The 69,516-nt window shown below is 40.9% G+C and overlaps 2 protein-coding genes across 5 annotated transcripts in view; one reads left to right on the top strand and one right to left on the bottom strand.

Annotated features, from left to right (window-relative positions):
* Window positions 1-10,517: 10,517 nt before the first annotated feature.
* On the bottom strand, window positions 10,518-60,690 carry LOC126385901 (SLIT-ROBO Rho GTPase-activating protein 3-like). Of its 2 annotated transcripts, none has more exons than XM_050037934.1 (22): window positions 60,164-60,690; window positions 47,812-48,007; window positions 42,200-42,362; window positions 38,634-38,696; window positions 32,943-33,134; window positions 32,545-32,673; window positions 32,193-32,414; window positions 31,954-32,055; window positions 29,570-29,767; window positions 29,370-29,454; window positions 26,865-26,892; window positions 24,545-24,647; window positions 23,123-23,183; window positions 20,122-20,199; window positions 19,646-19,780; window positions 19,457-19,562; window positions 19,162-19,389; window positions 17,660-17,733; window positions 17,357-17,537; window positions 16,480-16,626; window positions 16,033-16,348; window positions 10,518-14,244 (listed from the first exon to the last, which is right to left on the bottom strand). In XM_050037934.1, exons 1-22 carry the CDS (start codon window positions 60,228-60,230, stop codon window positions 13,780-13,782), a joined length of 3,339 nt encoding a protein of 1,112 aa, XP_049893891.1. In that variant the 5' UTR covers window positions 60,231-60,690; the 3' UTR covers window positions 10,518-13,779. The 2 variants fall into 2 exon arrangements, with proteins under 2 accessions (XP_049893891.1, XP_049893892.1); XM_050037935.1 differs by lacking the exon at window positions 24,545-24,647 and adding an exon at window positions 23,535-23,565.
* A 5,314-nt stretch (window positions 60,691-66,004) lies between these two features.
* The window catches only part of ptgis (prostaglandin I2 (prostacyclin) synthase), a 9,841-nt gene continuing 6,329 nt past the window's right edge, over window positions 66,005-69,516 (top strand). The window contains exons 1-7 of one of the 3 annotated variants that reach the window (XM_050037938.1): window positions 66,005-66,211; window positions 66,448-66,575; window positions 67,994-68,117; window positions 68,670-68,845; window positions 68,940-69,086; window positions 69,198-69,310; window positions 69,426-69,516. The exon at window positions 69,426-69,516 is cut by the window's right edge and continues 91 nt beyond it. In XM_050037938.1, the coding sequence (XP_049893895.1) occupies window positions 68,088-68,117; window positions 68,670-68,845; window positions 68,940-69,086; window positions 69,198-69,310; window positions 69,426-69,516 (557 nt within the window). In that variant the 5' untranslated portion in view covers window positions 66,005-66,211; window positions 66,448-66,575; window positions 67,994-68,087. Of the gene's footprint in view, window positions 66,212-66,447; window positions 66,590-67,362; window positions 67,557-67,993; window positions 68,118-68,669; window positions 68,846-68,939; window positions 69,087-69,197; window positions 69,311-69,425 lie in introns of those variants that run through there. The other 2 variants (XM_050037939.1, XM_050037937.1) reach the window with 2 other exon arrangements.

The raw sequence follows: 69,516 nt of genomic DNA, 5'->3' as shown, positions 1-69,516 counted from the left end.
ATGTGAGACAGGCCTCTACTCTGACAATGTTCAAATCTAGGCTCAAAACAGCTCTATTTCACTGTGCATATGACTGAAATGATCTTATCTGCACTCTTCTCTTTTAAAGTTCATTTTATAATGATTATTTATGTTTTTATTTTGTATTGTGATTTTAATGCATTTTCTTGTTCTGTAAAGCACTTGAATTGCTTTGTGTACGAATTGTGCTCTACAAATAAACTTGCCTTGCCTATTATTTCTTTAAAGTGGGTATGTTAAGAGTTGGCACCGATGCCTGCCCATCAGGAGCAACTGGGGGTTCAGTGTTTTGCTCAAGGACAGTTTGACAAGAGAGGCTGGGGATCAAACCACTGACCTTGCGAAGTACAACCTGTTTTACCTCCTCAGCCATAGCTTGGTCTGCCACATCTGCTTCCTCATGTGCAGGATTTAGACTAGCTGGCCAAAACATACTTTGAACAAGGCATATTTAATTACAAATGTTTAAAAGTAAATCAAATTGATAGATGAACTGAGAGTGGCGCTTTGTTTTAATACTAAAACTAAAGGTGATAAAATGAAAAGCTGAAATATGTTTCAGTCAGACACATCTGCGAGCTGATAATTCAGAATTGTTTGTCTGACATTTTTCTCACTTAGTGGAACCAAATCAATTCGTCACGCTGTGTTACCTCGAATTTGTGAAGAAAACTTTGTTTTTCTCACACGGATCCACAGAAAACATGTTGATTTATTGAGTGACTGGGAGCCACCTTCACAACAGCGAAACAATATCAAAACATCAATTCACAAACTCTCACACAACTCAAACCTATTATTTAAAACTGAACTGAAAGTGAAATTTAGGCCCTAGCTACGCTCTCGTCAAAGTCAGACTCTAATGCTATGTGTTCAACGAAAATGCATGTGTTTGGGAAGTTCTGAGCATACAGATGAACAAATGAGACTTGGATTACACTGCACGAGTTGTGTGAAAGATTGAAATCAGATGTTTTTATAGTTTTGCGGTCCCCAATCAATCCACTAATCAGTTTTCTTCATTAATTCAAGGTAGCACGGTGTGACTAATTGATATACAAATGGTCATGTTGTGGGTGACGTATTCCCAACTTTGCCAGCTGGATCTTTTTTTTATATCACATCTCGTCTCTGTCTCGCTGAAATGTCCTTCAGAGCTGTTTGTTTAATTAAACCACTACCTCTACGAGTCCTCTTGACTTTCCAATCCATCATTGTACTAAAATAACATTTTTTTTTAATTTTGCTGTCTTGCATGATTAAATTAAAGTTAAACAAACAGACAACAGATGCAGACTTTCAGTACCGGCAGCAGTTTTGTGTTAACGCTGACCCACTCAGCCAGTTAGAGAGGAGAGAGATGAAAGGAAACATGCAACATACAGTACAAAGGCATGTTACTGTAGGGAGTGTACCTAAAGAGCGTAAAGACACGGTAACAAGGCAAATGTTGGCAGCTGTTCCTGACCATGAACGAGAAATCCGCTGTGTTATCCTGACCACCCGTATAGTATAAAATACAGCCTTGACAGGGGAATGTAACTATTTGCCTGTAGTCAACATCCTGAGTGTCAAATCAGAAACAGGTGAGGCCAGGTGAAACTGGAAAAAATCCGCTGCTTGTGTTTTTCTGCTTCATCGCCCCTGTCAAAATGAGATAGAAGGATTGTCGCTGTATAAAGTCTGCTTTCCAGTTTCAGGTCATCTGAACTCATAGCCTGCATTTTGCAACCAGAAAACGTGACTTTATATAATAGTCGCAGGGTGCACAGAAAAAAAGGGGGGAAACTGATGTAATAGATGCATAGCATATGTTATAGTTTAATAAAAGGGGTCAAATAGATACAGTTTTCTGAGGAGTCTAATTAATTTCAGAAGCTATCGCAACACTTCATCTGAAGCACGAACTATTTAAAAAAATAAGGACAAAGTTACCCAATCTGTCCAAACAGTCAGTGCAGAGGATAAACAAGAACAAAAAACAAGGCACTGTTTGCAGCAAGAATATTTTGTAATTAAAATCTGCTGGATCTGTTGTTTCTTGCCTCGCGCTAATGTCCCGTAGTCATGTCCTGAAATGCAGCTGGCATAAACAGTGCAAAAGATCCCCACTGCTGATGTTGCAGTTTGTAAGTTTCGGTGTTTGAGTGCATGGTAGATTAAGTGTAGCAGTGAGCGTACAGGAAAAGTAAAATAAAGTTTGTAGTGTCTGAATGAATGAGCCACATTACATGGTTGGTCTGCAGTTAGCAATTAGCTCAGTTCAGTTGAAACTGTACGCTCTAAGGAAACCTAATGGTGTGAAAGATGGGATGTGGGGGAGTTAGAGAACAGGATTGGTGCAGTAAATATAGAAAGTCATGCACACTTGATACAAAATCCCCTCTTGCATTAACAGACTGGAGAATTCCTTGTTTTATTAGTCCAGCTTTAGTGAACAATGTCACTACAAAACACAAACTGCGTGAGTTGAGATTAACTTAGTTTGGCAACAAGCCTAATTATTCCAATTACTTTCAACCCATGTGTGTGTTAATTGCTGTTTTCCTGCTAAGTTGACCTTGCACTGATCAAACAGAAACATGCAGTTAATCACATTTATGACACTGAGATGACTCTGGGGTATTTGCACAGACAAGTGAACTAACTCAGACTGTAAGAAGGAGCTCAAACCGCACCAGCGTAACATGGATCGTGTCATTTTCTTTCAAGAACATTGGATGCAGCAGCATAAAACAGTAACAGTTGTGGTGAAGTATTTTATAGGAGTGTTCAGTCATGTGTTTTCAAGAACAATCAAAGCATTGTAATTTATTCCTGTAACTTAATGTACAGAAAAATAGCTCCTTTATCTTGAGTTATCCTCCAGTCATGTTTCAGACAGATGTTTCAAATAATGAAAAACACATACTAGAGAATATCTGACTGAGATATAGATATGTATTTTTAAAGTGAAACAGAAGATGAACACTGTAGATTTTTAGTTTAAATCCCAACAGGAAGGACATCATGTACAAATCATAATATTACTACATAAGGTCAGTAACTCCACTTGCCCTCTGACATTGTTGCTTCCCATTGGAAAATGTACTTTTGAATACTAAGACCAAAAACACATTGTTATGTGCACGTAACAGAAATAAGTCTGAGCTGTTTGTGTACCTTGGATAAGCATCTTGTCAATTACTTGCACGTTACAGTGGGTTGTACTGAATCAGACAGTTTACCTGATTAAAGCGAGCAGCAGCTGAAACCTGCAACTGCTTCCCTCTGTCAAGCAAATGCTAAAACAAACACACGTCTACCTCTGACTAACACACAAGCAGACCTGATCAAACCACAAACAGATTTGTTATAAAGGGAGGAAATGAGTCTGCATTCGACTCGTTTACAAATTACAGTACACCGCTAAGTATCTGGAATTACTTTGCTTTGTATCGTGCCAATGGGAAAAACTGTATGTCCAGTGTGTAGGATTTAGAGGGATGTATTGGCAGAAATTGAATATAATATTCAGAAATTTGTTTTCATTCATCTAAAACTAGGAATTGTGTCTTTGTTACCTCAGAATGAGCTGTTTATATCTACATACAGAGTGGGTCCTCTTTCACGGAGTCTGCCATGTTGTTTCTACAGTAGCCCTAAACGGACAAACCAAACACTGGCTCTATCTAGGGCCGTTCATGTTTTCGCGTTGACCATGATAGTTCTATCCATTGCTTGGCACATGGGAGAAGTTTCAGTCAGTTGCAATCTGGACCTCACCACTAGATGGCACTAAATCCTTTTAAATGGCTTTTAAATGTCAGTAATTGGCATTATTAAGGACAGTGGTTCCCAACCTGAGGGTCACAAGATGAGTCTGAGGGGTTGGTTTGCTCACAATTCATAGACATGAACCCTGAAATGTCGACAAGGTACATATATATGAATGTATTTATATATATACATATACTAGTCCATGCATGTCTTGTTCTTGTAGCCCATTTCTCAACAGGTTGCCCTGGTCCCTCAACACCTGCGGCCCTTGTTGACCCAGGCGACCTCCGAGCTGATATGACTCTAGTGTTTGCAGTTTCACTCATCCTGAGGTAGGCTATCAGCACTAAGAACCTTGCTTAAAGGTCTAGACTCGATATGTATTGCCACGCCCTGACCAGGAATCAGATCCCCTGCCCAAAAGTTAGTACCACTGAGCTATCTAGGGTTTTTTTTTTTTTTTTAATTATCATTCACAATGAATCACTTGATGTGAACTGGGTTGTTCACAGTGAAGAAGCAACAGAGAATTTATTGCCCGACTCTGTGGTCTCGCTCGCCTTTATAGCGTCCTTTGTGTCATTGTTGTTGTTGTTGTTTTTTCAATTTTTTGGCTTGCAACTTGGCTCAGTGAAAAATCTGTCAAACCCATACCTGCCCAGCCCAAAACAACAAACAGACAATGTGAACAACTAGTTGGTGAACATAGTGGACCATTTCCAATGCAGCTAAAGGCCACATTTCCGTAGGAGGTGGTGAAGACCAAAACAGACTTAAAAAGGTATTTCACTCCTGGGGAAGATCGTCTTTCCATAAAACTAGGCTGCCTGTGCAGTAAAACTATAACACTACTTTTTACATTGGTGCTACATGGCCAGAGGAAACAGAAGAAAAGGGCTGTGGCAATCGCTGTTTTTGCACCTGAAATAATATGAAGACCGGCTGGTAACGAACACTCTTGTATTGCAGTTAGTTACGTCATAATATGTTTCTGAAAACATTTTAGGCAAGAAATAGGCGACGCAGTAACAGAATCTTGGTTCATATTGGATCAGCACTGCTTCGTTTTATAGTTTGATCTCAGTATTGTCGGCCTCTGTCTTTGCAATACAGGAGACAGTATGGTGCCCACCCTCTTTTTACAGCCAAACAGTACACTAAAATATGTTTCTGAAGACAATAGGCAATAAAATGACACCATCTTGGTTTATACTTCTATATTTGGCTGCTGGTAAGATAGAGAGAAGTTTGCCATAGTTCATTTAAACATACTACTCACATTATTATGATACAAAGCTGGTTGAAAATCAGCAAAGTATCCCTTTAAAAGAAATGAGAATATTGGACTTACACTGACGAGATGGACACAAACAAAACTCCAAATCAGTACTAATGTCGCTCAGTGTCGACTGGATGTATTCATGGATAAATGTTTGCCAACAAGCTGCCATAATCAACTATAAAGTGTGTCAATATATCATATTCATAGCTTGTCTCCGCTGCCCGCAGGTGGCCAAAAAAAAAAAGTTAAATTGCAAGTCTCAAGGGCGGCAATGTTGGAAATTGTGATGTATTTCACATGGGCATTTTGGGATGGAAGGCTGACCCTGTTTAAGAAGATGGTCTCTGTCAATAGGCATCATACACAGAGAGATAGGGGTCAAGATAAATCAGCCGTACATAATTATTATCAAAATGCAGCGTATGGGAAACGGTAGAAACATAGAGACATTTAACCGTGCTTCCTGTGTTCCTCTGTATTACACAGAGTATCCCTTTACACAGCAGCCCTCAGGAGAATTGTATCTGTCATTCCCATCTGTTATACAGAAACCAAAAGTAAAAGCTCCCAATGAACCAAAACCGTATACTGGAACATCTGAGGGTCGCTACTCTAAACTGCTAAACAAAACTGACTGTAACATATCAGAGAAGTCACAATAAACAAGTCCCTATTATTTATTTACTCAAATGTGTATTACAGCACTTAATATCCTAATACCCTGGGATGGAAGTGATGCATTGTTTGGAAATGCTGAGAGGATTGATGCAACAATCCCCGACCGTGTGTTTGCAGCGACTCTGGTGGCCTCGCTAATCATATCACAGCGCTAATGAAAAGGCCTTTTGAACTAGGAAGCCACAGCCGGAAAGCTGGGTGTTAGTCCACGGGTGGTCCGTTCCCTCTTGGCAGCCATTCAGGCCTGGGGAAAGGCTGAAATCTGATTATATTCCCACTTTAATCTCAATAAACACACATAAATGAATTAAACCTGGCTCTGAGTGCTGGCCATGGGAGAAATAAAACTAGAATTACCTTGATCAGGGTATGGAAAACAAAAGAAAGGCAGAGAGGACCGTGTATGTCTGCATTATATGGTCACATTTATCTCTATTTTAGATTTGCTTTTTTTTTTTACATCTCAGCCATGTATTTAAGATGGAGATAATCTGCGATAATCAACCTGTAATCACTTCTCTCAGGGTGCTGACCTCTGAATCATCCAGTTGAACTGATCAAAATATATGCAGCTGAGACTGGGGTGAGGGCGAAAATGGAGAGTGTTTCTCACACGTGTTACAGATTCAAAACACACACACACACAAGAAGTAACTTGTTAAAGCACAGTGGCTGAGGTGCTGCTGACATTTTGTGTATACTTCCTCACTAAAGACAAATATATTAGAGCAGAAAGTATCTGTATCAGGTAATAAAATAAACAATGCAAAAATTAACACAGTGGTTTCCACCCTGTGTGGTTGTGGCTGCTTACAGACAAGCAGAAGGGTCCAATTCTGACAAACACACTTCTCCTCTGAACTAAAAATACAAATTTGTTCATCTGAACTTCAATGTTTCTTCTTTCCTCTTCCATTAAAAAGATTTTGTGGCTCTGATGTGTTGTTTTTTTCTCAGAGTGCATTTCTGAGTCAGCACTTTGATCACAGGGTACAGCACTACTCTCTTGTTCAGAGTGTTTCAGGATGACACTGCCTCCATCCACAGGGCACAAGTGGTAAATGTATGTCTTGATGAGTATGTGAGAAATGTAAACACTGCAGTTCATTACTATCAGTGGCAGAACAAGTAGTTAGATCCTTACATTTACCTTACTCAAGTAAATGTCTGGAAATACTCTATTAAAAGTGAAAGTTCAGCATTCAAATGTTTTACTGAAGTAAAAGTACATTAGTATTGTCAGCAAAATACACTTGAAGTACAAAAAGTAGAACTGAACATTATGCAGAACCACCTTTTTCTGAGTGTTATTATATTTGTCATATCATAGGAATATCATTATTGTTTAGAAGTTCAGCCCATTCTCACATTGTGCCAACCCCCCAACCAAAGTATCTGTATTTGACAATCTGGGAATGAGACTTAATAATCAAATATCATTTCCACGGCATCTTCAATAATTTCAGTACATTTTAACTACTTCATATGCAGTTGGGTAGTTTAATTTAAAAACTGCAATGTATTTTATTTGTTGACCATATATTTTTTTGGAATTCAATATAATATTGGCGCAACATCCAAATTAGCCAACATGCTTTTTCTTATTTTGCTCATTAAATGAATATTACATAGATTAAAAGTATTGTATTTCATGTCTCCATCTGCTGGTGGGCCATCATGATAAGAGAATGCATGCATAATATGATGTTAATTGATGAGACTGTCTGTCTCTTGTCTTCCTGTCTGTATTCGATTTCTTTTTAGATAAAGAGAAGGAAATTATAATTATGAACCATGTAAAGTGAGAACCAGTGTAAAATACAGATGTGTTTCAGGTTTGGAAGTCAAGTTATGGAATGGACTCAGTGCTGATTTGAAACTCTCTGTAGCTTTCTGTTGAGTTTTAAAAGAGCCTTAAAATGCAAAATGATTCTGGATTATAATGATCAAAATGTATAATGTATTTAACTAATCATTTATTTATTTCCTTTCTTTGGTATAGTTGATATTCTGGGTTATCCTTTGGTTAATATAGGATAGGCAAAAATAAGCCTGGGGCTTCAGCCTATCCCTTTTTTAGGTTACTGACTGTGATGTATGACATAATCTTTGTTTTTCCAGATGTACGTAATATAATATCGTGCAAACCTAATATTTGTGTATGTAAAATTTGACCCAGCAAAGTAGTTTGATAGTTGAGTAAAAAGCACAATATTTCCCTCTGAACTGTATAAGGTAGAAGTATATGGTAACATAACAGAAATATTGCGTAAAACACATCAAACTTGCACTAACACACACACTTGAGTGGTTAATTTCCACCACTAATTACTATTCTTTTCACACCACAGGTGTCAGATCTTAAGTGGAAGGTCGTGGCCCCTTCTCGAGGCAACGCACCCTCAAAACACCAAATAATTAAATTTCTTGTGGAAGCTGTGATCCTGCATTAAAGATCCAGGCACTTGTAAAAATCAGTGCTTATCTTCAGATTGCTCTGGCAGCTCAGGGTGTTTTTTTCTACAGTTTTTCTCATTTGCTAAGACACACTTAAAAAAAACTGAGACTCACTTGATCTTCATCATCATCACCTTCTTAGCACAGCAGAAGTCGTCTCTTGCAAATGTGTTGACACTTTTTCCTTTGGTTTCACACATTTTTCACACCCTTCTTCAAAACAGTAAACACATATCTCATAAAAACATCCCAAACTCGATTGGATTAACTGTGTTAAACAGGATGAAAACATCTATTCACAGCTACTAGAAATTACCTGCATAATTATGAATCTCTCGTGCATTTATGTGAAACTCCTTTTCACAACTCTTTAATCAGCATTTAGTCCTTATCAACCAAGAGATGCCGTCTCTGTGTTTCTGTGTGCCAGGCATGGATCACAGAGGCCAAAGACACAGTAAAATGAATGAAGAAAATTGTTAGAAAATGTAGCTCAGGGCTTATAAGGTTCCCTGGGGAGCAGAATTAAAAGATCATCCCATTATAGGTTGGTTTCAGGATACTCCTAGACGGATAATATCATATTTATATGACCAATTAAACTCTCAGAAATATTCACCTTCAGCAGGAATGAGAGCATGTGATAGAGATGTAGCGGAATTAGAGCAGGATCTGAACTGGGATGCTATTTGGACCAATGTAACTGGTGCGTCCAAAAATCCAAACCACCAATATACACACTTGAAATTTTGTCATAGAGCATATGTAACACCTATGATCAGGCATCGAATGGGACTGACAGATGATCCATATTGCACATTCTGCGCCCCTGGGTCCTTGGGCTCTGTTGTCAGCAAGGATTAACAATGCTCAACAAGACACAATTTTATTATGGACAAACCTGATATCAGACCTGAAATATATTCTGACTAAATAAAGACACAGTGAGTGTGTAAAGGTGATTAAACTGATGAGCTGGTGGTGGGAGGGAGGGAGGGAGGGAGGGAGTGGGGAAGTATGGGGGGGGGGGTTGAGAAGAAAAGAAAAGAAAATGTAGCTCAGTGGGTAGAGCAGGCCGCCTGTGCACAAAGGCAATGTCCTTGCTGCAGCAGCCATGGGCTCGAGTCCAGCCTGTGGCCCCTCACTCCCATCAATTACAGGCGAAAAGCCAAAGAATTTTTTTTTTTTTTTAGAAAATTGCTTGTTTTTCAGATTTCAGCTTTTTTTTTTTTAGAAAATTGCTTGTTTTTCAGATTTCAGCAGGGCACCTTAAAAAGGGTAAAAAAGTGTGGGTGCAGCAGGGTTTGTTTTCTCTACAAAAATCTTCTTTGGAGAAAAGAATAAAAATCATGCTGATATACTTGCTTGCCTTTCTTGGCACACACTATAATTATGTAAAGTATCAAGAAATGGCACAGGCATTTAGCACAAATTACGGCTGAAATGATTCATTTTGATGGCTGTATTTTGTATTTTGTTGTCCACTGTGTCATAATTGGTTGACAGAATGTGTTCATTTGACCACAAGTTGTGCTACCTGATGGAAATATTTGCTTTTGTTGTATATTTTAAGTGTTGAGTGTGTGTTTTGCCAACGAAATGTGTCATTTTGGAGACTTTCACTTCAGGTCCATGTGTGAACTGTTATGAAAATGTAACTTCTAAATGGACAAATATGTTCAAGCAAATGAGAAAAACTATAATGTTAGTATTTCCTTCTTTAAATTGTTATCTGAAACTGTGCATTTCAGTCCCCATACTACCATACTATGTAGTATGTCAGAAAAATATGTATTATGCCAAAATTACCAGGATGTTCTGCTACATCCGGTCAGATTTTGCAGTATGCAAGCCAGCATGCTTTTCTGTCTATTCTGACCCACAATTGTCTCCGTAGCAGAAGATACGTCACATCGACTGTCAGAGGTTGCAATGATAAATGACACTCAGGTGACTGATGACCAGCCGATTAGTAATAATGAGAATATTAATTGTTATTGCAAAATAACATCAGAGCTGTGAACGGCATTTTGTTTTATCTCCATGGTAACAGATACATGAGTAAGAGGGTCAAAGTGCAGGGCGTGATGTTATGAAGAAGTAGTATGTCCCAATTGTGTGCACATTGCATGCATTCCTTTCAAGGGCAGCTGCAGTGCATAATAAAAGTAAAAAGAGAAGGTATGTGATTCAGAGCGCACCAAGTTTTAACAGGAGTGTAAAACCTATGCTGACCAGTAGATGGCACTGCAAAACCACTCTAGTCAGTGCATATGAGTGAGCTTTACTGTGTATAACAGTTATGCATAACACAGTCACTATCCTCTGTCCAGACACAATGTTGCATGCCTTTCCAATACTTTGACACTGGCCACTGTTAATCATCAATCATCTCCATTCAGCACACTCATACATTTTATTAAACATCACGACAAATCCAGAAATCTCTTTGAGGTTTCACTTATTTATTGTTTTGTTAATGTTTGTGCAAGGATAAGAGTTACAAAAATCTACAGACTAGACATGATAATATATCCTGTTCCTATCATACAATGTTATTTATACAAGTATCCTTTAACAGTATGTATATATTCAATCCAATGTACCTATTACACTTTAAAGATATATTGATCATCCTTATAAGAGACGACAAACACCACCAACAGTAAACAAGTTCATCTAAACACCCACACGGCCCGAGCGGACCGTGTGCAATCTAGACATTATGTAAGCTTCAATGATACTGATGTGCTATATCATGTTTCTAGTACAACTTCATCAAAATGAAAACACAGAACCTACAAATGCAGCACAGTTCCCTGTCGTGTTTATAAGTGCATTAGTCACTTGTATTGTAGGAGAACCTTTTACTTGTTTATTGAGGTAACACAGCTAATCTTTTTTTATATAGAGAGATGACTACATTATAAGAACATTTTGCGGATTTTCATTTTTGTTTCCTTGTATTAGTTATAAGGTTGGCATGTCTATAATGTCCACAGTAATGTAAGTGTCCTATGTGTGACTGTGCCCCTGCAGCCTGGCCTTCCTCTGCCATCCATTGACCTGTTCTCAGATTAATGAATGAAGGGAAAATATAGATTTGACTGAAATACATTTTATTTTGTTGTGTAAGAAGTACATTTTGGAACAGCTTGCCAGTCCTGACATGCAGCGAACACTATGGATTTATCAAATATCAGTCACAATGTAACAGTCCTGGTTCACTGCTGAGGGGATGCAACAAACAGAGGCAGAGTCTCAGGTTGTTGCTGATTGTGCTGCTGCTGCACTGCTACCAGTAACCTGGTCCGAACCCATGCTTTTCGTCGGTGATGCTGCCACCGCCAGTCAGACGAGCCACTACTGATCAATTACAACCGTAACCAAGACACTATCCTGCAGTACGTTTTACCGAGACATTATGTTTGGAACTTCTTATTGTTCTTCTTGTGGAAAAAATAATAATTGGGCATTCCAAGAGAGAAATGGAGGATGTTTCCATTTAGTTTAAAGCTATTAGCATGTAGCATTTTTCAAATTATTCTGATAACTTTTGAGAAAAATTAGCCAAAGCCAGTGAATATTGGGGCCGTCTAGGAGTTGCTTTCAGCCCTTTGTAATCAATATATGAATATCCATAGGCTGGATTAGTATGGGGTGTTTTGGTGTGGCAAGCACCTGCCACAGATTTTCAAAATTTATTTACTTCTTTAAATAGTGGCTCTAATGCTGATGGAATTTCCTTGGAGACAGCATCTAGTGGCCATTAGAAGTACTGCAACTTAATACAAATTTAACCCTGGTTTTACCATTAAGCCATGGGCTGTGTCTGCAATCACTCCCTCACTCACATCTCTCCCAACACTCAACTGTTTATTCTATAGTGGACAATAAATTGAGAAAGCTTATGGATCAGCATCATTTTTCATCACTAACAGGTGTAGCGCATGGATGTATTATTAGATCTGGATACAGGACCCCAAAATGGCGCCTTTTCAGTCCAATGAGAGCTGCTTAATTGGCGCATACGCCAAAAAATATTGTAGCATTCGATTTCCTTTCGGAGTATGCAGCCCACTGAATGTGAGCATTTCTTCTGCTGGCCCCGCCCACAAGTTCCCCCTCGGCTCATAGACTTTACATTGAGATGACGTCACAGATTTTAAAATCTCTTTTCATGGCTCGAGGAAAGTTTTACAAATATAAAACATCCTTGGATCAACAATTCATATTAGAAACAGTCTGAACTGACCTTGCAGTTCGAGTAGTCCTGTCAACAGTTTTACAGATGAGTCTTTTATAATGGTGGTCCGTTTTTGGATTCAAGGCTGAGCGGCGGTCGTGGGGGCCTGATGAAATGTCACACAACTGTATTTAACACATTGCATTTTTGGATTGTTAGCAGAAAAGACTTAACACCAAGGCTCCAGGAACAGTGCTGGGCTTTGAAGACAATTTGACATTATGGCCAAATTGTGGAATTACATCCCCGTGATGCTAAGAGGCCCATAAAGACTTTTCCCCCATAGACTTACATTGTGCAAGATACATCTGTGAATTAGTGGATACACTTTTTAGAGTATCAGAACCCCCCACAAAATTACTTGTTTCACGATCAAGATTTGAATTATTTGTTCCAATAACATTCATCCAACGCACATTTTATCCCTGTTCAAGTTAGCGGAGGGTTAAACCTGAAAGTTAGTTAGTAGGCCAGAGAAGTCTCTAGTGCGCCTGTTCAATTGGCCCCATGATGCGTAAGATTTGTGTAATTTTAAAACCTAGGTAGTTGAACTTTTTTGGCTCTATGTGCCACTAAGCAACTTTCATAGGAATGAATGGGGCCCTGCCTCGGGTCTTTATACATCCATTCGGTAATTAGATTTTTAAGGGCATTACATCCAGTAGATGTAAATTTCCCACTCAGAGACCACACACTGAAAAAGTGGCAGAGAGTTAATAAAGTGCACTACATAGCAAACAGAGAGTGATTTCAGACACAGCCACAGTGTCTTCTATCTGCAGAAAACCTTACACTCGCTGGTATATGCGGGCACTGTGGGACAGGCTCTCTAAGGAAAATGGCGCCCAAGGAGTTATAGTTTTAATAGACTACATCAACCACCAGCACAGACTGGATGTCTACATTATTAGCGGTGAAATATTCCCATAAGTTTTCCCTCATAATGTAATATGAAACCAGACACAAGTCCAAGCTCACAGCATTTCTGTAACCTAATAACATGAGATAACAGAAACTTTTTCCAGTGAATCCCTTTTTTATCCAGCATTGCTGTTCAGCACGGTGGCTAATTATTTTCATAGATTTAAATCTCTGTGTAATATTGTAACACAGTACATTGACTTGTCCACCAACAAGCTAATGTGATGGCGCACAGTTGTCAGAAACCAGCAGTAGCCGTCCCACACTTTTGGAGATTAGTGGTAAATATTCATCATACAGACCGGGTGTCAATGTTTTGTTTTGCTGTCAAAAAGAGGTGCAGGGGCGTGATGGTAATCACAATCACTTGGTATCCACAGTGTTCTTCAGCCAGTTGACGTGTGACTGACAGGAGCTACATGTTACCTTGTTTGTCTGAGGATGAGGAGGAGGTGGACGGTGATGGGGAGGGAGGTTTAGGAAAGGCCCTGTCAGTGGGTGTGATGCCTGGGCTGCCCAGACCAGAGGAGCTAGAGCTGCTGGAGCGATGTGGTCCCTGACCCTGTCCGATCACAGGAGCAGGCCGGACGGGTCTGACAGGCGGAGGCCTTAGAGGTGCGCTCGGTCTACGTGCTGATATAGCAGGTTTAAAAGTGGTCATGGTCTCAGAGGAGGAGCTGCTGCTGCTACGTCGCTGGGCAGCATCCGGATCCCTGATCACCATGGTGTGGAGAGGGCTGCCGGGCGGATCCTGGGCTCCACCGGGGTGTTTGAGGGGCTCCAATGTGTCCAAAACAACATCAGGGGCATGTTTGGCTACATTCTGTCGCTCCAGCTCGCGCAACTCATGGAGAGCTGTATTCATTGTTTTTTCTATGTCCTGACAAACATAAGCAGACGGGAAAAATATGTTGACATTTAGAAATGAATATCAAACAATCAGGCAAAGAGTAACTAAAACAAAGTTCCACTGAGGATGAGGAAAACACGTCTCCCTCACTTCTCAAAATCCTATTGTTTACCTTCCTCACTTTTACAGCTTCAGTTTGATTTACACAATCAAATTTCTCTAAATCCAGAAATGACTGACTGTGTGAATGAGAGGCAAACTTTAAAGCGCTTTAGATAAATAAATGCTTCAGATTCAGTTATTACTATGGCCTCAGAGCAGAGCGTTTAGGAGCAGCACCAAGTGATTAGCTTACTTTATTTGCCTCTCAGGCTGCATGCTTATGCCCACCATACACAAGAAGACTCAAAAAATACTTACTGGGTAGTGGAAAATTTTACACCAAGCTTCCTTTAGGTAATATGACATATTAACAATGCCTTTAGTGTCCAAAAAAACGCATGACTCTGGAAACACAAGCTAAAAGGTGTCATATGTTTACTGTATTAAAAGATTAACAGCATTTTTATACATACTTTACATTTTAGATAGTGTGCTTCAGCTCACTACCAGCCTCTGTTGGTTAGCGGTGCTATTTTAATGAGAGGAGACAGCGGGCATGAAAGGCGAGCTGTTTCAAAAATTAAGGTTTCTCACTGAAATAAGTTCTGATTGGTGGATCAGATACAAGGTGAATTCAACACCGACCCTTTCTCACTCCATGGCTCCACCAGTTTTGTCCTCCTTTTCCACAGTACAAGAAAACAACCTTGGAACAACCTTCTTCCATCCCTACAATCATCTACATTATCATTATTCAAAAACATCTGAAAAGGACTGTAATTTGCAGAGACTCAACACTTCATTGACTCATTTCTATTTTTTTTTTTTTTTTGTAAATTGTACATTTTTAACAATTCTGTGTTTCTTCTTAGGCTGGAACTCTTGTTCAATTATGCAATCTTTGTTTTTATCTTTTTCTTTTTATGTATGATTGTTGTTATTTAATAGGGGAGGTGTCTTCATAAGCCATTTTTGCTTTCTAACATCTCCTGCACAATGTGTTTTAACTTTTAATTTCTTTTTTCTGTTTTTTCTATACATGCACGTGCAAATCAACTAAACTAAACTACAACGGAGACTTGTTCATGTTCTTCCGTCTTCCCAGAGACCCCTCCATGTTTACCATCTACCTGGTTTGCTCCTACTCTTTTAGCGCTGGAGGGAGCATAGCTATAAGATGTTGACAATGTTTGCATTGTTACACTTCAGTATCTGCATAAGCCAAGAGTAAAAACTTACAATATTAAACATATTTGATTTCGTCAGAACGTCAAGACGAGAAAAAGACTGACTTAAGACAGCTCAGATTGAGTTTTCTGACTACCATCAAACGACTGAGGAGTGCACATCGACTGAGGTAAAACTGTAATGGTTTTATTCCAACATTGGAAATATGTCTGTGACAGTGAAATCACTTAAAAAGATATTTGGTGTATGGTCAGACTGTCCAACCCTCTGATTGGTGGATGCTGGACTCAAATTTTCTTATTTACAGTCAGTATTCTCCTTAAAAGATGTTAGAATTAGATTTCAGTTAAATATTTAATCATAGATAAGGCAATAAAGGATGGTGTTCTTTTAAGATGAACGTACAATATTTATTGAAGTATAAGGTCTCCATCAACAAAAACTATATGACTTTAAGTAGGGTTGATGTATTGTTATACTACTGTATTGATTTCTCATTTCAAAGTCTATTCAAGTATCAACACTCACCTCAGCGAGTGCTTCGGCCTCAAGGGTTTTGTGATCCCCTAAACTTGCATGCCGGGTGGTGCTGGGTGAAGATCGTTGAGAGTGGCTGTCGACGAAGGCCTTTCTGTCTGGGTGGTTGACGCAGCCGGCACTACCAAAGGTGGTGAGACGTCGCTTCTCGGGACTGTCTGCTGGGCCCCTGCTAACTGCTATTTTGTGTGGGCTGCAGGGCCGAGGCATAACCCTAGGAGGCTGGTCTGCAGCTCTCGTGGGGCTGTGACTGCCAGCGCCGTTCCTGTGGCGCGGACCTGCAGCTCCATCTGATCGCACCCTTACCCTGAGAGAAATCACAGTTTGATACTCATCAGTCTGAATCTCTGACTCTCCTGACTAGTTGCACCGCATTACTCATGACTACATTTTGTGTGCACCGTCTGTGTTGTGTTTGCCCGTGGAGTTTAAACTAACCTTCCCAATGCTGCTCCAAAAAGGCGCTCAGGTGTGTGTTCACAAGGAGATTGGCGGTCATTTCTGGACGAGGCTCGTTCATCTTGATGAGGTCCACTGCTGGCCGCACTATCACTTCTTGGAACGCTATCTGTGAATGCATCATCCCTGATATGGACGGACAGAAGATATTGATCTCAATTAATGGCCTCGATCCTCTGGAAATATTTATATTGGCTTTTACTTTGAGATCAAACGTTGCAAAAGCTAAGTGAGAATCCTTAACAGTGAACATCCTTGCAACAAAAACACCTAATTGTCATCAGCACAGTGAGCCTCATTACTTTTACAGACAGAATGAAACACTGGAGTCCCTAGAAGCTAGTGTTGGCAGTCCATACATCACTCCTCCTCTTAATTTAGCTTTAATTTCGTTACCTGCCCTGTGATGCAGGAGAGGCTATCAGGCAAGCAGCCAGAGCAGAAATTACAGGCTGTGTTTGAGGAGTGACCTAAGTGCTTGTCCTCCTTACAGTTCTGCGGCTAATTACTGATTGGGGGCCATTTGTTTTGCTTTCATTAGTTGTGTCAAGAATACAGGAAAAACATGAAGGAAAATAGCAGCGTTTTACTCACACTGATCCTTACAAAGGCACAGGTTTTATAAGGGCAAGCTTTTATAAAACACCAACACACAGCCTGTGACGACGGTAAGAATAGAAACAAGCATTTTGGGAAAATAGAGCAACATAAATAATGACCAAGCCCAAAGTAGCTGTTGTCCTGCAGCAGAACCGAGGCACTGACTTCTTGACTGGATCAGTTTTCTGATGCAATTGTGTACAAAAATAATGTCACAAAACTCCTACTGTGGGCTTTGCAAATCTATTTCACTTACATGTCTTGTACCACAATGTACTGATGTGGAATCAGCCCATCCACGCCGTTATGTCGGCCCTCCCACCAGTCCTCAGAGGCTCGCAGGTAGAGCAACAGAGAAGCTCCCTTCTTGAAGGAAAGCTCTCTCGGAGTTCGGCCCACATAGTCAAACTTCGCGATGGCCTCGATCTGCTCCAGCTCTGCAATACAAAGAATAGAAAGTCCAACACAAAGAAATGTGACAGAATCCAATTTGAGACCTCTGATTATTTCAGCTCTTAGGTGCGACTGCAGTCTTTGCAGTGCACTGACTGTGACTCACCTTCATCGCTAGTGTTGGGTCCGGTACCATTGTCTACCTCGTCAAGAGCTCCTGGCTCACTGTGGGGGCTTTCACTGCATGGAGAGTTGGGAGAAGAACAGGCCTTGCATGTGATTCAGATTGCCACCTCAAAAACACGACTTTCATCAAAGACGAACTCAAGTTAAATTAACAGTGATGCCAATTGCTATGTATGCTCTTAAGGCAAACGTATACCCATCATGGTTTTCTTTTTGTTCTTTCTTTTTTTTGTAAAATAGTCAATAGCAATCCATAACAAAATTAAATGCTGTCCGCTATAGCCAGTTTAGATGCAAAATCTGGCACTAGGGCCCATCATAATAGCGTGTGGAAAAAGCCTGTCGTAACCACCTTCCCACTGCATCTGGGGATGATTCATTTTAGCTGCAGAGTGAGTGGTTCTCGTGTTATTCTGCTCTCTGATATCTGCAGCTGCAGACCCAGACCCAGGGTGATTCTGAGTGAGACGGAGGCAGCTGCCCGAGGGAAGATAGCTTTACCCGGTCAGGCACCAAACTAGATTATTTTCTGCCTTTTACTTACACGTGGTGAATTTACAGCTCACAGCAACTTAATATGGTACAATCTCTGGCTTTTATTTAATACCAAGTGTCGGCAAATATCTCGCACATTTTGGATAAAGCATTAGCGTAGTTAGCACGCGTTAGCTCGGAGGGCTAACATGGCTTGTTTTCTTTATTGCGTGAACGTCGCTGTCACCCTGAACGTCCACCTAATGCTGTTTGAACTCTAAAACTCTATATGGAAATAAAGGAACGAATAAACCAATATTCGTAGTGACCGGCCAAATCTGATTCAACGGACATAAATGAGTCGAGAACAGCCCTAATGAGCTGTCAAATGAAATGTGAGATTCACAGCTAGATTTTTGCACCCAAATAAATAATTGTAAGATCCAACTGAACATCTAAAAGGGTAAAAATATGGTTACCACAATGATTACTGATCTACTAAAACATAAAATTAACTAACAAATATTACAAAAATACCGCTTAGTGTATTACAAACAAGACACAGTAGAATATTATAAAGAAAATAGGACTCCTATGTTTTAGAAAAATAAAAGCCTCCATCATATCTTGGGTTTCTGTCTGGCCACAAGATCATGTCCATGTTTTTTTACTTATCAGTGGAAAAACTATCACCTGGTATAATCTGTCCCCAGCTCAGTGTCCGTCTCTGACTAAAAGCACTCTCAACATAATCAGAAGGTATTTCTATATTGAGGTTTGTGCCAAAAGAACATAATTATGTATATTGTCTGAGCATTTAAGTTAAGGTAAAAAGTAAAAAATGCTAAGTGGTTAACAACTGAGAAAAATGGGCGGTTAATGGCTGCATATAAATGGCAGCTTTTATCTAAAGTGCTTCACAATATATAATCATTCATTCATTCAAACACACAATCACACTCCTGAGCAACACTACACACTGACACATGGCGGACACCTTGCACTTACCAGTACTCTTCCCCGCCGGTCATGCATTTTTCATACACAGGTCCGTCCAACTCACGCTGGGTCGGGAAGATGACCTCATGGTGGATGATGATGGTCTTAATGATCTCGTTAACATGCGCCTGGCAGGCTACAGGGTCCTGGTCATCTGGTATTGGCATCAATGTGGGGCCAAAGCAAATAGCCAGGTTGTAGGGGTCCATCATGTTCTCATCACTGTACTGAGAAAGACTGGAAAGAGAGAAGCCGTTGGTATCACTTCACGAGTGCCACACAAGTCTGTTGGTGCAGGACTTACTGATTTAGAAACGCAAACAGGTATCTCATGACGATGATCACAGGCCGCTGAAGAGTCACAATTATCTGCTGAAGGTGATGAGCTCTTTCTGCTCCTGAGTCGAGCTCTGAAAAGAAAAGAATGAAACATTTAAAGAAAGCTACACTTAATATTTAAATTTTTCAGATGTTTTCCTGGAACGTGACTCACTCGTCGTGGATATGAGGTCGAGAAAACGCTCTTTAGGGAACAGCGGGTTTTCCAGCCCCCTGAAGTAGAGCTTAAGAACGCCTGCCACAGAGTTGATGTCATGATCAGCCTGATCATCCACCAGTGGATCCTCTCCTATAGACACAGCATGCGTTCAATCCACTCATTAATCATTCATTGCTATCAGAGTTCATGTAACGCGGCACTGATGCTTTCTTTTATGCAGATTTCAAGATGGGAGGTTAATACAAACATTGAGAGTGCAGTTATGTTTCCTCATTTAATATTACTCCGGCATGCTGATCTTATGTATTATGCATTTTAAATGGTTTACATGTCCATTACGGGGATACATGTGACACATGGGCTCTTTATTTGCACTTTAGAGGCCTGTGGAAAAGGCTGTGGCTTTTGAGGTGGACAAAACGCAATTTAAAATCAATCAGGAGAAGATGGGCAAGCACACTGGGACTAACCTCTTTCAAATGCATTTTTAATATCGTTGACTTCGACCTGAGAGCCTGGAACTCGAAATATACCTTGCTGCTGAAGACCTGTGGACATATAGACCCGTTAGTGTAAAATGCATAAATGTCCTATCATTTACAATGTAAGAATAGTAACCAGTCCTCACAGCATGTGCACAGCACTTCAAGCCTGAAGGTTAAAGCACATAAACAGACACATTTAAAAAAAAAAAAAAAAAAAAGAAAAAAAAAAGACAAAAACAAATAATCAAAGTTAGTTTAGGCTGCACTGTGAGGGTGGGGATGTTCTGTGTGTGTGTGTGTGTGTGTGTGTGTGAGTGTGTGTGTGTGAGTGATAAAAATGGTGCAAAATGGTGTGAGACTGGATATGAAAGACCAGAGAAGTGTGCAGCTGCAAATGATAAATTAAGGAAGGTGTTAAGAGATTGAGTCTGCCCCCTGCCAGACTTCTAGGAAATTGGTTATTAAGGTCCTGGTCAACATGTTTAATTTAATGTGTTGTTGTTTCTTGTCCTTTAATGGGAAATGCGGTGTGTTTTTAGTCATTACAGGATGAAATAATGACATGTCTATCGTCACTTTAAAATTCACAAACATGATTTACTCTGCTGCAAAGGTAACATAACACTGGAAAGAAAAATCGACCAATTTTGTCAGCTAATTCAACAGATCGATTAGTCAAAAAAAAAAAAAGCTAGTTAAGTAAGTAAAATGTATTTATATAGAGCTTTTCACAGACATAGGTCACAAAGTGTTTCACAAGGGCAATATACAACAAGAAAGAAATGACAGAGACGAAGTGACTACGTCAGCCAAGTTGTGAAAAGTGCACAACTAACAAAACTATTTACACACAGAAGAAAAAAAATCTGAAAAAGGTGTGTCTTAAGTCAGCAGATCGAAGGGAAGCAGGCAGAGCATTCCAAAATTTAGGTGCTACGGCTGCAAAAGCTTGATCACCACGTGTCTTGAGGCGAGTGCGAGGGACAGACAACAAATTTAGTGTATTTGATCAAAGAGAGTGCGTTGAAGAATACGGGTGAAGAAGCTCAGCTACATGAGGGGGTGATCACACAGAAATGAGACGCTAGAGACGCAGACGCTTCAAAGACGCTTGAAACGCTGGAAGCGCTTATTCAATGCGCGCTAGCTACGGGCGTCTGACGCTCAAATAGTTGAAAATATTTTAACTTTTCAGCGTCTACGCGCATCTAAAAAGAAGCGTCTAAAAAGAAGTGTCTACAAAAACGTATCTAAAAAGACACCGGAAAAACGCCCGTCTAAAATGACGCTTGAACGCCGGTCAGACGTGCCGTATCATAGGAAAACAATGGTTTTACTGGCGTCGCGTTTCTAGCGTTTCATCTCGAAATGATCGCTCCCTAAGAGGGAGCCTGACCTTGTAAGTAAGACTGAGAATTTTGAACTGGATCCTAAACTCAACAGGGAGCCAATGAATATTCTATTGTTTAGGCTCTTTTCAACCAAATAATTTCTATGTAGCTATGGAGCCAGAGGAACTAAATCAATAACTTTAAGAACATTTTGCGCTTTCCTGTTGGTACATCTACCACATTTGAAGAACCATGAAGATTCAGTAAATTAATCTATAACAGATTAAAATACGATAGGGGCTTTTGAAACATTTCATAGATCCAGACAAAGCAACACAAAGTAATTGTATTGGGTACATGCTTTGTCCTAATATTAAGTGTTTCCTGAAACCTTTTCATAGCACTAAGAACACAGTTCTTGTGTCCGTACTGTAAGAGCTAAGAACAATCATAATTCTTAAAACGCTGTACCGATGGAATTTTTTAGCTCCTATTTCAGAAAAGGTACTCTCCTAGCAAAAGAGGAACCTTCAGTGACGGAGCTGTATGATCTAACACATGAGCCAAAGCAACACTGGCAACCACCATTTTTAAAAACCTGTTAGCCATGTAAACAACAGACAACACAAAATACAAACAGCAGCTTTTAATGAAAGAAATGGAAGAAAACACAGACAAATGGCCTGACAGGGACGTCCAGGCTTTACTGAGCATATATGCAACAGAGGAAATGCAACAAGATTTTGATGTAGCTTGGCTTACGTCAGTGTTCTTATTAGAGGTGTTAATGTAAACAGAATAAAAGCCCTTGAAGGTATGTAACTCGAAGGGGAGCACCCTAGTGGGCAGAACTGTTAGGTGTAAAAATGCCTGTTGATACAAGTGGCACCCAGTGCTTTCTTACTGTGTGAATGAAGATGAACAAAAGAAGCTTCTGCAAGTTTTGTTTTTGTAAAAATAATTATTTAGTTCCTGTGTTGGAAACAGGCTATTTGAAAACTAAATACTTTTTTCAATCCAGAACATTCCTTTCAAAATATGGTAGATAGTATGCTTTATCTAATACATATAGTGTATGATTCCTTGACACAAAGGCTCAAGTTAAATATTTTCATAACAAAAATGTTAGCCAATATCAAAATGAGGGATCAAATATGGGTTTAAGAGTATGAAAAAAAAAATGGAAAATGGCTATGCTTCCTGTTCACAAAACATGTTTTTATTGTCTGTTGTGAGGATACATACAGAGTTTGACAAGAGAGCATTTATGTATGCAGCTCCTTACATGTGGTATCTTATGCAGAAGGACTTAAAGTTGCACTCATTGGTTCCTCTCGGCTGTTTCAAACCACTGCTGCAGGATTTTTTATACACAATCTTCTACATGCCAATGTCATGGTGCGTCTTAGCTGGTCTTTTTAATCATGTGTAGTTGCCGTTTTTTGCGTTTTATGGTTAATTTCTAGTATATATTAAAATACTTTTTGGCTTTTCTTTGTGGTAATCTTATTTTGTGTTTTTTTCTGTATTTTTGTTCAGTGTTGTCTGTCTGTAACTGGTGTTGCTGCCTGTCTTGGCCAGGACACTCCTGGTTAAATAAAGGTTAAATAAAATAAATAAATAAGGAAGCAGCTTTGAACACACAAAAAACTTACCATACAGATTGATGTATCGAACACAGCTCTCAACCACCACTGGTATAGGCTGCCCTGAGTCCTACCGGGCAGATTCAAATGATAAATTGGAAGCACACACACAGAAAATAATAGAAAACAAATAGTCATGCCAGCAGGGTGTTATCATCAGAACATCAGAAGCTCATAGAAGCAGCCCCTCAAATTAATGATAACATTGTTAATAATTTAATGTTTTTTTAAATTTAAATAATTGATGTTAAGAGTATAGAATAAAAATAAGCACACCAAAATCTTGTTAGTATTTGCACCACCATACGTTACTACCACTACAGTATTTTCACAGGAATGCCAACAGGACAGAGGCACAGAAATGTTGGTTAGCATAGTGAACACAGTGCGATTTATCCCGCCCTGCTGTAAGACAGAGTACCTGACTCCTGGCACGGACATTCCGTCTTCCCCTGGGCAGAGAGCAGTAAGGCACGTAGACAGAGGAAGAGAGGCAACAACAACCACAACAGGTTAGTGAGAGGGAGAGACAGACCGTACAGAGAGAGAAAAAGAGGAGGCCTGGCCTGAGAGAATAGCCAAAGCATCAGTGCCTTGTGGGGTGTGAGACATGAGGACATGGCTCAGCAAGGGGGGAGTGTGTGGGAGGGAGGGTGCTACCCAAGAGGATGGAGCTGAGAACTGAAAACGGTAAGGCATTTTTTCTAGGGCTGCAACTAATTTTCATTATCCATCAATCTGTCTATTAGTTTCTCAATTAATTGGATGAATAATTTGTTCTGTAGGATGTCAGAATATATAGAGACCAATGCCCTTCATCGTCTCCTAAAGTCAAAGGTATCATCATTCAATCACTTGTCTTTATCTAACCAACACCCTAAAAGCTTTAGATATTCAGTCTTTAAAGAGTTAGAGCCTGAAACAAGAGATTTGGAATTTATGCTGGAATAAATGACTTCAATGATTAATCACTTTTTTTCCTGCCAATCGACTGATCGTCTTGGCCGTGCTGCTCCACTGCTGTCGATGCGCACTCTGTCTTGCCTGGCCCCGTTTGATTGGGCATTAAAGTGGATGTGGCCATGTGTTTATTTGCATATTTGCAAGATGTGGCTGGTGCAGGGCCAACTGACATCATGGAGCCAAATTAATTCAGCGTCTGGAGGTTGGGGATCACAGGAGAAAGGGTGTTTAAAGCAGACCCTGCACCGAATCAAACCATCTCCACAATTTCTTTAATCGTGCTCTCACCTCACCCTATCTGTCCTAAATTGCAAGACTGTGGACACAAGGCAATGAGCAAGAGGAAAGTCAGTGCATGAGTGAGCCAACATTTGGGTAAAAGAGTGGTCAAAGGCAAGAGAACCCCCAAGGACCGCTAGCGAGACAGCTGAGCTCATGGAGAGACAAAGAGCACAGATGGGCCAATACCTGAATGAAGGCCTCCATATTGCCGTTAAACAGCTTACGGTTAAAAACGGAGCGAGGTCTAGACTTCCGAAATCTGTGGGGTTTAGGGGGAAGAGTGGGGGGCCTGGGGAGATGGTGGGGGGTGTACGGTTGGTACAAGGTAAATATGAATAATAATGCAATTGCTTAATGCAATTTTACACATCAAAACAGACATTTTTTTTCTGAAATGCTTTTGTTGGCATGTCTTTACCACCTTCAAAAACACAGTATTTAAATGAGATGACAAGATTGATACCATCCTCACATCTGTACAGTAAATATGAAGCTAGCTACCAATAAGTTAGCTAAGTTTAGCACAAAGACTGGAAACGGAGAAACAGCTGGGGACTGCTCATTGTTCTGATAACCCAAAAATTCGAAGCCCCATTAGTCCAAAAAAGGTCTAACTGGATTGGAAGCCCATTTCTTCGACAGCCTGCTTCTCTGAAAATACACACTCCCTGCAGTTAGACAACCCAATCACCAGAAAAATGTTCGAGTTGTACAGTTTCTGACTCAAGCGAGGGAGGAAGTATCTCAGGGTCTTGTTCCAGAGTGAGGGTAGAATGGAGCGTTAGACGGATCGGCGGTTTGGTGCGGCTTCTGCAGTGATGCGGGCGCTGTGCCGGATTGTTATGGTGAAGAGAGCACTGAGCTAGAAGGCGAAGCTTTCGATTTACTGGTCCATCTACGTCCCAACCCTCACCTATGGTCATGAGTTCTGGGTAGTGACCGAAAGAACGAGGTCGAAGATACAAGCGGCCTGAATGAGTTCTCTCTGTGGGGTGTCTGGGCTCAGCCTTAGAGACAGGGTGAGGAGCTCGGAGTAGAGCCGCTGCTCTTTCCTGTCAAAAGGGGTCAGTTGAGGTGGTTCGGGCATCCGATCAGGTTGCCTCCCGGGCGCCTCCCGTTAGAGGTGTTTCGGGTAGTCCCATTGGTAGGAGGCCCCAGGGCAGACCCAGAACACGCTAGAGGGATTACATCTCTCATCTGACATGGGAACGCCTTGGGGTCCCCTAGGAGGAGCTGGAAAGCGTTGCTGGGGAGAGGGACATCTGGGGTGCTTTGCTAGGGCTGCTGCCCCCACAACCCGGCCCGGATGAGCAGATGGATGGATGGATGGATGGATGGATGGATGGATGGATGGATGGATGTACGGTTGTATAAACCACAACTGCATCACAGTTTTACAATATTTTGTAGCAGATACTTTGAAACTTAACGTTTCCCAACAACACTGTGGTTAAGGTGTGGTTAGGTTAAGGCACCAAAACTTCTTGGTTATGGTTAGGAAAAGATCATGTCATCCACATTTGGTGGCACTAAAGTCGCTGGAAAAGCAGGGACAGGTCAGTGAAAAACACCTGGGTTCACTGGTTCAAACACTGCTGAGAAGCACCACAAATAGTTGGTAAAAGCATCCAGAATCTAACTGAGAAACTGAAACTAAGTGCAGGAAGTGTGTATTTTCACAGAAACTGGACCACTGAGCAAAGGGCTTTTGTTTTTGGGATAAAGAGATGCCACAGAAATGAGCTTTCGGTCCAATGGGACATTTTTTGGGACACTAATGGGGCTCTAATTTTGGGCCATCGGAACAACAGCATGGCACCAGCTAGCCTGGCATCCAAAAGGTGAGAAATGTTTTTTAAATAGATATTTCAGGCGAGCTGTTTCCTCCTGCTTCTGATCTTTATGCTAATTAAAGAAAACAGTCTCTATATTTAGCAAAAAATCATCAAAAATCATTCACTAATCCAACTCTTGGCAGGAAAGCAAATAAGCTACCTCCCCAGAAGTCAAAGTTTTCCTTTAAATCGACTCTTAGGCAGAGCTACTGTAGCAAACTTTATCAAAGTCACTGATAATGACTACAGGGAATTATCACACACAAAATCCAATACAGATCTGATTGCATTTAATGGAATGTGCTGTGGTTCAAAATAGGTAAAAGCCAAACACTTGTATTCAATTAGTCATGAGCGTGGCTTGTCAATATTTGTTCATTTTCTGCTCACTGAAATGTCTATAAATAGAGCAGCAGCAGGACATTATCCATCTCAGTGGCATTTCATTTCTCAGTCTCAACATATTTTTATAGATTAAAACTCGGAGGACCAACTTCGAGCACCGCCTGCTCTAATTAGGATCAAACCTTTTGTTCAACAAATAAGCGAGAAGTTGAGACTACACTCATATTCCCACACTGTGATCTCATTCCTGCCACATCCAGGGACACAGGAAGGATTTTACACACCATCGCCTACTTTATTCACCCTCTTGTCACTGGACATCTTACCTTGTTGTTCCATATTCAGCCCTCTCCCCTAAAAGGAAAAAACAGCAGAGAAAGAGCCAAAATTAGTATACGCTAGTTTTACAATCACAGAAGTTAGCTGTACGGTTGAGTGCTGGCCGACTATACAAGGCTGGCAGATGGAGACGGAAAGGGGTGTTATGAGAAAACGGGCATCTATTCAGGCAAGCTCAATGGGGTGAGCGCCATGGCTGCATTTGACTCACCGCCAGGCAGCAGTCATTCAGTGGTTGCCCTAGAAACGGCACAAGAGCCCCAGAAGGGGATAGCTTGTCTACTCGCTCTGCAAAGTGAAAATGTATCCAGGGGCAACAAGAGTGGGAGGTTTGTGGGAGCTGATTTGTACAGTGTGATGATTTCACGATAGCTGCGACACATTTGCGCGCACACACACACACACATACACACATCTCACTGTATGCAAACTAATTAAGGCCTCACTTTGATCAGTCAATCAGAAATGTTTGTTCAAGGATCACGTCATGTGTAAAGCAGCTTCCAACACAATCCTACTTTATGTCAAGCACACAGAATTCCAACCCTGAAGCACATGTCTGCATGAGTCAGAAGTAGAAACACAATGACAGGGAACATATACATTCATATTCACGCTTCTGGCATAAGAATAATGCATATTAAATACGAGGAATACCCTTCAAGTACAGTATGACTAGTCCAAGTAATTTTTCTCTGTGTTTTCTAAACTGTGTTCCTTTTTTGGGCCAAAAACTGTCAGGCTGTTAAGTGCATGACAGTTTCAATGACAGTTTCATATCACAACTTTGTATTTGTATACATATTCATATACATATATATCCACAGGAGTCTGAAAATCTATGTGATGACTAATATCACTGACTAATATATGACCAAAAGCAGATGCTGTGAAGATTTTGAAGTAGCAACACACTGACATGAGAAGATAAACATCCTTATTCACACTTTTGGTTCAGGTTGATGTATACACATGCAAGTCATAGCCTTTAACCAAAGTGCTAAAACTGACTCTGTTTGAGGCAAAAAAAAAAAGTGAAATGAATTTACGCCCCAAATGGCCATTTGTACATCCATTCCCCACACAATGTTACAATTAATTCATCAAGACAGCTTTGTTTTTCATCACATGCCTTCTGTGAATGAAGAATCCAAAAATGCGGAAAATTCAAGATGAATTTAAGTCATAGTGGTCCGCGTTTAACAACAGGAAAACGATACCAAAATATCTGTCCAAGAGCCACTTAAGCACATATTAATATTTGGTAAGAATTTCTGTGTTGATGTAACATATCATATAGGTTCTGTATGTACAACAGTTTCTGTATATTTTGAATAGTGTATAGTAGTGGACTGTATTATGGTTATGTTTATATTTACTTAATTGATGTGTTAGAACACAGGCACAGGTTATTTATGGCAGGTATGATGCTGTAAGGCAGTAGAGTGCGCATGGCAGAAGGAGACTTTGTACAACGTCGTGCGTAAAGACGACATGAAGTTTGTGTCGACTTGGATCGTAATAAGTTCTTGATGGTGTTATGCAGTGTCAAAGTGTAGTAACGGAAATACAATGAGAATATAAAGAAACAGGACATTGAGTCGGTAGTGGACGACACCAGATGTAATTTTGGAAGGACTTGGCCTGTTGTTTTGTTGTTCCTTGTATTCTCATACTCCTTGTTAAGCTTTTTCCCTGCCTCATGTGAGCACTGTGGCTCTTAAAAAAGGAACAGAAACACGAATCAAAACCAAGACACCTCACAAACTAAGTGGCCTAGGAACTTTGGTATGTTGAAATGGCCACTACAATCTGTTTAGAAACGCTCACACAACTCATGCAATAAAATCTGTCTCATTTATCCAGTCGTACGCTCAGAAATTCCCATACAGACAACCTTTCTTTTTTTCTTTTTTTTTAAAGATATTCTTTGGGCATTTTTTGCCTTTAATGGACAGGACAGTTAAGTGTGAAGGGGGGAGAGAGAGAGGGGATGACATGCAGCAAAGGGCCACAGGCTGGACTCAAACCCGGGCCACTGCGGCAACAGCCTTGTACATGGGGCGCCTGCTCTATCCACTAAGCCACTGACACCCCCAGACAACCTTTTCAGATAGGGAACTAAACTAGAGGTGAAACTTATCTATGTATGCTCTCTTCAAAGCTAGACTCCATTGTCAAAATTTACCTCGCTGAACACAGGAGTTGCTGGTCTACCACTGCCTCGGTTAGTTAGTTAGTTTGTGAGTGTTATTGTGTGACTTTTGGTATTAAAGGGTTAGTCTGGTTGTTTTGATATAGTTTTGCTGTTGTGAAACACAGCTCCCAATGGCTTAAATTCATCAAGACTTTTCTCAGTTTTTGGATTCTTCGTTCAGCCTGGGAAAAAAAACAAAGATTTCTTCACAAATTCAAGGCAATAGAAGGTGAGTAACTGATATAGAAATTATAGAAAATACCACTCCACCAATGTATACCACAATAAGTCTCACCTTCTCCTAGCGTCTGCTTCAGAAGGTCATGCTTGGCCTGCAGTTTGATAATGAGATTGCTGCCATTCAAGTACTCCTTGTATTTCTGCAGATGAAATAAATAAAAAGACAAACAGTGACAAGGTTATTTCTCGTTATAATGTACGGTATGTGCTCCATGCTGCAGTGCGGCTATGCTCTCATTTTGTCTGAGAACTCACAGTGAAGTAGAAGCCCTCAGTCTCTTGTTGATTGGCTCGTCTCTTAACGATGTTTGCCTTGCTCATGTAGGAGTCAGAGGAAGCTGATTTGACCGACTCTGTGGATTGGCTGTGCTGGAAGGCCTCCGAAACATCAAAGTCCTCCACTGTGAGCATATCCTGAAGGGTCTGCATGGTGGCGTCAAGAGTCTTCCTCACCTGACACACACAGCACACAAACACAACTGAAACGTGAATTTAATTCTCAGAATATCAACAACTGCAACGTTTTTGTTTTATATAACTGTATACAAAAACCCTTATGAAATTAATTAGGTAGGTTGTACACTCAAAAACAACAAGGAATATTGTAATTACATCTGATGTATATGCTTCCGATACATCTTCTCAGTCTCACAAACAAGCGGCATGGTGTAAACAAGCCGGCACAGTCTCAGATTATACCACTGCAGGCCATTTTCACAGCGGTTTGACTGACACACCGTAAACAACAGAGCAATTAGCTACCTAGCATGAGGCATCGTGACATGAAAGATTAACTATGCTCCTTCCACGTGAGGCAGACAGGAAGGCAGTGTGCATTTTTATATTCATAACAGACAGGCACTGACACACATACACACCCCGGTAACCTTTTAACAGGTCTGTGTGAGTCACAGTGGCCTTGGTGACTCCAGGCCAGCTCGCCAGGGAGCATGCTGGGTGCCCCCCCCCCACAGTGGAGGCAGGAGACTGGATGACAGATGACCCCACAGGTCAGTGTCGGATTAAAGATGAACGTAAATGCAAGGTGACAGTGCTGAAGACTGTTTGTGTGACAGAGGTGAGGTGTCAGCCGACAATCCCAGTTTCAAACACAGCAAAGCCAAAGAAGGTATTGAAATGCTTCAGGTGCCCTTTGCTGATTGATAAGCTGCAACGCCATGTTCACACTGGACATGGAGGCGCCCTGATATGTCAGCTGTCATGCAGCTGGCTGTCAGCAGCCGCTTGCACGTTCACACCCGTAGCACACTTCTCTGCGCCCGTCAGCTAGCGACTCTGCTCCTCTACTCTGCTCTAATCACATGCAGAGCTCTGTCTCTATCTGCCTGTGTGCATGTGTGTGTCTGCTTGTCACTCCTGCTCGGTTTAGACACAACTGACAAATATGTGGTGGCATGGGATGCGTTTTTTATCATTTACAATAATCAGATAATTTATATCTAATATAATAAATCCTTTCTATCCTTTATTATAGCTACAGTATCGTTCTCTCTAGAGTCGCTTGCGGCTCATGGGAAAAAAAGACCAGACGCTGATACTGTTAGTCGTGAAGCTTGGGCCACGGTGCGTCCTGTGTGAACAGCCCAACTGATAAACGTGGGTGCCAAAAGGAAGCGGGCAGCGCTCCATGTAAAATTAGTGCACTTTGTGGCGCTTCCATGTCCAGTGTGAGCCTCGCATAAGAGCGGTTAATCTTAACATGACAGAAATAATCTTCCAATTAGATGGGCCTACAAGAGACGCAGCTGTTCATATGTTTTTGGAGTTTGACATTTTGGGAAATGAGCTCATCCTCTTTTTAGTTGAGAGATGAATAAGAGGATTCACACTGCTCTCATGCCTGTACTGTAAATACAAAGCTACAGCCAGCTAGCTTAGCTTAGCATAGATACAGGAAAGTGTAGGAGCAGCTAGCGTGGTAGCAAAGTCCGCTTGCCAGAACGTGTTCCTATTAAACTGTTACATTTTGGATCATAGCAAGTCTGTAAAAACTCTTTCTTAAAGAGCCCAAAGCCTGTTAACATTGTGTTATAGACTAACCCATATGTAGAGCAGCAATTATGCAGCTTCAAGACATCTTCCTGTCCTGCTACATCATGGAGCCGCACTTAATTGATAGTTTGAACGATAAGACAGTAATTTCCTGTCACAGTATTTTGTAATAACCTGGTGATATACAACGGCCTCTATGGCTCAGACTATTATGTGCACAGTACCAGGACATCACAGTACAGCATACAGGGTTTGTCTTACCATCACTGAAGATTTTTCAGTTTAACCAGTTAACTATTTTCTCATTAGAATATAATTTCCTTCACATATTTAATGGTTGTGGCTACTGTTTAGGCCATCATCTACTAACTAACTGGGTCACAAGATGACATCTCGTCAAGATCTGTGACACTTACTGCCCTGGCTGAACAATTTCCTGGAGGAAACTCTGCTTTTACTGTACACCAGGACTTATGACTCAGTATATTTAGTCATATTGTCCTCGCCTGAGTCAGCAGAAAAGAACAGTACTGTTTACAGCACACTTGCAGAGAGGCAGCTTCATTTTGAAATGAAACGCTGACACTGGCAACCTCCATCCCTCTGAGACTCGTGTGCACTCTCACCTCTTCATTCTCTATCTTAAGCGTGGCCAAGCGAGACTGCAGCTGGTGGTAACGCATCAAGAGCTCTGTCTGGACAGGCTGCTGCGCGCTCACCTGACACACCTGGGATTAAGGAAGAAAGGGAAGTTTACCGGGAGGATTTAACACCGAGAACAGTAAACACAATGAGATGCACTTTGTATCAAGAACTAAGACCTATAAACAAACCGTTATTACAGGTCTGTTCTCCGGTGACTCACCTCATCCCCCATGTGAGGCTGACATTCAAAGCGTGCTGGAGGACAGAAGATCTGGCTGTGCATGTCCATAAACTTCAACTTGTCTCCTCTGATGTCCATCGCATCTACTGCTCCTTCCAGCAAGTCTAAGCCCTCGTGGCGAGACGTCTCCAGACTATACTCTGCAGACAGGTAGGTTCTCAAGGTGCGGGCCAGGCTTGCATGGAAACCTAAGTCACAACACTGAGGACAAGAAGTAAAACAGATGGTAATTATAAACTAATGAAAGACCTAGAATGTACAGAAGAAGCACTGAGACTTAAAGGAAGTTCTTTCGACATTTGCATATTTGGCTCTGGCAGTATTTGCTTACATCTATCATGTCTGAGACGTCATGGATATAGTATTTGGCCACCAGGGCATTGGTAGCTGCCAGATTGAGAAGATAGTCATTCCGGGCTTTAGTGCATTTCAGCTTGTTTTCAGAGTACTTGGCTTGTCTCTAGAGAGAGGGAGGAAGAGAGTGTTCCATCAATGCCAGGACGTAAAATGGATTCCTAATGTACTCAATGAATGCATTACTACATCAATCTGATTATATCTTCTATCATCTGTCAATATATCTAAAACTTTGCACAATGTAGAGATGTCATTTGTGCAAATAGCAACTGGTGAAATTCAAGATCATTACAAATGCAGTTGTACTTGAGTGTAGATATAAAGCCTGTAATGTACAACACATACAGTATCATGTATAAACCAAAATCAGACCTTCTCCTTCATTTTCTCCATCTTCTTGACGGAGCTCCGTCGCGGTGGACGTTCGTCCTGGCCATACCGCAGCAGGCTGGAACCAATGTCGTTGGCCTTGCCAATGTGCTTCTCCTCCTGTTTCTCTGCCTCCTTCAGCTTGCTCTCAGCACTGAGACTCTCAGTGTGGTACATGTGATACGTCTTCATCACCTGCAACAACAGACATCGCCTGTCAAACTCTACTCAGTAGCAAGTCAAACAGTCAAACTGGTACATACTTGCTAAAAGAGATGTGACTTAAAGGAGTAAAACCCCACACTGAAATGTTACATAGTTATCCATCACATTTCACTGCTGCCAATTAAGTCAGATGTCAATCTTCCTTATTTTGTCAGAATTCAACTCAATTCAAAACACTGTATTTGTCCTTTAGTGGCCAATTCTGGGCAAGCTGGTTTGCAAACACAAAAACGCACAAACATTTCATTCACTAGCATTAAACAATCAGACAATACAAAATGCTACAATGTAAATATTAGAAGTGTAACGACACAAAATTTGAAGGCAGCGGCCGATCCATAGCTCAACACCCATGTTGACACATTAGGCCTCATTCACAAACAGAGCGTAATGCAAATCTCGCTTAAACCGTGTGTACGAACGTTTCATGCACAATTCTGGGATTCATAAAAATATTTGTTGACCTGAATTTTTTCCATGCTCTGCAAACAAATTTAAAACTGCCTTAGACAGGGTTGCAGCGATATACTGGTTATAAGGTATACCGTGATATAAACATAAAAGTTGACGGTTCTCGTAACTTATAGAAGTTACTTTGAAAGAGGAGACTTTTTACACATGCTTCCATTCACAAAATGGTTTCAAGCTTCTATTATAATGATAACCCTTCCATTTTCTTTCCTTTAAGGGTCATTCTAACTGATAATATAAATTTTGTATCATGATACCATGAAATTGGGATATTTTCTGAGACGTTATTGTACCGTGAAAATCTCATACTCTTGCAAGTCTGGCCTCAGACTGTGTGTAAGCACAAATGATGAAGGCCTGGCTGTGTTAGAGGATGTCAACACACACCTTTTAACTAAGTGCATAGTAAATTAAAAGAGCATTCATTTGAAAAAGGCTTTTACAACAGTATTTAAAATCCTTAATTTTCTAACGCATGTACTTTTCTGACGCCCTTTCATCCTCATCAATTATTGCCATAATTAAATATCAGAATGTAAATACTGAGTGTCCCAGTCCTAGCATACAAAAGTAGGCCTATGTGAAAATGTCCTTAAAATCTAACATTTTTGGATTTTATTGTTTTTATTTATTATGCCTGTAATGTTGGCTAGTCACACCAATTTTAGTGTCATGAAATTTTTACTATTATTATATTAACAGGCATTCAGGGTTTATAAAAGATTCTGATCTACCTACATAGTGCAGCCCGTTCTTTCAGGAGGGAGCGTATCAGAGACCAACATGTTTGACTGTGTGAAGAGAGTAATGAACGGCTTATCAGCTGTTTCTGAGACATTCACGGACGCACACTGATGGCCCAACACCGGTGTGTCAGGGCCTTAATATGTGCATAGAAACAACTTTACCACTTTATCCATGACACACTTCCAGGAAAACATATTTCCTTATTACTAGAAATGGGGGTGTGGCAGAGTGCAGATTGCAAATGCCAGGTATGCGCCTGTTAATTCAGAATAATTCTGATTCACCAACATTCGCACACTGGGGCTAATGTGCAAGTGTCATGAATGAACACTTACTTTGTGGGCTAAGTAAGAACATTACTATGCAGATATTGGTAAATGAGGCCCAATTAGTCAATAAGTGCAAGAATGGTGAGTGTATTTATCACTTTTACTGTAAACACAAAGTAAAATGACCATCTTATTTTTAAAGATTATGTTTTGACGTCATTAGACACGACAGTCTACGCATGAAGGAGGGAGAGAGAGGGGATGACATGCTGGCTGCAATTTGCCTTTGTATATGGAACACCTGCTCCACCCACTAAGCCACCGTGGGCCTAATGACCATCTTTTTTTAACATCAGTCTTATCAACACTGGAATAAAACCACACTTCTTTGTGACAAAGGGGTGTGAAACTGAAAAAAAGGTGAAAAGTCACAATGCTTTCAATATAAGATGTATAAACTGTCCTATTTTCCAATCTACTCAAAAGGAGTTCAATATACAGAGATATATTTTTCAAATAAAAGACTAATAAAAAGACTGCATAATCATGATGTGGATGACTAAAAGAATGCGAATGTTTCCCAGCCCTAAGTGTGTATGACCTATGAACTCATGTAACCCTTTTTTTTTTTTTTCTAGTACACTCATAAACATTAGGGAGTGTCGCTCACTCATCCCATCGTGTAGTGTCACAGAGGTGTTGTTCTGGTTGGGTGTGTCTACGTGCTTTTGTTTGTTGTTCTTACCACGGCATTGTAGCAGGTTTAAAAAAAATCCTCATAATGTAGTATGGACAAGGTTGATGACTGCTCCAAATACACTCTCCACTCCCAGCATTCAGACTGCTTCAGAGGAATGTGTCATCAAGTGTCATAAACAGATTCATGTTCCGTGTTGTCATTAAAGACGCTGTACATAAAGGTTTAACTAGTAACCCTGAAATCAACAGTACAATTAAACAACATCTGCTCCTCCATCACTCACTCTCAAGTTCTGGTTTCCTAGCAACACTGACTGAGGCGGACGTGCAAAGGACAGCAAGATCGATCAGCAGGGGAGGAAGGAGGTTACAAAGTGACAGTGAGCAACCTTCCCTGCAACCCGGGAAACAAGAAACTACTTGATTTCCACAAAATTCCAGCAGCGGATCAATGGCAGAGACGAGCACACTGACAAAGACAAATCCATCTGATACCTCGTTTTACATTTAACACATAAGGGACAATGGAAACCAATTATACAAGTTCATCTAAGCTATAGAACTTTATCCAGCCCAAATCTTAACAGACTGCTGCCATTTCTTACACTGTGTTGGGGAGCTGCAGACAGCCATTTAATAATGCATGAATCAGAGAGGGGAGAAAATCAATATCAGTAAAGCAGTAAAGTGCTGTATAATGTTACAGGTGAGGATATTTCTCATGTGGTTTATTACATACGAGGACCAGAGATTCACTATGTACTCACTCTTACCAAACATCCTTAAAAATGAGTGTGACTTGTCATCAATAATCACTGGAACTGCACTGCTTTTTAAGGTTTTCCATAATACTGTATACCTTATTTCTTTTATAAGATATCTGTGTATGCAAACACAACCCATGTTACAGAATCCCTTGCATGGTAATTTGCTAAATTCTGTAAGATCATACAAGCACTAAGCAGCTTCCTGTTTGTCTTCACACCAATCTTCAAATATTTCCCTCAGAAGCATTACGGAGAGTGTTAACGTTGGTGCAATTATAGTTATAGTTATTTGGTCACAATCAATTTTACAGCACCATGATAAATGCGTCTTAAGTAAAACCTTGCCCAAAGTTTTTTAATTATCTTTGATTGATCACTTGCAGCATTTACTCAATAATATTGTGGATGTGATACAGATGATTAAGTGTGCAGCACGTAGCCAAAGGTGTAGATTTTTTTAATAAAATAATGATTAAGCAGAAGGGACTAAGCACCAACCATCTTAAAGCAAGTGTATGGTCTTTTTATACTGGATAGAATTCAGTTATATACAATGTAAGAAAAAAGCTAGTCAAAATAACAGTTTGATTTGAACTACAGCAACCACTGGAGTGTCTCGGTGTGACTCAGCTAATTAGAGATGGACATTTTCTTAAAAGGGACAGTTCGCCCCAAGATCAGAAATACATATTTTTCCTCTGCCCTGTAGTGCTATTTATCAGTGTAGTCTGTTTCAATGTGAGTTGCCGAGTGTTGCAGATATTGGTCATAGAGATGTCTGCCTTCTCTCTAATATAATGAAGCTAGATGGCACTCGGCTTGTGGTGCTCAAAGTGCCAAAAAAATGCTTTCGATTTACTGGTCCATCTACGTCCCAACCCTCACCTATGGTCATGAGCTCTGGGTGGTGACCGAAACAATGAAGTCGCGGATACAAGCAAACAAAATGAGTTTCCTCCGTGGGGTGGCTGGGCTCAGCCTTAGAGATAGGGTGAGGAGCTCGGACATCCGGGGGGAGCTCGGAGTAGAGCCGCTGCTCCTTTGTGTTTAAAGGGGTCAGTTGAGGTGGTTCGGGAACCTGATCAGGATCCTCCTGGGCGCCTCCTGTTAGAGGTGTTCCAGGCACGTCCAACTGATAGGAGGCCTCGGGGCAGACCCAGAACACACTAGAGGAATTACATATCTCATCTGGCCTGGGAACGCCTTGGGGTCCCTCAGGAGGCGCTGGAAAGCGTTGCTGGGGAGAGGGATGTCTGGGGTGCTGTGCTTCGGATAAGCAGTTGAAAATGGATGGATGGATGAACTACACCCACCAACCGTATTACTGTGCAGACGGAAGCATGCATCTACTGCTAACTCACCCAACACCACTGAGCTAGCTAACGTTACAGCTCAGCCGACGAGGGCACATTAATGTTTACATCTTGCACAAGCCTCTCGTCAATGAGTAGATGCACACATGAATAGACATCTCTACGACCGATATCTCCAACACTCGGCAGCTCACACAAAAACAATCTAGACTGATAAATAGCACTACAGGTGAGACCTTTCACAGTTCATTTGAGTTTATATGCTACGTTAAACTGAAATTACAGCCGTTTAAGGACTGGATTTTGGACATGATGTAGGATATTCACAATCTTTTTTGTTTTCTTGCTTGCCTAAACATACTCATACTCTTGCTTTGTTACCCACTGGGCAGTTCAGTTTTAAATGAGCATAGTTGAAAATGGTTTGAATTATAACGTTCACTTTCTGCATGTTTTGAATCATATTCACTGATTCTTTTTGCAGATGAACTGCTGAACAATAACTACCGATCACGATATCACTGAGCAATTAGACCCAGAAGGAAGCACTCTGGTGTGTTTGTTGCTCTGTGTCCCACATACAGCAGATGATATCACTGCATCAGTTCATTATCTTCAGCCAAATGAGGCATCAGCACTGAACGCAGCTGTTGTCTATCTTCACCGCCACGCAGACCATTTCTGTGTGTTTATCGCCATGTGTGTACACGTTCCACATGGGGCATGTAATGTATGTACAGTACGACATATAACAATAGACGGAGTGACGACACGCAAACAGATGTGTGTGATTACATGTAACATTAGCTGAAACAATTATAGCAGCTCATGTTTGGTGTGAGCACAGTGCACCTCTGCGGAACAGACTGCTGAGTCCGCTTGAAGTGCTGCCAGGGGCAAGAACGCCCTCCCCTTCAAACTGACGTAGAAACTCACAGTGGGAGGAAGAATGCAAATTTTCTCCTTTCACAACCTCAGGAGATGGAAGAAATGACCTGTTACAGGCTGCACTGCTGATAAGGCATATCTGCCGTGTGCAGTGTCAGGCCAGCTGCTTCGCAGGTTACAGGTTCGGGTGTGAAAAAAAGCTCTGGCTCAGGATTGATGGTACACGAGCTAACATAGGGGAAAGGGAAAGCAGGCAGGATTGTGTAGACAAAGAAAGATTAAGCATGAAGGGGCAACAATATTTGTTCAACTCACAGTGTAGAGCTCATTGGTGACTTTCACCAACTCCTCGTGCATCTGCACCCCGATGTCTTTGCTCTGTAAAAGAGAAAAAAAACAGGTGACGGTTTCATAGGCACATTTGAAGGACAAATGAAGGCAGGTATTCACACATCTAAGACTGAGAACTGGGTTATCTAATAGAATTGCCTCCCTACAAGTGAAAAACTTGAAGGCCGTGTGCCAGATATATTTTGTTTGTAAAGGATGTCAGCACGCATTGAAATGCTGTCATTACTCTGCACCAGAAAAGATCTAATACAATGCCCAAAGTGCACACACAGACAAAAATAGAACAGTGCAGTAACTGCAGAACATTTCCCAAGGAGTTGTGTCACAGTTTCAGCTCAGTTACAGGGGCTAAGAGTCTATGATGAATTGGACATGTCCCATGACAGGGCTTATAGCCCAAGAGGAGGAATGGGGCCAGCAGAGAGTGACTCTGGAAATCCTGTTGAGGGGATATGGAGCGACGCTTAGCCCAATCAATCCTGTTTTTGCCACCTCTCAGGGACCACTTGTCAAAACAGCAACCTTTGCATTTTTTTCCCCCTCACACGTGACAAGAATTAAATTTCAGCACATTCAGTATATTTAAACTTTGACTTAACAAACGGCAGAGTTGATTCATTCCCTTCCTCCTCGCATGTGTAATTCATTAGCAGTGAGACTGCACTGCAGCTGAACCAGGATGCTACAGCATAACAGGATTATTGTTTTGGAGAAGTTTGTCACAATTTGAGCTAACTTCTTGCAGAGGGAGACAGTTTTTTTCTTTCTGCAGGCAGCTATTAGTACTTCTCCTTATGCTGGCTGCAAGCCATCCTAGTCTCATCAAGGCTCCCATCGTGACAGTGCAGAGCCCCCTAGAGGGCATAAATTACAGTAGACTTCTGCTGCTGTCAAACGATACTGATCTAAGATACCCAAGGCGGAGTGTTCATCACCGCCCCTGAACCACAGGCTCTCTGGTACTCTCACGCGTACCATACATTAAGCATATGCCATATTAAATGCAAGAGTAAAACCAACAACAAGAATTCTAGACCAATACATTCCTTGACGTTATAAATTGGAATAAAAGAAACAAGTTGCATATAATTCTCTCTCTGCAGGTTACTGACTGAGTCCTAGTTAATGTGAATTTGCTGTGAAATGGAATGAATGGGAGTACAGGCGCCAAGAGTGATGAGGTGTAAAGAGCATCAAAAAAAGGTTAGTGATCTAAATAGGGAGCAAACTGAGCATGATATTGAGAATGACATATTCATGATGAATGAGGCGAGGGTTAAAAAGAGAAACAGAATCGCTCACAATTGCCAGGGACCTACTGTACGGCTAAAATGTTCCAATTTTAGGTGGGAAAAACCTCAGTGACAGGTGTGAATAGTCAACCTGATGGCCATTATTTAAAACCAGGCTGTAAAATAGGTGGGCAAGCCTTGCAAACAATGTCGCATATTGTAACTGAAGTACTGATAAATCATCATTGGTCATGGCAAGAGACAGGATGTCAATGGCTCATCATTAATCAATTGTCACTGTCGAGAATATTTTTGAACGGTTACGCATGTCGGTCTATAGGTTATTTTGCTACTCTTCAGTTTACTTCACTCTGCACCACCCACATCTGGTGGGAGACAGACAGCTGGCTAGCCGTGCTCCAATGTAGAAACATATGCTGCTTTCAAATGGGGTTGTGTTTACGGAGCTCTAACAGTGACAGTATTTTTTTGGCATTAAAAAAGGAAATATTGACACTGGAAAAATCCCCTGACAAAATAAAACACAGACATTAAAAAATATTTTTATTTTATTTCGGTATGTTTTGCATTCTGATGTGTTTTTCAATGACAATCTTCAGTTTTTCATTTTTTTCAGTTTCAACTTTCTGTCACTGTTTTGGCGTGGAGGGGAGGAGTTTGAGGGGAGGGGCAAAGATAACCGTTTTATATTTAGCCTATACTTAAACTGATGCTAAAGAGAGAGACACAAAGAAAATCTGTAGGTTGTCACTTAAAAACACATAAAAATTAAAAAAATATAATAATATCATGTGTTTTATTTTTCATTTGCTCTTTTTCAATGCCACAGTTTCCTTTATTTAATGTCAAATTTTACTTCTGATGCCAAATAATTCTGTCACTGTTCTAGCTCCACATGTTTTTAATGTGTTCATGAGAAGACTTCATATGAACGCCCCCATGTTGTGGTATTTAGGACCTCGCAGTTGGAAGTTTTCTGTGAACACGAGCCCATGTTAACAATGTTAAAAAACAGTGCCCACTGCCCATCCTTTGGTCTCGACCAGTTAGCTAACATTAGCCTTGGCCACGTTGCACTACACACCAGCCGAGTCAGTTAGGAGCTAGTTAGTAGCACCACCACGTATTCGGCAGTTAGCACTAGTAATGTCGTCCCGACCCAACAGTGTTGCTGCGGAAACATTATGTCCACCCTCTGGTTTCCCCTCAGGTAGCCCCAGTGAGTATACAGATCAACTTTGAGCTGCAAAACTCCTTTAGCATTGTAAACAACTGTTAGCTCTGTTAGCACCGTTAGCACCAATAGTGGTGCTAACATAGTTAACCATGCTTAAGGGGTTTTGTGGCTTAAAATGAAGCTACTTACTCACCAGAGCTACCTGGGGTAGCCACCATGTTTCTGCAGCAACATCGTCCGGCCACTGGGATGGTGTTACCACTGGTAAGCGCAAATGAGCGGTGCCACTAGCTAGCTAGCTTCCACCCAACCAAGTGCAGAGTGGGCAAGGCTAACATTAGCCAGCCAGTGGAGACCAGAGGGTGGGCAGTGGGCACTACGTTTTAGCATTGTTAACGTGGCTAGCCAGAAACAAACTTAAAAGTAAGACATTTAGCCTACATCACAAAACATTAATATTTCCCTACCTCTTAATCAAATCAAACTATGTTTATTAAAATAGCCTGGCATACGGGTACAATTACAAAAATAAATGTTAGAACAAAACAAGATCATATATACACAAAAGTAAAACAAAATTAAACTAAGTATCTAGGCTAATACAAACATAAAATATTATAAAATACTAAAAAAGAGCAACCAAAAGCCATTGAAATATATGCATCTTAAGATTTGTCTTAGAAGTGTAAATGGAGGGGAACATTAGAGCTAATGGATTACATGGACTCTAAATGGATAGCACTTTGAAATGCGCTGCTAAAGTTCACTGAGTCAATGGAGCACCAGACTAAAATGAAAGGCCTCTTGTATGTCATGGTATTTTGCTATCAAAGGCAAAATTAACCAAAGCTGACATCCGGTGATACAGTAAAACTAATCACAAGTCAGAACCGTCTGTGTTCTCTGCCATATGAGAAACATGTGAAATACACTGTATGTCCTGATATATTTTAACATATTTTTACATATTTTCGTTGGTGTGGCGTCAAGTTCCCAGCTGTGGGCATCAGTCATGCAATTTGAGCAGATAAGTGCTGTGACTGTGTGCGTTAGTAACGGTCAGGGTTACATGCCCCCATCCGTTTAATTCACAGTCTGACCTTTTTGAAGAGTCTGATGACATCCTCGCCCACGTGTGCCAGACGGACAATGACGTTGTTGTTGTAGATGTCGCTGAGAGTGGCGTGGTCTCTGCTCTCCCGCCTGGTCTGATCCAAGACCAAATACCAGCAGTTCACAGTGGACAGGAGATTCTGGTCCTTTCTGAAAGAAGCCAAGGAAAGACTTTACGAGGATGAAAATATAGGTCCGCTTCAGTAAACAATTTCTACAAAGCTGCCCAATGTAGACTAATACAACTGCAATATTCAGTCACACTGTGTATTTCCCATAAGTAAGAAAAAAGGGGTTATTGTCCTAACATAAAACAGGAAAAAATCTTTCTTACAGACCACACAGATCTTACATCTGATCCATTGGTACCAGCTCTAAGGCTTTACATATCACAGATCAAGGGGTCACTGCACATGTAGCGAGGAATCAACTATAAAGGAGGCAGCTGTACACGCACACGCACATACAGGAAGACACACACAGAAGGCATACCGACTGCACTCGCCTGCTTGCTCAAGGGAGCATGTGAGTTCAATTATCCTCACACCAAAGAGTTTGTTTGTCTTCATCTTTTGTCTTTGGAGAGATTTTAACTGCTTTTCTGACCTCCAACAATCGTGACTACAATATGAAAATGCTGCATCATACGTTTCATGAACAGCCTGCTTAAGAGCTGTGTGTAAAACCCTTCTGTCGCTGGCTGATAGCTGACCTATGCTGGGATCCAATCCAGATAAATCCAACTCTGTTTTTTTTCTTTAATGACTGGCGAGAGGAGAAGAATGAAGTTAAGATGAATGACTTTAACACTTTGCATGCCTTTGTTGATAGGGAAGAGGACATTCAAAATTCAGTTCACACACCGAAAGTCATTTCGGCTGATTTGCACCCACGGAGCCTTTTATCATATCACACAAGCAGTCAGTAGCTACAGAAAGAGTAATGAACAGTTTGAGTTTGTAGAGCAAAGTCGCCACAATTATCTCTTTAATTGAGTTCATTTTCTAAAAAAAAATATATATATTCTCTAACTTGTCATACTGAATACCATTATGCTGCTTGTGACTTGTGCACTTGCTTGAGGCTGCCAGCTCCTACTTATGTTGGCAAGAAACCAATGCACACACACTGACTGAGCTCCATCAGCATCACCATCCTAACCATCCTAAACCTCTGTAGCCAACTCCAGGAAGGTGTGCTTGAGCAAAGATGAGTGATATAGTGATGCAATGATTCTGATGTGGCCTATTGATTTCCATGAATGGTTAGTGGGATGCCTAAATTTCTACTTCACTAGCTATTAGAGATGTGCCATACTGAAAGCTGCCTTTTCCAAGAGCTCATTCCAGCACTGTCAGACGCAGTGGTACTGGTTGCAGAGTGCTGCAGGTTTAGGTGCCCCAAGCCAGAAACACCAAGACCAAATATACCAATATAGCATGAATTACACAGTGAAGATAGAGGCTGCAGAAGATTCAGAAATGGACAGACATGATCAATGGATCCTTGAATAAGTAATACAAATTTTAAGATGAACTCATTCTTTCTGGTTCCTACCCAGTACACAGTCAAAGCGGTCATACAGAAATTGATAAACAATCTAACTGAATAATCTGGCATCTACTCGGGGTGTAAGAAAAACAGGGACTGTAATAAATACAAAAGCAGATTGCACTGTTCCAACGGCATAAAAAGATGTTTACTTACTTACTTTTTATGCAATCAGAACAGTGTGGTCTCCATATGGTGGTGTGTTATTTATAATATGACAGTTTTTCTAAAATTAGATTCTTTAAAAATCACAATACAATGAAATATATTGAATTATTACCCCTGTAACATGATACATATCGCATTGCAAGATTCTTGCCAATACATAACTCTAGCCTACACAGTAAAAACATTACACAAACAGCTCTTTTTAATACCATAGAGTTCTGCTTTTCACATGGCCTATCACAACACTTTTCACATCTGAGTTAAGGGAGCTTTTTCTTGCACCAGAAATGTTCTATCCATCCATTTTCATCCACTTATCAAGGGCCGGGTCGCGGGGGCAACAAGCCAAGCAAAGCACCCCAGACGTCCCTCTCTCCAGCAAAGATTTCCAGTTTCTCCTGGGGGACCCCAAGGCCAGATGAGATCTGCAATCCCTCCAGTGTGCTCTGTGTCTGCCCCAGGGGCCTTCTACTAGTTGGACATGCCCGGAACACCTCCAACAGGAGGCGCCCAGGAGGCATCCTGATCAGATGCCCCAACCACCTCAACTGACCCCTTTCAACCCAAAAGAGCAGCGGCTCTACTCTGAGCTTCCTTCGGATGTCAGAGCTCCTTACCCTATCTCTAAGGCTGAGCCCAGCCATCTCTCGAAGGAAACTCATTTCGGCCGCATTTATCTGCGATCTCATTCTTTCGGTCACCACCCAGAGCTCATGACCATAGGTGAGGGTTGGGACATAGATGAACCAGTAAATCGAATCCAACAAACGTTGCACCAAACTGCCGTTCCATCTCACACTCCATTCTACCCTCACTCGTGAACAAGACCCTGAGTAACTTGAACTCCCTCGCTCAAGGCAGCAACTCTCTCCAAACCCATAGGAGGCAATCCATGGGTTTCCAGCAGACAACCATGATCTCAGATTTGGAGGTGCTGACCCTCGTCCCGACCGCTTCACACTCGGCTGCAAACCAAAAATGTATATTTTGCATAACTATATCAGACATCCCTCCGTTGATCCAAGTAACTGCATATCATTTATTACTATTTTCAGACATGGAGAACCTCAAAGTGAAATTCAGGGTCTGCATCTGCTGGTCAAATAATACACTATCATTGCATCTGTGTCTATAAATACATGCTGACTTAAAGTTGCATGGTAGTAATATGCAACTTTATATGCTAGTAAAGACATACTATTGACAATATGACTCCTCTTCGAAAGTAGATCCTGCAGTATCAAATGTCGTCTAGAAACCAACACCTAATAAATTATTCCAAATGATTTGTTGGTCTCTCTACAGATCATGTGATGAAAAACTGATCCACAGTAATATCTTAGACTATAGCTTGAGTCAGAAATGCAGCAGTTATTTTTGACTCTAATCTCAGTTTTGAAGATCATATTTCAAGAGCAGTCACGACTTGTTTTCTGTCAGCCACTTCAAAACTTTGATCATTTTATCCTTGGACAGTTTTTTCATGCTTTCATTTTTCCTTTTTTGAAGTGAATGACTGTTTCCCTGTCTCGGTGAAGCTCACTCTGATCTTCAGCTAATGCTAGTTTTTCTGCTCCTCCGTGTATCCAAAGCAATGCTGTAATGTATTCAGAAAATAGCCTTTATACCAATGTAATATAATGTGTCAGAAGTCAAAACCACATTCAGGTATGAGTCATTTTTACGTGTACGTTATCCGTCTTTGTTCCAGGTCTGAATGTCACATCTGTGATACATATAGTCAGAAATTTCTGCTGGCTTTTGATGCTTAGTGTCGACGCTCTACTTCAGTTATGACTCTATTCTTCTGTCTGGATCAATAATGTTAAGAAAGCAGCACAATCTTACTACAACAGAACAGCAATCTGAAAAGTTCTGTGTCGACGGCGAGTTAAAAGAGTTGCACTCGTGATGCTAAAGGTAATCCAGAGTGCCGGGCATCAGCATCTTTGTTCCTTTCATCCTTTAACACTTTGATAAAAAACATGAACAAGTTATCCCTATAGGCCCTTCTTTCAAGCTCAGCAGGTGTTTGATCCTGTACTGTACATGGGATGCCAGGAACCTGACTGCAAATCTTTGGCTGTTGGCTGCTCTTGAATAAGGATGAGACTGTAGTATTCAGGACACAAAGCAGTTGATGCACAGCTGCTCAGGGAAGATGACGGGAGAAGTTTTTCTCACCCAACAACTCACAAAAAGGACAATAAAACCTGTTACACGGCAAGGTCTCTGCATCATAGAGTAGCACCAGCCAGCTGAATTACAGCGACCTGACAATGCAAACACACACTGTGTCTATTAACTATTGTAAAACACACTGAATATAAATTGCCTTTTCAAAAAAGCAGCATAGAGTTATCTTATAATCACATTTTTGCCGCAGCCACTCTATTGAAGATGTTGAAATTGTTACTTGACAATCTCCCGCCAGCCGCTTTATTAGACATGACATCAGAAATATGAACAGATCCAGTATAAGACAGAAGGGCACTGAGGTTCTGCTGTTAAAAAAAAAAAAAAGTAAATTAAACGACAGAGAGAGAGAGAGCGTGCAGAGAGAGAAGGCCGTGTGGGATTATTAATGATAGAGCCTTAGTCGGCCCATTGTAGTCTGTGAGTGTGAATCTAGCCTATGACAGACAGATACAATGATGACCATTTAATGTGACGGGGGGGAGAATCTGGGACAGCAGGGTGTACAGAGAAGTCATGCAATGTGAGTCTCTTGCAGGGGTCTCCCTCTGAGGGAATGCTCCATTTATCAATGTCCCAGTGACGGGAGCTCTCCGCCACGATTACGCTTTGCGTCCAATTGGCCGGAGAGACTGAAAGAGAGACGGAGAGACCTCTCCTAAATAAACCAACGTGTTTGTTACGCATGACCGAGACAGCCAGGTCACATGAAAGGATGTGCGACCGCCTACAAATCAATTATACCATCTTCACTGTAGTGCTTTGTAAGGGAAGTTCAATTTCCTGCGCTGCTCTTCCAATACTGCTATGCTGAGCATTAGAGAAGAAGCAGAGTCTTCTAACAGATTTTAATTTGACTAATTAAACTCAACTCAATGTCCATTTATTAGCCTTTCAGGAGCTTTTTAACTGCATTTGGCAACCTTAATTGGTCCGTTTCCAAGGTGAGGAGCAGATTTTTTATGCCTAAAATTTTCATTGAACGCACTCTAATTTATTCATATTAATTCCGATCATTCACTTCCTCATATTCATGACCACTGATTCAAATCAGGCACATGGCCGTCGGCAGCCTGTACAGTTAGAATATGATCTGAAAGTCACAGCGAGCCGCAGGCTGGTCAGAGCATCCAAGCAGCGGTTCCTCAACATGCTGTAGGGTATGTTTGTTTCATGACCGCACATCTCCCTTACACAAACATTTAAAACAAGTTAAGTCAATCTGAGTAAAATAACCCAGATTGCTGCTTTCTTCAGTCCTAACCGAGGCTCTAATTTGTTTTCTGTGGCCATTGAGAAAATATGAGTATTTGGGTTGCAGTCTAGCGTGAAGTTGTTTGAGAATGGAAATGAAATGACAGCCACATAGAAAGGAAGGGGGGGTTGGGGTGGGGGGGGGGGGCAGGATAAAGAGTCTGACCTAGTTGGGAGGAACACAGCAGCCCGAGGCCACAAGCTTCCATGGCCCTGGCTTCATTTCAGGTCATTTCTTCTGCTTTTATCCCTCCTCTCCTTTTTGTTGCTTATCCTTCCTCTGCCTCCCCCCTTTCTTTTCTTTTTTTTTTTTCCATCTCTCTGTGCCGTGCCAGTGATCAGAACGAAATATGTTAATAGTTGTTTATCGGTCAAACACATTCAACGCAGACGTTGCAGAGCTTAGCAGACAGACAGTGGCGAGACTCACTTGAAGTGATGGTGCTCTCTGGAGGTGCGGATCTTGGCAGAGTAGCGCTCGGCCAGTTTGTCAAGGCCTCTGGAGTACTCAAGCTGGAGCTCGGCCTTTCGACGGAAGAACTCCTGCAGGTCCTGCAGCAGCTGCAGCCGGGACTCAGACTGCTGCTCGAGACAACGGAACTGCTCTACCAGCTGGTTACGGATCTCTGCATATCAAAAAGGGAGAGAGAGACCACCTTCAGAATAAATAGAGCCTCTCTGGGGGAGAGGGGGCTTACATGCTGGGCCTCACTTCTGCCTGCCAAACAGTGTTGCAGGTCAGCATTTACCCCACAATTCTTCAGCAGAGGATTTAGCAAATACACATATGTGAGGAAACAGTCGAGCACAAGCACTGATAAAACAACAAAGTCATCATAATTTGATAAAACTGGATGTCAAAGAGCATTTGTCCACTGTGTGTATGTGTGTGTGTGTGTGTGTGTGTGTGTGTGTGTGTGTGTGTAGTGGGCGGGAGGAAGGGAGTGTGGGGGTGTCTAAATGCTGGGGTAGCACACGTGCATATGAGATGCATGTCTGATGATTGCAGCAGACAGCACGGAAAATATAAAATAGGTCAGCTTCTCAAAATGCATTGTGCTGAGCGAGCCTTCAGAGAAGTTTGTCTTGAAAAAACAAATTGCGGGCATTCTTTCGATTACAAGATTGCTGTGGTTTTCTGCTTATGAGGTTTGGAAAACTCACTGCTCCTATTCATAGTCTGAGAATGAGGAGAAATTAAGTTTTGGACTAAATTTTGAAAATATGGTTGATATAGCATTAACAAATGGTAAAACAGTTTTCAAAATGAAAAGCTTAGGGGAAATACAGTATTTCCTGTTTACTCAGAGGGCTATATGTTGAGGTCTAGCTTTATCCTGTGCTAGCTTGTGTGTTAAGAGTATCATTAATCCAACTAGGTTTTTTCACAAGGACCAGGAGTAAATATCCATCTAGGTTTTCCCTGCTGGGCAGCTTGCACTGGTAGCTGGATGTTCCCATACACCTCTGGGATTTCAGGTGATGAAAACGTCCACTGAAGTAATAACATCACTTTTACAGTCTTGCATTAACACTGAAAAGGAACACAAATAACATTTTATTTCATCCATATACTGTTTATTGCAAGGCTGCCATAAATCCAGGGGCTAAGTGGCTGCTGAATGTTTGGCTGCAGACCATAAATCGTGTCAGAGCCGAGGGCTGAGTGATGTGTTTGACATCACCACCGGGATATTGCTGAGCGTATTTTCCAAAATCTCTCTATATGTCACAATATTTCACATGTACAATAAAAATCTGAAAACATTTAACCAAACAGATGCTGAAAGCAATAATCTGGTTGTGTAGAGTTCAGTTGATTTCCGTTTTTTCTGGTTATTCCAGTCCGGTCTGGTGTGCAAGCTTAGACCGATTTGCAAACCAGCTGAACTGGCATTTGTCACCATGACACTTCCAGGCAAATTTTAAAAGTAGCTTACATCAGTAACCTATGCTGAAGGTGTCATAGTGCTAAATTCAACATGTATTACATTGGTAATAAGTGAAATGACAACATGATTAACAGAATACTGAGTTCATAAACAGACTAATGGAGCCACTTGTGTCTGACAGGCTGTGAGCCGAGCACAGCAACATGAAGGAGACGAAATTTCAGTAAGGGTAGAAGGGGGAAAGTAACCTGGAAATCCAGATGCCCCGCCCCCAGCAAATTCAAATTTGCTCTGCACGGGAATCTGGCCCCGACGAGCAGAGCCTGCTGAATCGCCAATCGGACCAATCAGCTCAGTCTATCTGACAGAGGCGGGCTCTGGGCGGGCGTAACATGATGACAACAATGCTGCGCCATAGGAGTCAAAAAGTAAACAGCCAAGATGGCAGCTGCCGAAGGACCGCATCCATTCAATTTAGCTTTGGAAGAAATGCTAAGCCAACTACACTTATCTTTTTCCTTGAGAGAGGAACAGAAGACTGCCCTAGAAGCCTTCGCTTACAGGAAGGACGTTTTTGCTGTTTTGCCGACGGGATACGGCAAAAGCATAATATATTAATATTCGGCAAACCAATGGGGCTTAGTGTAATGAATACATCACCTTGTTTTTTGCTCTGATTGGCTATCATGCTATCCAATTGCGTGCGGCGGCATTTAATATGCCTCAGTTAGTGCCGCCCCTTGGGTAGGAAGGCTGTATCGGTGAGGGCCAGACTCAAAATCTTTCTAAACTTGAGTCTAGATTTACAGGCTAGGGGGAAAGCGCAGTGCACATTGTGTTTGTTTACTAGAAAGTTGATGTGTTTTTTGGGTGACAAGAGGTGACGTGGCAAAGTTAGGCTCTCAAGAAAACTAAAACTGCTCCAATATGGCAACATTTTGGATTTAAAGCCAATGAAAGAGATGTCCTAACTGGCTGGGAGCAACAGCGTGCTACACAATTATCAACAAGATACCTCCTTATTTTACTGTCATAGTGTCATTGCACAAGTTGACCCATTACTGCATGTTTGAGTCAAGCTAACTGATTCTCAATATAACTCATGACACAATGGTGGGGCAGTGTTTGATTCTAATCCGATATTTAAGAGTTCTTCTCAACTGTACGAGAACCACATATTCAACCACATATTCACTCACATATCCATACAAAGAGCAACCGCATACAAGTTTTCAGGGGCCAACCCACCATCTTATCCAGTACAGTACGACCTTGAGCACTCAGCTAATATCTATGTGGTTTGTTTTCACAACGTAATAGAAGAGCATATTTAATGTAGACGGAGAGCTCCGATGTTGCGTGATGTATCGCAATAATCAGATGCACGTGTGTTGTTAGAACAAGAGATCATATGTCCCACTCGCAAGCGGCTGCAAAGGCAAGTGCGACTTGATCTAGTGGTAAAATTTGGTATACTGGTGTGTATACTGATGTTTGGCTTAATATCAAACCATTTTGAAAACTTTTTACACTGGTCCAACCCTACTGCTGTAGCCTACAGCACAGAAGGCCAAACTCTTCATCGGTATAAACAAAAACTATCATTAGCCTAATTTTGTTCAATCGTCAGTCTGGACGACAGATATTTGTAGAGCAACAACACCATAAGACAATATCATCAGGGCATAATTTTGAGCTCACATCTGTGGATTATAATACACACCTACACACACACATACACACACACACAGGGTGAATAAACAGCTCCACACTCTTCAAGACAATATGAAGCAGCTGAGCAACATTGAGATGGCTGATGATTCCATTATGACAGACTGTTTCAACCACGCACATGATTGCACACTGAAAGAAACTCTGTAGAAAATTTATCAATGGAAAAGATGGCCCAGCAGAAGAGAGGCCCTTTTGTTCACTTCTAAATGATTTTCTGTATCTACAAGAAAGGAATTCAAACATGTCTCCCACCCCAGACCGTCTGCGAGTGCGTGAGCGAAAATGTGAATGAAAGCGCGAGAGCGACAACGACAGAGTAAATATGTAGTCCCTTGCTGTTTGGAGATGTACCCCTCATGGTCCCCATAGTTGCCCTGTTGCCTGGTTACATGCCTCTGGAGGCATCTCAATGAGAGCAGGCCAGTTCCCTGTTCTGACAGTCGCAGCAGTCAGTCTGTTTAGCATAATGGCCAAGGACAAGGGCAACTTTCTCTGCTTTGAAATACTCAATAAACAGCCTGTGCTGATGAACGAGGCAGCAATCAAGTTCAAAATAGCAAGAAATGTCACTGCAATGTACTCCTGTGCTAAAATAGACCACTGAACAACGCAATTTGTTGGCCTGTGTGACTTTAATCATCCTTAATCATACAGCGACAGTATAAAAGAACGAGCGGACAATGTAATCTAAATCTAAATTGATTTAACTGCATAATTTTATCAGCAAGACATCAAATAGACTCATGATATTTGCATTCGCTCTCCGGCGAGCATGTTATTTTTAGAACTTAAACTGTTACTAGGGACTGTGCAACACTGCACTACATCCGATGAATGATTCAAGCCTTTGCAGAGTAATGCATAATTACGAGGAAGCTGGCAAGGAGCTCAAGTGAATAATATACGGAGAAGTAAGCCTCAAAAGATAAACGCAGACTCCTCTCCATCTTTTCATTGATGACACAATAGTGCAGATGTCCTCAAATGAAATACATTTGCCACATATGCTGCACCGGGTTCTCTTCCTGGGAACAGTGTGCAGCCAAAATGAATCAAATGTTCCACACCCAAAGGCTTGTGGAAATTTTGCTAATAGGACATTATCCATTTGTGATGTTTATTTTTCTCCTACCCCATATGGTTAACATCCTGGTATGTTTTGGTGACTTTAACAAGTATTTTGAGCATAAATTAATTGCTTCCAGAAACCTGAGGGTATCATTGAAACAGCAGAAGAAAATGAAGAAAATACCCACTCCAGCTGCAGTGGAATACTGATGCACAACAGTTCAGAATATTTTGCCAGCATTAACGTGTTCAAGTTTTTTAAAGGGACACTACACCCCAAAATCAAAAATACATGTTTCCCCTCTTACCTGTTGTGCTATCAATCTAAATCAGTGGTTCCCAATTGGTCCAACCACTGGGTACAGATTTCTCTTTAGTCATTAGCTTGAAGTCCACACAGTTTAATAAATTCAGCATCATGGTTGCATTTGGCCATGTCATCTAGCTAATTTGCTGTCTCTGTCAAGTAGCTTATTTTGAAGCAGCACTTCAAAATAAAAGGTCTGTGTTGGAAATTTACTGCACTTAAAAATAAAGTATGTTTTTTACAAATTTGACACATTTGTGAGTCACTATGGATACGTGCCCCACTTTTGGACCGTGACCCACCAGTCAGGAAACACTGATCTAGATTGTTTTGGTGTGAGTTGCTGAGTGTTGGAAATATCGGCCATAGAGATGTCTGCCTTCTATCCAATATAATGGAACTAGATGACACGAGGCTTGTGGTGCTGACAGCACCAAAAAATTACATTTGGTAACTCAACAGCAATGTCTCTTTCCAAAAATCATGACCCGATTACTCAACACAATCCACAGACTTTGATGTGATTAGGGCTATAGCTGACTCAGATTGATGCCAGTCGAATCGGATTTAGCTGGTCATTAAAAATATTCTGCTCTTCATTCCCTTTTTTCTATATAGAGTTTGAGAGTTTAAACACAGTTCAGCGTCCCGCTGTTCAGGATGACAGTGATATTCACGTAATATGGTAAAAAAAAAGCCAAATTAGCTGTCCAAGCTAATTCATGCTAACTACGCTAATGGATCGGGTATTTGGAACAACATTTTATCAATTCAACAGAACGTTTTGTATCCTGAAAGAAATGCTTTAAAAATAAAATGGACTCCTGGCATGGTGGGGGTCCGGCACGATAGAAGTACTCCAACAGTGATAAAAACAAAAAAAGAGCATACGAAACCACATTCTCACACTGCCAAAATAAACCTTACTGAGCTGTGCTACACAACAACTATTAAAAAGAACATAAATAAGATAAAAAATGAATCAACATAAAGTGATGAAGAACAACTCTAGCAGGCTGCCGCCCAAGATGGCGCCGGAAACGGAAGTGGTTTTTGCTGACATTAGACATCAAACAACAGCGAGAAACTGTATCATATCAGTTTGATGTGAGCTCTAAATTTTTATTTTTTTTTTTAAAGATATTTTTTGGGCATTTTTAAGCCTTTAATTGATAGGACAGACAAGTGTGAAAGGGGGAGAGAGAGAGGGAGTGACATGCAGCAAAGGGCCACAGGCTGGATTCGAACCCGGGCCGCTGCGGCAACAGCCTTATACATGGGGCGCCTGCTCTACCACCAAGCCACCGACGCCCCGTGAGCTCTAAATTTAACACCTCTAAATAGAAGGCACAGGTTAACGTTATCGCGGAGCCTGACTGGGCAAAGCCTATCCTCGTCCGGACAGCCGAGTCCGTCTCGCTTAGATTTACCTGGGTGTGGGTTCACAACTGCCTGTACCGAAGAGCAGCGTGAAAGCAAGGAGCAGTCACTCTGCAGCTAAATCTGGGGACTGAAACATCCCCAAATGTACACTGCATAATGACTGACAAAAAATAAAAATAAAACAACTGTTCAACTTGAAGGATGTCAGTCGACTGAGGAGTCTCTGACTGATGATTTGAATCCTTGACTTTCAGGGGACAGCCCTAGTTATTAGCAGTTTTATGTAGAGACTATTTTCTTATTACCAAACTACACTCGCTAACTTTATCATGTGCTCATGGATGAGAGGCTCATGCTCGTGACAGTGTGAGATGTAAACATTAATGGCGTCCTCCTCAGCTGAGCTGTAATGTTAGCTAATTCAGCTAGGTGAGCTAGCAAGAGTTCAGGCTTCCTTCTTTGCTGTGATACGGTTTACAGGTGTTGACCGTTAGAAAGAAAATAGTTCCTACTTGAAACTGCTGACAGAAAGATCTGTTGTCTTGAGTAAGCAGAAAATTTCTGGAAAGAGACCACAACCCGAGTGCCATCTAGTTTCATTATATTAGAGAGGAAGCAGACATCTCTACAGCCGATATCTTCAACACTCTGCAACTCACACCAAAAACAATCTTGACTGATAAACAGTACTACATGTACGAGTGAACATATGTATTTTTGATTTTGGGATGAACTGTCTCTTTAAATACATGAAACTAAAATAAAGCCACCTAAACACAGAATGTCCCTGAACTCATACATCATTCACATCACCCACACGGTTTAGTCACATCTGAAGGTTTATGCCAAAGAAAAGGAAAGTACCTGTGTATGAGGCCTTGACCTCTTGTGTTACCCCGCACATCAAAAACGACAAATTACGTCAAGCCACCAAGCTCAAACACGGCAACATGCCTGTAGAGGCTACATGCTTGGATCTCTGACAGATAATGTAACAAAACAGGGGGACAGTATTGGTCACTGCTGCCTCGCAGGGTTGCCAGTTAGGCTGCTGTAACCACTGCAACAGAGAGCACCAAATATCACATAGTGAGGAGTCCTTGTCACCACAGTAGCTCAAATTAGCCTAGCACAGCTATTGCAATGGCCTGCAGCAGTCTCCGGGGCTGTGTCTGCAGTTAGCCATGCGTGGCTAGTCACATGTGGCCTAACCCAGACTGACACGTTGACATAATTTGGTACAAATCAAGGCTGTGTTCTGTGAACACTTGTCTTCTGAGTGCAGTAATGGCTATGGTATGCATTTACAGTCTATGTGCTTGAGTTCACATTTCTTTCTCTCTCTCTCTCTTTCTCTCTCCTTCTCCAAATATCTCTAACAAGGAAAGGCATCACTATTTGTGCAACCACAGGCCAGGAAAATTCAGCGTGCAGTGAGCAGAATTCAAAGCGGTTCTCTCTTTAAATCTTATATCGCTCAACTGTGGGTATGTACCTGTCATCACAGCAACAATGTTACCAAGACATGTTTCCAAGACACTGGAGACAAAGATATTGTTTCACTGTTGTAACTCAACCCTGACATTTCGAGACAGTATCAGTCTAAGCATTCTTTCATTATGATGAATACACACAGAGGGCTGTGTCTACATGCTCCGCGTGGAATGCATCCCCACAGTGAATATGGTGGCAGTGGGAGTGACATGCTACTTGTGACGGTCTGATTGTCACCAAGCCAGTGTCAGCAAATTAAATCTGTACAACAAAAATACTACAAATGTTACAACCAATACAGGTTTTCTTTTTCAGTTTGTATTTATATTTATAATGATTTAGGGGCAGATATCCATGTAAAGTCAACATTACACAACTTCTGTGTTGTTGCATGTCCCCTTAGCAACAGCAACTCTTTCAATAAACGGTTTACAACACACCCTATTACAGCAATTTGTGCATAAGAGTAAAATGACTCGGCTCCCAACAGATCAAATGGCATTAAAGATGATGTCGCCTACGGCTATAAATACAGTATGATGCGTGATGAAGGGTATCCCCTCATTTCCTTGTGTTTTGGTTTCAGGATCTTCAGGAAGATTTGAGATACCTCGGGCTGGTCAACTACACTCCTTAGAAGCACAAATATTAGTTTAACCCCACTGTAAAAAAAAAATGTATTAAGTGCTATCCAAGAAGAGAAATCTTGTTTTGGTCAAAACCAAGCAAAACCTGTTTTCAGCTGTTGATGACTAAATGATGACTTTGCATTACACGGCAGTATCACCTATCCGTGAGTGGCTGTTCAGTCATCAATGAATCAGGGATGATAAGTGACAATGATCGCAAATACAGGCCCAGACCTGTGAAGCTCAGAAAACACACCAGGACACCAACAACCATTGTTCGAATGTGACGGAGCCCCTGCTGTTTGCAGAAATGTAGCATGATGAAAACTACCGCAAAGTGCATTAGGTTTGTGCCCGATTGAACCGCTGTGCAGTCAGCAACTCAGCATTATTGGAGGCTAGTGTCAGTGTCAGAGTAAAGCCCCCACAGCTCCAAACTGATCTAAGCCCAGTTTGCAAATGAGCTTAAGATGTCAGCTTAAAAGCTTTTCCTGAAACTGAGACGAGAGACGGAGCTGTGATGGCTCTCTCACAGCCACAAAGCTGGTGTGGGGAGAGTGAGAGTGAGTGTGTGAAAGCGTGAGGGAGTGAAGGAGTCAAACAAATAAATAGACAAAGAGAATGACAGGAAGAAAGTAGACCACACCTCTGTCTGCAAAATACTCATCATACTCTTCATTCCAGACACATGCTGACAAGGTCCGGTCATTTACATTCTATATACAGTAGGTACAACACCGGTAAGGTCTAAATAAAGACTGTAAAAAGGAAGCTATACTGCGATTAAATATTTACACATATTTGCACCAATATTCTAACAACTTCATGAACTTCAATACTGCCCTTCAGTGGCATCACGAACTTCTATGTGCTGTCATGGATTCGCATTATATTCAAACTAGTTTTTGCTGGACTGAGACACTCATTCAATTTAAATAAAATATATTTAACATATTTTTTCTTGTTAATTTCCTATAATATAAAATCAATCAAAAAATAATCATTTAGGCCATAAATTAAATGGAATGTACATGTTAATAACCCCTAACTTAAAAAAAGAAAAAAAAGGAAAAATATCCATGGCATAAAGTTTCCATTGTCTTAGTGTGTTATGCCGTAAACACACCTAACTGAGGCGAAGTGCAGCTTGCCTCAATGATTAAATTTTTCTGCTGCCGGGAGGTGTGGCTTTTTGTTTCAGGCAGGAGGAAATTGTTCGTTACATAGGTCAATATGTCACAGGCATGGATGTATAATAATTACTTGATACCGAACGCCAAGATGGCGCCTATTCAGTCCAGTAGAACTGCTTGCCTGACATATGCCAAAAAAAGTTTCTAGCTACCGGGTTTAAGTCTACGGTATGCATCCCACTGAGCGTGGGCATTGGTGTTCCCGCTCAACTCATAGACGTTACATTGTGGATTTTTACATCCCTTTTCTTGGCTCAAGGAAAGATTTACAAATATCAAACCTCCGAGGATCAAATATTCAAAATAGAAAGATTCATAATTGACCTTGTTCACAGTTTGAGGTGTCTTGTCAATAGTTTTACAGACATTTCTTTTACAAATGTAGTCTACAGGGTAAATGCCTTTTGGGCTGCAGGGGATTTTTTTCGCTGCAATACTGCGAGTGGCCACTGGAGAAGCCAATGTTGAAGTGCCAAAAACTGCAGTTCATCAACTGGCCACTTGGGGCTGGTAGCAAAACAGATTAATTGCCCATAGACTCCCATGTTAAAATGCCCAACTTTACAGCTAAAATAAACACGTTTACAGCCTAGGCCCTAATGTTGCAAGCATTCTCTGGCCACAATTTGCTGCTAAAAGTTAAACTATCCCCACTTTTTATTTGAGCTGCACAGAATTTAACAGCCGCAGCTCGGAGTGGCCGCCGCAGTTTGCCGTAGCAATTGCATGGCAGCTCGATGCAGGTCGCACTTCGCCACTTCTTATTGAGTTTTCGGCATTAGATGAGATGATTTATAGCATTCTCTACACTGCCTGTATGTTCAACATGACAGATGCTACAACAAGCAGCATGTTAGCTTAGCTTAGCATAAAGACTAGAAACAGCTAGCCTGGCTCGGTCTAAAGACACCAAACTTGCCAACCAGCACATCTGCAGCTTAGTCTGTACAAAAATAAGTGGAGAAACAAGTTTACTGTGTACTCAACGGTTTCTTCTTGACTTCAGAAAGTCACTGCACCCAGCCTAGAAACAGGCTAGCTGTTTTGGCCTGCATTCAGTCTTATGCTAAGCAAAGCTAACTGACTGCTAACTGTAGCTTCATATTTAGAGGACAGAGAGCAGAGCTGATCCTCTTATCTAGCTTTTTTTGTTTTGTTGTGAAAAGGAAGTAGCTTTAGTGTATGAATTGTGCTTTATACACAAATTTGCTCCTGCCTTTAAGTGTCTGCAAGACAGCGAAAAGGCGTACAAGGTCAAACTACTCCTTCAACTGAAGTAAAATTGTCTATTTACAGAAAAAGGTCAAACTTAAAATGCAGTTTCCACCTTTTGAGGTCCTGTATGATCTACATTTCAGCTGTAGCCTAGCATGTGAGCTACATGTCCACATGGCATGCAATCAATACAAACTATACTAACTCCCCTACAGTATATGGACCGCACCTGGACTGTGGACCACACTGACGGACACCTTGAGATGACACTAAAGCACTAGGCTAAAGCACGGTGGAAGTTTCAATTGGTGTTTCTCTGCCAAAGTCCACTTTGGTGTTTGGATGTTTTAGAGGAGCGGTTCCCAACTGGTTGGTCGTGGCCCAAAAGTGGGTGGTGGGTCCATTTTAAATGGATCCCCAGGTGACTTGCAAACTTGTCAAGTTTGTAAAAAACACCATTTATTTTGAGGTACGGTAAATTTTCAGCACAGAGCTTTCACTTTAAAGTGCCATTTCCTGTTGTGGATTGAGCAACTAACGGATACCTACTTAACAGAGACAGCAAACTAGGTTGAAGACATGGCCAAACGCAAGTAGGATGCTGACTGTATGAAACCCTGTGGACTTTGAACTAATGACCAAGGAGAAATCTGGACCCCGTGGCTGGACCAGTTGGGGGCCACTGTTTTAGAGTACTGTGGTCATGTTGGGTGATTTTGAAGCAAAGGTCTGAACTGAGGCTGTTAAAGCATCCTGCAACTATATACTTAATAGGGATGATCTTAGTTGGCCTATACGTAAACGATTAGTTCATTACAGACAAATATGACTACAGTCCATGAAACCTATGCATAGCAGCGTTATCCTTGTTTAAAATGGTAACTCATTCTAAAAGAAAGCCAACGCTCTATCTGTCTCTGTGAATAAACCCGGATACAAAACACAACTGTGAAAGGGCGATGCACAGAAGTGTCAAAGTTCACACTGTCTGAAGTTGTGGCTACCTAAAAGGCTGAGAAGACAACCCGTCTATATACATCCTGCACGGTCTGTTCCAATACAGTGTCAGTGTTCCTCGCTCTTTTCTCTCTCTCTGGGTGGTTCATCCAGTCACATATTTAGCGGTAGACAGTGAAATCCTTTCATGGTTCATAATTCATACAGACAGCATACATTATTTATGGACTTTCTGAACTGTTTGCTGTGTGATCTTTTCGAGCATTTCCCTCTCCCTCCTGACACTATAGGCTACACTCTGTCCTGGGGTGTCAGGAAAATGCTCCCTGTATTGTCTCTTTAAATGACATACCACAATCATAGTCTTTTTAATGTATATTTCAAGCTTTATTTCTTAGGAGAAGTTGTAAAAAGGTACCCAGATGTCTCCAAGTATTCTGCATGAGTAACCTGAGGTGCATGACCTCCAGTCTCCTGGAAAGATTCTCCAAGGTGAATTGGTACATTCCCTTGTTGGGTGTGCAGCATCAGAGCAGACTCACACATATACCAGCATGCACTTTGAAACAAATCAAGCCTCAGTGGGTTACATGGCCACACATGCAGGGCTTGGCATGTTAATGAACACACATCTTCAGCACAGAGAAACCGGTTCAGCCAAGTTACATCTGATTCATTGTATGTCTGGATTCAAGTGATAGCCTTATCCCAAATGGGCATGAATCTATGAAATCCAAAAGAGATATGATTAAGAGAAAAATAAATGGCTGTCATCCATAACTATGCAATGTGTCCCGCCCCACAGCACCACTGCACACACACTGAGAGCCATATAAAGCTTGTGGTAAAGTTACGCAATAGTGCCTTGACACACAGAATAACAATAAGATCAGGCCTGCACGGTACCGACCTTTCACTTGGGTCTCATACTCGGCAATAATCTCTTTGTCCTTCTTGACTTTCGCATGAGATGACATTTTGGGAGAACGGCTTGTGCAATCCTCGGGCAGGAATCAGCGTCTCGGTTGCCACAATGCAGCGATTTGCCCGTCTGCAGTCCTCTCCGGATAGTTGAGCAACAATCAGATGCGAATCATCCCCCGCTTGACACAACTTCGGAGATTAAACGCACTTGAGGCTGCTGTGCGATGTTGCTGCGTTCAAGGCGACGTCTGAACCTAAAAGTGCATACTGATCCACTCCGTCCCTGACCACTCCTCTTCTTCTTCAGCTGCACTCTTCACTGAATCGGGAAACAATTCACGTTTGATGTACATTTCATTAAAAAGCCTGGAGTGCGCTCTGGGAGGAAGAGCTACGGCAGCCTGGGCGATAATAGCACACAGCTCCTTCTGCAAAACAACTGTCCAGTCTGCCTTTTTTTTCTCTCCTCTCCCTCTCTCTGCAAGTTCAATGCTGCTGCAGAAAAGGCTGAATGGATGTGAAAGTCAATCTGAGACTCCTCCCCCAACCCCCTCCCTTCTTCACCACTTTCTTCCTCATGGATGAGTGAGCTGATATGCAAACCTTTGCCAATTACATTTCATATATGTTGGTGAGTCCACAGCTGAAGACATATATAAATAGATGATGCTGATAAGGATGTGGTATCTCTGTTTCCATGACATCAGCTGTGACATGAAGCTGACTGCAGAGCAATTTCAGCCATTTTTTTTTTTAAATTCAAATTCAAATGTTTGGCTATATATTATTATTAATATGAATCCTCAGCACAGTTTGGTGACATTGAACATAACACTGACATCATCATATTCCAATGCAAATAAAAAGACTTTTTTTAATTTTTATTTTATTTTTGAAGACATACTCATTTGTTACTCAGCATTTAAGTCCTGTAAAACTTCAATTAGTAGCCCAGGCTATTATTTGCTTCAATCACTGAAGTCAACAGGCCTATATTTGGGACAGGCCGTAATTCCTTTCACACAAAACTGTTGCTCAGCAAAGATGGGAAATACAATGAAACTGTATTATTAGACCAGAATCAATATTACTTGTTTAAAAATTAGGCTTCAGATAATATATGAATTATGAATCATTTATTTTATCTAGCTCCGACACAGGATTACGGCACCCGGCATACCGACACAACACCAATTTACCCTGTTAAAACAATACTCACAACTTGGATTAATTGTTATGAAAAACCCTTTTGAGCTGAGGACCCTTATGGACTAAAGGAATATGAATAACTTGCAGGGTAATCAAGGAACGGACACATAATTTGAGGTAGCCAACAGCCCAGTTTTATACATCCAAAGAACTTCTATAGAAAAAAATGAACTGCTGGCAACCAGACCAGGCCTCTAATTGAGACAGGTGTTTAATTGTTAAATGTGTAGCCACATCAGGCTAGTAAAAGATCTTTCTCTCATATAAGTAACTAATGAATGGGACCTATAGGTACTTGAAGACTATGCAGGAGCAGTTCAGTCTCAGAATGTGTTACAACTGGTCACAAAATGTCAGGCATTCATGATTATTTTCTCAGGTAATTGATTATTAGTTTTTTGTGTTTTGTTTTTCATAAAATATCATAAAGTAGTGAAAATTCTGTTACAATAATACACTGAATGTTTAGTCATTTTCCCCAAAGGCCCAAATCTTTAAGGTTTTTGAAATACTTCTAACTTTGTGTAATTTCTTTAATTTTTTCTTTATTCTTTAAAAAAATATTTATTTATCTCGTTAATTTTTTTCTTAATTTTTATTCATTTATTTTTCTGTCTCCCTTGTTCCCAATTTAAGTTTGTTTAATCTTTTTGCACCTGTAACTCTTCCCCTCTTGCCTGTTCCTCGTCCTTCTAACTCATTCCCCCTTTTTAATACCTCATCAGCTTCATCAACACACACACACACACACACACACACACACACACCAACAAACACACAAAATGGCACTCAATACCATCAACGTACATTATATCAATGTGTCTTTGTTTGTCTTTTGTGTTATTTGCCATTATACACCTGTCTTGTCTCCCACGTAGTGTTGTCCCTGTCATGTCTGTCACTTGTTTTGTACCCGCATCACCCAATGAAAGAAAAAAAAACTTTGTGTAATTTCTCCTCAGTCTCTCCAGAGATACCACAAATCAATGGAACAAAAGTTCTCTATTAGTTATACTTTTTATGCCAAATTCCTACTCTGTGTTATGTAACTTAAGACTGCTACATCAGACAATTTTTGCTTGTTTTCAGGTGGCAGGATTATTATCCTTTCCTCAGGAAGTATCATGTTTTTCCCAAATGATGTACAGATTTTTTGGCAAACTATGATCCCAGATGGCTTGAAAAAATAGCGCTGCTGTAAGTATGAAGGAGGGGAATCTCCCTGAGGAGCGTGCCTCCAGACGCCCCTGCAGCCCAAGATTACATTTTCAGAAGTCTTGCTTTGGCTGACCAACAGTCTAAAAACAAAAAATACTCAGTTTGCTACCATGAACGACAAAGAAAAGCATATTCACCTTTGATAAACTGGACTCAGCAAAAGTTTGGCCTTGATTCTTATCAAGATAGCTGCAGATTAGCTTGTGATCGGTCTAATTCAGGGGTTGGCAACCTTTAATATCAAAAGAGCTATTTTTGACCTAAAATAATACTTAAAAAATCTGTCTGGAGCCAGAGAACATATTTGAAGCCTATAATGAAGGGAAACACAGCCTACTGAGTCTACATTACTGATAAGTCTAAATGAGTATCCATTAATATGTGTTACTACAAGATGGCTACTCTGCAGTGGGCTGTTTAAGATTATTTGAAACTTTAACTCCACAGAGTTGGCAGTGAAAGCAAATGAAGCTGTCCACACACCATTAAATTCTCTCTTCTCCTCTGAGACTTTTACTTTTTTTGGATTTGGAAACCATGGCTGGTCTATCTAGGGGGATTTGAGACTAGCCAATGCTCTTGAGGTTTGGCAAAGTTTGGAGGAAAAGGCATCAGTCTGTAGATGTTAGAGCACATTTTGGTAGCTGAATTTTTTGGTGCATAGGTGCATAATTTCTTTAGGGCCTACAACATGCATGTGGGTCCAGAGCCTCAGGTTGCCTACCCCTGGTCTAACTGATTATTCTACTACTCGTATCTCTGGATAAAACATCGACCAACAACCACTAAAGATCTGCAATTCTGCCTGATGTCTTCAGTTTCATATGACTCCCACACAATCACCAAAATATCCAGATTAAACAGGAAATTCAAATGTCAAGAAACAACAAAAAACAATTTTGTCCTTTGAAAATAGCAGAAATTGAGTCATGGATTCCTCTTGGGTTTGAACAAGACAACTATCTGACATCACAGAAACTTCTTCCTGCGTGCAGAAACTGAGCTGTTACAAATGACTGACTGGAGCCATTCTCCACTCCACAGTTGCAAGACTTTGACAGAGATGATGGATCATCTCTCCCCAGAGAAAGGCTCAATGTGTCACTCTGCCCTGCTCTTCCCCTCTCAGTGCTCTTCACTGCAACACAGTTTTCTGACAAATGCTGTCAAATAACTTCCAGTGGCTTCTCAAGTGCAACTGTGTGCTACGTCTTCGACCTTACAATACCCCAAAATGTGTTTTTGTCTCCAAGCAATGTAAACCCATGTATAGGACAGGGATAATTGAGCACTCTCGTTTTGAGACTGCAATTTGAACTGTGTCAAGAAATCCCACTTCGCCTTTGCACCCAATTTTCAGGAAATCTGCAGGCTACTGTCAGCCTGTGACAGCACTGTTAAAGCTGGGAGAGAGCCCAGGAGAAATCTGCAGGAGAACCGTTCGGTTGTCACCGTGCAATCTCCACTAATTTCCACAGCAAATGTTACTCACCAGTTCTTGGCCTTGGAGCAGGCCTGATAAAAGTTTGGCTGGGTTTGAAAATAATGTGAAAAAGCTGTGTCTAACTAGGCTGTGGAAACTTTAACACCATCCACTTATAGGCCTTTATGGGAGGGACGATCATCACATGGTCCACATAGAAAAGATTAAGTTACCTCAGGAAGCTAATTAAGATTGCTCGCTGTGTAAATGTAAGAATTACAGCAGTCATTATGGTGGAGTTATTCAGGATTATGCCTACGTTCACCATGTCATTTTATGATTTAGGAATAGATGACTTTACACTAAATTATGTGTTTTAATTTAATCATTAACCAAAATATTAATGTTTATATAGACTGATGTTTTATAACCTCTTTATATAACGCAGGGATATTGAATTGGAAAACATCCGATAACACATCTTTCTGAAATGATAAATTATGTGCATATTTAATTCAAAAAGTAAAAAAGTATATTTTTAATATTTATTTATTTTATATTTTCTTTTATTTATTTCCATTTTATTTTCCATTTTTATTTATTTATTTATTTTTTTTGGAATTTGCAGTGTTTTAAAATAACTGATTGAGCCTGACACCATGTGGCGGATATCCAGGTTAAATTGCTGAGCACTTTACCTGCCTTATCATTAAGGCAAACTATGTAGTCTTACCCTGACGTCAATGAGAAAATATACTTTTTTTAACCATTCAACAGTGAGGGCTTTGGCCTCTGAGAGGTATGTCCCCAATAATCAAGAGAGGAAAGTTAATATTGTGTAGATTTTCAGTAAATTACCTATTAGTTGCATTACTTTTACAGCAATTTACCGAGACGTTTTACAGTAAATTATAGTAAAATGACAGGTGTGACTTCACAGCCAGTTATGCCTGTTATGTAGCAATATGCTTATTGCAGAATTATTGTAGTGATCTGTGATTTTACATTAAAATACCCATCAGATTACTGTGATGAAGCAATATGCTGTTGTAGAATAACTGAATTAGGTGTAAAAAATAATGCAGCTCAGTGGCAAATAATTAACTGCAAGTTAACATTTCAATTTTCAGGTTTTTATATTTAAATTAATCACAAAATCTGTTGAACTCCAATTAATAAAAAAAAGCCTGATTTTACACATTTATAGTTTTTTTTACTCCACTACTTAAAGAAAACATGATAAAGTGTCCTTCCATGGGATAAAATGCAATAAAGTGTCATATAGGCTGCCCTATATGCTGTCAAACTTTATGCGTGCTGGTCCCCCACTGCAAACCAGTGGCCGGTGTTCAGTTATTATTATTATTATAATTTTCACCCCTGCCCCTCAGGCACCCAGAGTGCATCACTGCGAGGGGTGCTTGGTGGCACCAGTCGTTAAACATCACTGACTGTGGCACACAGCTGCAATATGATTTGAATTTAACATTCTGTACCAGCCCCCTGTCTTGTCTTTTATTGTGCAGTAGTAAACATTGTGTAAGTGAAAAGGATGTACTCCCTCTTTCACTGTGTTCAGTATGTAACTTTGCCAACAACCTCAAACCACTAAAATTGTCTAATTGAATAGCCCAATACTGTTTTAATGTCTCTACCTTGTTTTTCTTTTTTTTTAGATTATTTTTCTTTGTTTAGCCTATTACTCTTATTATTATTATCATTTTTATTTTATTTATTATTGTATTATTTATTGTAATATATGATGATGATGATAATAATAATAATAATAATAATTTAATTTAATCAAATTAAACATAAACTGAAATAAAAATGTCTTGTGCAATACTATGTGACAGGAATGTTTGTGTTCTTAGCTGTTTATCGCCACCTCTACATAAGCTTCGTGTCATTATTTTGTTTGTCTGGGTTGTTTGTTTTTTTGTCTTGTCTTGTTTTTTGTTAGTTTGTTTTCTTATTGGTGCACATCGCCGTGTAGCCTACATGTTTACAGTAGGAACTGAAGTGTCCGGTTGTTGTAGCTGGTCGGTCGTATAGCGGGGAGCACACGGACTGTTAGCATTAGCTCGCTAGCTACAAGCTAAGGTACCCAATACAAATACAGTGAGATTAGCAGCTGCTGTTAGGAAACCTCCCAAACACTGACGCTACCTTAATGCCCCCGAGGTAATATCGCAAAGATTTTATTCGTTGGACATTTAATTTGCAAACCTGCGTGTTCGCTGACAAAGTTACTCACTGCCTTAACATTGGCAAAGAAAGTAATTTTTGACATTAAGTATATTTAATGGCATGGTATATCGTTTGAGCTCTTAATTAATGCGTATTTACAGTCTATGGTATTTTCGTGTTTTAAAAAAAAATGTCAGCACTGATAGACAAGCTCTGTGTGTGATTTCCAGGTGCAAAGTGTCTGCTGAGGAGTTTCTCTCTGGCTGTTGAGCTGTGTGATTCTCATTTGAGGCAACAAATGGACTGACTTCACCTCAGTGTCCACTCACTGACTGGACTTGTCTCCAGCTGCTGAGAGGTGAGGCTGCTGCTGTAAGTGCATGACTGCCTTCTGCTGGCACACTGCAGGTTCACACACACTAAGCAACCAGCTTGTAGCAGATAGTCCCTGCACCAGTCCTCTTTTTGCTGCTTTAAAAAAAACCCGAAACTAATATGTTTGTACAGTATTCTTCCATAAGAATGTTGCATTTTATTTAGTAAGGTGTGGAAAATTAGTCATGTGTTCATTCCCTGGTATGGATATTAATAGAACCCCAGTATTATGTCATCAAAACGTGTGGCAGCTTTTATCTGAATTTCAGAGTCAGATAAATTAATCATTGGTATCGGTCTGGAAGACAGCCATCATCCTGTCATCAGTGCATACGTAGGCCTACTCCTCCCCGTGACTATCTGGAAGTCATCTTCTGAGGCAAAAATAGATATTTCACAATGTTGAGGGGAAGCATTATCATGGGAAGATTTCACATCAACAAACTCTGCGAACTTCAGTTTATGACACCCTCCATGAAATATGCGTGCCCTGACATCACCCCCAACTAAATGAAACTTCAGTCCCCTTACCTTGATGATGTCACCGCTGTGTAATGCTCTGTCAGGTGGCTTTTTCCTGCACAGTACGAAGTATAAAGAAAGACTTTGTGCTGTCCTCTGGGCCGTGTTACTCAAATGTAAACTAAGCCACGCACAGCAGAAACAGTGACATTGTGAACACACTCAGCTTGTGGTATTTACTCAGGACGTGGTGGTTTTTTGTGACACTGTGTGCTGTGTGGTGTTGTGCAACACTTTTTGTCACAAGCCACGCCTTTCCACACCTCTGAACAAGTGGTAGTTACACTTGAGCCGGGCTCTAAGATATAAGTGCCGGCAGCTATGGAATAACCTGACTGCGTGACAGGACACGTACCAGACTCTACAGAAACATGTTATGGACAATATTCTTAATGGTGAATGGACTTCTTTTACTAGCTCTTCTTTACTCCACTCGGACAAGGTAAAGCCATTCATTAATATGTTGAGTAGCAGATATTAACAGGAGTGTCAGAGATTGTATTAGATCGTAGAAGTCTACAAAATACTGCAAAGGCGTGTTATACTGTAAAAGTACATTTATTTTAATCAAATAAATGAATGGACAGTAATAATTATAAGACAGTACCTCTGTATTCAAATGTTTATATCTATTAAATGCAGATTTTCTGACTTAAGTTTCGTCTTTAAACAACAAAAGAGAACCAACTGTAAAAGAACTGCTCTTCTGGAGTAAGCTGTGGTCTCTGTGCTGCGTGGCTTCTCAGCCACACAATAGAAAACTCTTATGACATAGCTTCACGTTACATTCCAAACCTGTTGGTTAAGATAAATGAAAGCTAGATAAGCCAACTCTGTCACCTTGTTGTAACTCTTAACACGAGTCCTTGTACTTCACAGACAGAGAAATGAGCCACCTCTGGACAAAGGTTTTATTCCGTGGCTGGGACACGCTCTGGAGTTTGGAAAAGATGCTGCAAAGTTTTTGGCCCGGATGAAGGACAGACACGGGGATATCTTCACTGTGAGTTGTGATAAAGACTGTAGCTGTTGTGTAACTGAGGAAATGAGAGGCCATTTTGATACTGATAAAAAATTTGACTTTCATATAGAGTAAAAAATAGATGGTTTCAGGGGGGAAAAGGGGTCAGAGATGTTTTTGCATATAGGAACAAGAAGTCTGTCAGCTTATCTGATGTGTGATAAGAAATGCAAATCAGGTTTTCACATGGCAGCAACAACTTACAGAAGACTGCATTATGCATCTGTGGCGATGGCAGTTTAATTACCAGTCCCCTGTAATGCTTTTAATCTGAATATATCTTAAATTAGTACAGCAAAGGCCACTGCAACCCATTATTTTTTCACTGTAGAACAAAATATTTTAATTAACAGGCCATTCTACATTGCTTCAAATCAAAAGACAAAAAATTAGGCTATTTTTTTAGGGCAGAAAAGCTCAAATGTAAACTGTCCGAGCCATTATGTACCAAAAAAACAATCAAAAAGCTTTTCTGTATGTCTGTATTTCTACCTTGCTTCCAATAAAAAGAGGGTTTAAACAATGTCCTTCCAGGTACGTGTTGCTGGTCATTATGTGACAGTGCTTTTGGACCCAAACTCATTCGATGCAGTGATGAATGACACCGTCTCCTTGGACTTCACCCGCAACAGAAACCAGCTCCTACAAAGGATCTTCAGTCTGCAGCTGCCGAGTGTCAAACCCACAGCAGAGAGGAAATGGATGGAAGGGTGATGAACGCATCTTTTAAAGTAGACTCATAGAGAAAATCTGCTTTAAATGAGTGTTGCAAGTCTCAGTATCTGTTTATTTTTTCTTCCTTAGGCATTTTCAGGGTTTCAGTCTCTCCAAGCTCAGCAGCTCCATGAACACTCACCTCCAGAACCTGCTGCTGAGTGACCAGAGAGGTTACAGCCCGTCAGAGTGGAGACAGGATGGACTCTTCAGCCTTTGTTACAGCCTACTCTTCAGGTAACACACTGCGCTTTAACTCTAACTTATGCTGTAAAGCAAAATGGTGTCACTGTTTACACTACAGGAAGAGACGTGAAGGAAGATTTTTAACTTTATTGCTGTATTCAGGGCCGGATATCTCACACTGTTTGAGAGGAGAGACAACGCCACTGCAGTCTACAATGAGTTTCGCAAATTTGACCATCTTCTCACCAAACTGGCTCGCAGCTCACTCAAGCGAGGTATGCTGCACAGTAGTGAATGAATATAAAATGATTTAACTTTCGATTTCCTGACTGACTTCATGTCTGTATAGCACGGTAAGGTGTGTGTGAATTTATGTTTGATCTTCAACAGGGGAAAGCAAAACAGCCACCTCATCCCGGGAGCGACTGTGGGAGCTGCTGTCTCCAGACTGGTTGAGCGGAGAGTCAGAGTCAAACTCCTG

Source organism: Epinephelus moara, chromosome 24 (genome assembly GCF_006386435.1).
Source record: "Epinephelus moara isolate mb chromosome 24, YSFRI_EMoa_1.0, whole genome shotgun sequence".
Taxonomy (NCBI): domain Eukaryota; kingdom Metazoa; phylum Chordata; class Actinopteri; order Perciformes; family Serranidae; genus Epinephelus; species Epinephelus moara.
This window is presented reverse-complemented; position numbering and strand designations above follow the sequence as displayed.

Coding starts and splice junctions, on each gene's coding strand:
- LOC126385901 (XM_050037934.1), bottom strand. CDS start 60,230: ATGTCATCTCATGCGAAAGTCAAGAAGGACAAAGAGATTATTGCCGAG. Junction 32,056..32,192: donor AGCCTCACATGGGGGATGAG/GTGAGTCACCGG, acceptor CCTTAATCCCAG/GTGTGTCAGGTGAGCGCGCA. Junction 20,200..23,122: donor TCGATACATCAATCTGTATG/GTAAGTTTTTTG, acceptor ATATGTCCACAG/GTCTTCAGCAGCAAGGTATA.